The sequence below is a fragment of the Urocitellus parryii genome, chromosome 2, assembly GCF_045843805.1.
Source record: "Urocitellus parryii isolate mUroPar1 chromosome 2, mUroPar1.hap1, whole genome shotgun sequence".
Lineage (NCBI taxonomy): Eukaryota > Metazoa > Chordata > Mammalia > Rodentia > Sciuridae > Urocitellus > Urocitellus parryii.
In genome coordinates, this window is record NC_135532.1 from 43,739,966 (window position 1) to 43,812,054 (window position 72,089).

The following is a 72,089-nucleotide window of genomic DNA, read 5'->3' on the forward strand; positions in this document are numbered from 1 at the left end:
TATCTGTATAAGTCAACTGTATACTTCCTTTAAGAATAGCTTTTATATACAAGTTACACAGATCATAAATTCCAAATACTACTGTTGGCTTTTTAAACACAAATGATATATTCTGTATGAAATAAAATAGCTTAAAGGGATGGTTTGATCCAACAATAAACTAACAATGTGGTTTTTGGAAACCACAAAACCATTATACATGAAGTAAATTCTATGTTAAAGAATAAATCAAGATGATTTTGGTGTTTTTTCAGTATGCCTCAGTTGACACTGAACACACAGAAACCAAGAACAACTACTCTTGGAATGCAGATGTTTCAGGGAATGTTTACATGATGAAGGGAACAGTAGAATGGGAACAGGTATTTCAAAATTATTTTATAGGACCTCTAGAGGACTTAAATAAAGTAACCACTGATATGCTGTAGGATTTATTTCACGGTGCTCTCTCAAAGGTATTTGATTAGGAAAAAATAGTAGGTACAGACGATGACATAAAGAGCTATTCAGGAATAATGAAATCTACTCATGTGAAATTCTGATGTTTGACATTCTGCCAAGAACACTGATGTTATATGATACTATTGAGCACTGTATCTATTTGTTGTCCCTCCTTGTCTCTCTACCATAAAACTTTAAATTTAGAGGAACAATTTCTTTAATAATAAGAAAAAGGAAGTACTGAAGAAATCTAAACTTACTACATTTTGCACATCAGGTCCAGAACTTCTTCAATTCTTTTTTATTTTTTAACAAAAATGCATGTTTTCTTTTACATAATTGAATGAAAACACAGAATTATAGTGGAATGAAGCTTAGATTTATATACAGTCATATATGAGAGTTGGGCAGTATCATTTTACAAAGGCAAAGAGATAATACAAAAAATTTGTAGAATTAACTCATGAGGGCAAAAGTGGCACATTCATTTGGACTTCTAGTTACATTATATTTTTATTGTACTTTATGATTTGAAGTTAGCCATCAAATGGAAAATTCCTAATATCTGGCAGAATGCTAAATTTAAGCAACTAGCAAAACCCCTGAAATTTAGATAGGTCATTCCCTTATATTATATACATGCAAACAAAAACAAATAGCAATAGTTAATCTCAACAGAAAGCCAGGATATACTGACAATGAAACATACTCTAAATTACATGGCACATGAATTATGGCTAGTCTAAATTAAGATATGCTGTAAGTATTGCTAGATTTCATAGACTTAGAAGAAAAATGAAATATAAAATATCTCATTACAGTTTTTATTTTGAATACATGTCAAAATGATAATATGGTTTAAATAAAAGGTATTATTAAATTTAATTTCACCTGTTTCTTTTTAATGTTTTATTATGGCTATAAGAAATATAAAATTAAATTTATGATTTGCATTATATTTCCACTGGACAGCAACACTCTAAATGAATGAATTATGGTGCCCAGCTACTACATGGCTGTACACACAACTGCTCTTCCAGAAGTTCTTCTCATTGTAGACAGAACATGTAGCTCAAACAAAAAACTAAAAAACACCAAAATAAAAAACTCTTGAGGGAGAAAGTAAGAGAAGTATTGGAAAAAATCATCAGTGCTTTAAAATGATTTTTAAAAGTATATTATTTGTTTTTGTTAAATGGACTAGATAAGCATACAACTAAGGTGGAATAAGGAATTTCTTCAAATGTCTAAAAGTCATTTTCCATTAAACCAACACATTAACATGTTGCAAGAAATCACATATGTTGAAACAAGTAAATCTATTTCTTTGAATAATGATTTTATGTTGTATATGTTTTGAATCTGATTAAAGGGTCCTAAGAAATGCAATTGTTATTGCCGAGTTATTTTGAATTGTCATACTGAGCTATTTTCTTCTGTGGGTTAGAAGAGGAGAAAGAAAGGACGCCTGGTGATGTTTTGGGTGATTGGGAGATTCCACTGTTCCTGTCCTTCCTCTGATATTAGTGGGTCTCCAGGGTCCTCTGAGATTTCAGGCAAGGTTTTACCCACTGTTAGAGCTCAGTTGCATATGGGAAAGCACAGGAGGGGAGTCAATCTTATCTAGATCAAAGTAGAGTAGAAAGATAAGAGGAATCAGGCTTTGGTGGCAGAGATGGTGGCAGTCAAGAAAGGAAAAAATGAGCAACCTAGGCTACATAGAACAAACAGTTGCAAGCTTATTAGCTCAAGAGAGAGACAAGGCATGGATATGCTCAGAAAAGGCTACAGGTGAGGATACCAATGTTCCTCAGGGCAGAGACAAGTAATTACTCTTTCTGTATCCTGAGCCTAGCTAGTTTAAAGGCTTCACTTCAATGACTGGTCAATAATAAAAGCAGTGAATGGTAATCAGTTTCATTCTAAATCTCTGGGAATCCTTTGGCTACTGTGTGGCCTTCATAACTGCACACAGTAATATATTTAGAAACAATATTAAATAAATGCTGTTTAAATTCCTTTGACATTTTGAATGCATTTCCTTCAGAAAACTAATACATAAAGTTAATAAGTATTAACATTTTTGCAATACTAACAATGCTATTTCTGGTTTAGAAAAAACTGAGCATTAGAACAGATCAAACAAAAGAGAACAAAGGCTAGAAGTGTGTTAGACTTATACCTACGTAAAATGTTCCAAATATTTGAATATTTTTCCAAAACAAAAATAAACATACCAGTAAAACATGCAGAAGAAAGGTAAGATACAAACCAACTGTTAAGTGGGAACAGGAGGGAAAGCTTTCATTTAAGGAAGCAAAAAATAGTTCACTCATTTTTATGACATATCAAGCTAAGAACAAAGGTGCAATGGGTTACCTGGGAATAGGGATATATCGAAGTTTTTTTGAGTGCAGATCAGTGACTTCTAAATAACCAGCTGTCTGTGGGGGTGTAACACCTGCAAACAAGTCACGACATGAAACAAGTATTAATGACTGCCTGATACCAAAGCATGACCCCAAGAATGCTTGATTGTTGCTAAAAGCAGAATGAAGTTACCACTATCCTACAAAAGAACTGTGGGACCTACTTGAAAAGGTACTGGGCAAGTCCAGCTCTCAAAGCTAGACTTAAAATTATGGAGAAACACAAAGATTGTCAAGTAGAAGCATATTAGGTAGTGATTTACTGTCAGAAAAAATAACCTGTCCTTTTCTTCATGATCTTTGATAGCATTCCAAGATGGTCGATTTTTTAGCATAGTTATTTTAAAAATATTTAATCATTTGAATTCTGTTTCCCTTCTTAGGAAGTCACAAGGATACCTAACAGGAGACAGTATAAAGTGGTAGAATTTAGTATCTGCTTTCCAATCAGACTGATCTGGTGAGCAGTTCTGGCTGTGATACTTCCTAGCTGTTGGTAAAAATATTTACATCTTTGAGGTCTGCTTTCTCATTTGTAAAATAGAGATAATAATAGCATCTGAGCATCATAAGCATTATTTTGAGGATGAGATGAAATGAATAAATGCAAAGCATCTAATTAGTAGTAGCTCAGCATATAGTATCTGTCATTATTAGGGTTCTGCAAAACAGAAGGTGAGATGAGGATGGGGCAGGGAAGTAAGGACTTTGGATCATGAAGAGTATACAAACTTCGGGGTAGGAAAAGACAAAGATATGGCGGCCAGGGCCTGTAACTGAAATTTTGGGATTGCTCTCCCAGAAAATTCCATGGCTTTCTGACTTCTATTCCACAGCTCCAAATACCTCTGCCTCCCTCAAAGCACTACCTGTCATTAGTGTGTGTCACTAATTCTACTTTGTCTTTATAGGCAAGACTCATGATTCCTATTTGAATGAGGAAGAAGCTGAGTTCTATAGAGCTAATGTCACTATAGGACTGACTTGAGGTGATTTAGCTGTACAGTGATGGTTTGAAACCCATCTTGCTCTGCCAATCACTGCACACATCTCCTACCTGAGCTGGCTCTAGGACAATGGCTATTTGTAAAATAGCCCTTTTACAAAACCTTGGACACTAAGATATCTTAAAAACAAGATAAAACTTACCCTACTACAAAACTTTTAAGATTTTTGTCCATCTTTGTCTGTCTACCTATCAATCATCTATCATTCTATCTACCTACCTATATTTTATTACAACTTCACATAACAATGAGATGTCCACACTAAATTAATGGAATGCAGGAGAGAGAGAGAGAGAGAGAGAGAGAGAGAGAGAGAGAAAGAAATCTGGCATTTTATTTCATGATTGCAGTTGAAGGAGTTTTTCCTCAGGTTATCTGAACAACTCAAGATATCTCTTATTTATTCAACAGATGTGTTTGAGCTTACTTTGTATCTGAGGATACAGAGAAGATAGAGAAGAAGGAGATGCCACCTTTAAAGAGCTCACAGCATGAAGAGGTGGGCCCTGGGGGACTCTGAAAAGATTCCAGAGTGGGAATTATAACTCTGAGGCCAGGTATGAACTGAAGAGATAGGCAAGAGGAGGGCCCAGAGGGCAAAAGGTTCAGGAGGAAGAGAAGGAAATGTACAGGGGAAGGAAGGCTAAGCAAAGAGTGTTACTATGCAATTTGACCACCCAGCTGCAGTGGCTGTACCCAGACAGCCGTTTGTATAAAATGAACATGCTTAGCGTAAGTCACGCACCGTCTGCATTGTACTGCCTAGGATATAAGGTCAATCTTGGATAAAGCTTTACACCATATGTCGATTTTGACAATTCCTGCTGCTAGAACCTAGCTGAAGTAGGTTGAATTATTTATAGACCAGGGTTCTTTGCCAAAAATAACCAGTTATTGAAACTGTTGGGATGACTAGAGCTGCTTAGCGAACCAACTTAAACATTTGGGTATAGAATTTAAAAGGCATTTTTTTAAAAGAATATAGTAAGTAGAATTAAGTTGAGCTACTGCCATCAGCACTTTCAGGTTGCTTGTGAAAGCATCGTAAGCCAACTTATTTAAAAACATTTTTTCTACATCTTTCTTTACTTTCCCTGGGTAGATTAATTCCACAACACAGAAGGTGAGAAAATGCAATAATGGCTGTATCTGATGTTTCAAGAAGAAAGCAAAAAATTTTACTCCTGGTACTAAAAATATACTTCCAGGTATAAGAAAGGGAATTTGTGGCTACAGAGCACTTCAGGGAAATATTAAGCATGATGGCAGTGGTGGTAAAATAATCAAAATTTTAATGTCTACTGATTTGAAAATAAATCAGCTCAGAAAACAAGAATATTTACAAAAATAGTCTTATGGCTGTCTTTGAACAGAATATAAGATTGAATTAAGGAAATGAAAACTGTGGCCAGGTTTCCCTCCAAACTGAGCCAAGTCCTTGTCCATTTAAAATGTTTCCACACTGTAGAGAGGATGAAGGCTCAATATATTTCCATTACACTTATAATCCAGGTGGATTTTAAAGATGGGTATAAACTGTATTTAGGGATTAGTCCACAAACCATTAAAGGGAAGTCATTGCTGCAATGTTTATCACATAATTCCCATGAACAGTGAGGACAGGATATGTGCACAGTGCCAAAGTTAGAAGGAGGTATAAAAACTGTCAGGTGAAACAACCAAGAAGATTTTCAAAGGGGAGGTGAAATTATACTTAAAAATTCACTCCTTTTAGAAATATAATTTGATGCACATCTGTTAACCACTAGGTTTAATACTCTTCTATTTATTCATGGATTAAAAGAGTGATGTGTGCCATAATAAAAAGGCTTTTAGAGTTTCTCACTATGATATTTTCCAGTGACTTTTTTTATGCTGCAGGAATAACAATTTTGTAATTCCACTCCTAGATAGACCCATTACAGACTCTCAACATTCGTATAAGGAGAGAGTTAGTTGCTAGAATATTCACAGCACTACTCTTTATAATGACCAAAAAATTGGGGGAATAAACCTAAATGTGCATTGACAAACAATAGAGGAATAAACTGTAGTGTGTAAAGCAGTGGAAATAAAGGTAGAGCTCTCAGTATGGTAATGACAAAGATTCTTTCCTTGATCAAGTTCTACTCAGGCTCTTCAGAATCCTCTTTCCAACTAGGCCTAGTTCTTGGGCTTCTATGTTTGCCTCTTGCACTGTTTTATAAAAAATTAATTCAAAATGTATCATAAATCTAAAACTATAAAGCTTCTAGAGGAAAACACAGGAGATTTGCCTTTTATTCAAATAGGGAAAAATGTATGAAAAATACAAATAATCTGACACTGGATTTGTATTTAGAATATATAAAGAGCACTCAAAAGCCATTAATAAGAAAATGAATACCCCAATTAGAAATGGGCAAAAGAAGCGAAGAGACATTTCACTAAAGAAGATACATGTGAACAGATGTTCAATATCATTAGGTGCTATAGAAAATGCAAATTAAATTACTATAACCTGTTAAAACAGTGAAAAATCTGACAATGCCAAGTATTGGCGAAGATGCAGAGCAACTATAACTCTCATTCATTGCTGATAGGAATGAACTGCCATTTGGGAAAACAGTTTCGGCAATTTTATCATAGAATGTAGAAGTGCCATTCCTAGGACTTACACAAGTAAAGTAAAAACATTATACAAAATTACACATAAGAGGTTGTGAGGGGAAGGGGAAAATAAACAAGGAGAGAAATGAATTACAGTAGATGGGGTAGAGAGAGAAGATGGGAGGGGAGGGGAGGGGGGATAGTAGAGGATAGGAAAGGTAGCAGAATACAACAGTTACTAATAGGGCATTATGTAAAAATGTGGATGTGTAACCGAGGTGATTCTGCAATCTGTATTTGGGGTAAAATTGGGAGTTCATAACCAACTTGAATCTAATGTATGAAATATGATATGTCAAGAGCTTTGTAATGTTTTGAACAACCAATAAAAAATTACTTAAAAATCTAGGCTCAAATGTTCATAGTTGTCTTATTAATTACTTTAAAAAATTATATACACATACATACATACAAATTTGTGAACAGATAGGCAAACTGTGGTATATCTATACAATAAACTACCACTTGGCAATTAAAAGGAACAAACTACTGGCATGCACAAAACAAATGATTCTCAAATACATTTTATTAAGTGAAAGCAGCAAGACTCAAAAGACAATATACTGTATGATATCATTAATGATATTCTAGTAAAAGGAAATCTATAAGGACAGAAGTCAGATCAGTGATGGGTTGGGGGTAGATAGACCAGTTGGCTGTAAGTGACATGGGAAGGTTTTTGGGGTGAGGATACTTCTCTTCTTTATCAGTTGGATGATGAGTTATACAACTATTTGTGTTTGCAAAACTCACAGAACTACACAGTAGAAAGGGTAAAATTTGACTATATATAAATTGGACCTTACTAAGAACAAACGTACACATTAGAAAGTCAGTCATCTGATATGTAGAGAATAAGTAGGAAAGGAAAAGAGTAGAAGAGGCCCTGGCATTACTCCAGCGGTAGTGCACTGGATGTTGGTAACAGAACTTGATAATATCAGGAAGGAAGTATCAAAAGTACATTATGATTGATGAGGGATTTGATGTAGAGAATGAGGGAGAAAAGGCATCAAGTGGAGCCCCAGATTTCTGGGTAGATAAAGGTGTGCTAAGTTCTGGTATAAATCATAGTGTCTTTCCTGGAGTGCTTTGTCAAGATCCTGTACCTTTCACGCAGGCCTCCCTTTTTGTTGAACAATTCCCATTCAATTAATTCCCCTCATCCTTCAAGAGTCACCTCCTAGTCAGCAGTCTCAGCTAAAAGCTTCTTTTTTGTGTGTTTTTATATTGCCTTGTGAATATTCTTATCATAGCACTGATGACATAGTTGTCAATTTATTCATCTGCCTCTTCTATCACAGGAAGACTGTTTAGGGAACTAGGGATTTATTTTCCTTGAATTTCAGATGGGAAGGAACTAAATATTATAATTTAACCAAGACTTTTCAAATCCACTAATAGATTATTATTATCATACATTTTAGCATTATACTTGTGAAGTCCACACCAATAGAATGAACATAAACACAGCATAAACACATTTCTACTACCACAGTGCAAACAATAATACTCAATGATTTAATGTTTAATTTTTTTATAATTACCTATTCTGATGAATGCCAGTGTGGTTTTATACAAATAACTCTAAATCTGGAATTGGAAGAGCTTGGGATAAATCTGAGTTCTGCTGGCTATTGGTGGGTAATCCTAGGCCAGTAATTTTATTTTACTGTGTCAGAATTTCCTCACACATAAATCAAAGAGCAAGATGACAACAGGATAGGGTTCTAGAGATCAAGTGAATTTATAGAAGAAGTGATCAGCACTGCATTTGGATATACTGTGTAGTAAAAAAACACAAGTTGACATGGAGAGCACTGATGAGTGAACTGGTCTCATGCTAAGCTGTGGGCCTTTGGTCTCAGGACTCTCTATGCCTAAATCCTAATCATTTTAAAAGGCTCTTGAAAAACATGTTCTAGGTAAAGTCACTTTACAGATTGTAATGTGAATGTTGATGAGCTCTAACAGCAGTGCATACAACCATACACTGTGTAAAGATTAGTGAGCGGTTTCAAAATACACAAAGCCCACGGGGCATGGTGTACACACCTGTAATTTTACACCAGCTACTGAAAAGGCTGAGGCAGAAGGAGTGTAAGTTTCAGGTCAGCCTTAGAAACTTGATGACACATTGTCTCAAGATAAAAAATAAAAAGGGTTGGGGATATAGCTCAATGATAGAGCACTACAGGGCTCAATTCTCAGTACCAAAAATCACAACCAGCACCTTCCTCCCAACCCCACCTACACACACACACACACACACACACACACACACACAAAACCCATATAGCTCTTTTTAGCTACTTATAAAATATGAAATAATAATCATAAACTAAACATCCCCTACCAAATCAGATAGTGATAACTTCTTACCTTTTGGGTAGATATCTTTTAGAGGGACTTCTCCTGGGGGCAAAATTCTGACTACCTGATTAGTATCTAAAAGAGTCACACAATTTCTCTGTCTTGGAGCCCCCTTCTTCTTCTTTCCGCCATAAAATGCTGTATCAGTGACACTGGGTTTATGCAAAGATGATGGCCTCTTCCAAGAATAAACTTCACTGGGTGACTGAAAAAGGAAGGAAGAAAGGAAGGAAAGAAAGAAGGAAGGGAGGGAAGGAGGAAGGAAAAGGAAGAACAAAAACTTAAAGTACCATATAACACATTCACCATAACTTTTACAATATATTCCTTTAAGTATACACCAGTGGTGAACCTGTCTGACAGGAATAAGAAAATCAAATTATCTTTTTGAATTTGGTATAGGAGAGGGCTGCTTTACCAAAAATCATAATTTCCAGACAAATATGAAATATATATTAAGTTTTTATTTTGAAATAAATTACAACTAAAAAGAGGGAATATGGCAGTATAGTTAGCTCAAACATAATATAATATAAAACTATGTATCTAGTATAAAGATAAGAAAACAACATAACTGGTATTTTTAAACCCTTGGAGTATCCCTACCCAATCATACATCTCTGGTACACCTATATTTAATTCTCCTGGAATTTCTTATTATTTTTTCCTTTGGTTTATTTTAAAATTTTACCATGTATATTTATCCTTCCAAAAGATAATAAACTATATTTTCCTATATTTTCTCTTAAAAGGTTAAGGTGTTGTCTTTTGAATTAAATCTTTAACCCATAAGGAATTAATTTTTGTGCATGTTGTGAGACAGGGACACATGTCTGTCTATTCTTATCTGGACAGATATTTGCCAAAATACCACTAACTTTTGCCCAATGATCTACAAATGTTTTCATAAAACAGAGTTCAATGTATGCATGCCTCTGTTTCTGGAGGCTGCATTCTATTCTACTGCATATTTTTCTACCTCTAGGCCAAGAAGACATGGTCTTAGTTCCTACAAATTTATATGCAGGCTTGAAATTTAGTAGGTAGAGTAACTTTGGTTAGTTTTTCTTCACATTTTTCTTCAGTGATGTCTTTGTTATTGTTTGTTCTTCCATATTCATAAAAAAATATATGGACTGTATTTACTCTGTATTCTTGTCAGTATTTTTTATTTTAGCCATTCTAATAGTATCTTACCAGGGCTTCAATTTGCATTTCACTAATAACTAATGATGTTGAAGATCTTTTCTTGGATTTATTTGCCATCTCTATATCTACTGTAACTAAATGTTGTTCAAATCTTTTATCCACTTTTCCCCCACACTTACCTTTAATATTTTTCTATATCTACCTAAATACATTGAAAATTGAGTTCATACAAACATATCCAATTACAATCCAAAAGCTACAGGGTTCATTCTAGATTTCTTCCTTTCACTATTGCCTTCTCCAAAAGTGAGAAACCAATTTTTATTATCCTTAATATATTTTAATTATACTTAACATAGTTCATTATCTTTATTATAACATCCTTAATATATTTATTTTCTTCTTCAAGTCCATTATAAGTGACCCATCTCTACCACTAACCTTACCCTATGGACAGAGCCCTGCTCTCTTTGCTTCATCCCCAAAGCCTACACTGGGTTAGACTCATGCATGGGCACTTTCCTCATCTTACTTGGGATCCCATTTCTCACAACAAGCTGCCCCTTTATAAGCTCAGACTTGATGCCCATCACCAGTAGTTACCCCTTCCCTGACATGAATGCCCTTCTTACCCCACTTAGGCTCTGACCTTAATTTAACAAGGTACTGGGAATTGAACTTGGGGGCTCTTTACCAATGAGCTACACCCCTGGCACTTTCTATATTTTATTTTATATTTTATTTTTAGTTCACTGTTTGCCCATCTTAAAAATTGGGTTATTTTCTTACTTTTGAGCTTTAAGAATCTTATAGATCCTAGGTATAAATCCTTTGTTAGAAATGTAGTTTCCTAGCTTGTAGATTATCTTTTTATTATCTTAACAGTGTTAAAGATCTTAATTATCTTAACACTATTGAAGATGATATTTGCTATAGGTTTATATAACTATTTGGGATTAGGTTAAGAGAATTATATAAATTTGTAATAATCTGTTGCCTTTGATAGTTTTATTAAGAAATAGTAAGGGGTTTCATACTCCTTTGTTGATAGTTTTATGAAGAATCTAAAGAAATTCACATAAAAGCAGAAAGGCAGTATGGTATAAAAGAAAGAATATGGGTTAGCTGTGTGTAGAGATGCATACCTATAATCCCAATGACTCAGGAGGCTGAGATAGGAGGATCAGCCTCAGAAACTTAGGTCCTTAGCAAATGAGACTCTGTCTCAAAATAAAAAATAAAAAGGACTAGAGCTGTAGCTCAGTGGTAAAGGCCTCTGGGTTAAATCGCTAGTTACCCACCCCCCAAAAAAAAAGTTTGAAAAGAAAAGGTATGAGTTAAGGGTTTAGTCATACTTGAGATCAAATCTTAAGGCTCTTAGTTGTAAGCCTTGTGACCTGGGGGAATAGAACATCTCTGTTTCTGTTTCTGTATCCACAAAACTGTAGAATTGTTATTTTTTTTAAAAAAACAATTATGCCAGGCCTCATGGTGTATGTCTGTAATCCCAGCTACTAAGGAGGCTGAGGCAGAGGATTGTAATAAGTTTGGGGCCAGCCTAGACAGCTAGTAAGATCCTGTCTCAAAATAAAATATAAAAAGTGCTAGGGGTGTAGCTCAGTGGTAAAGTGCCCCCAAGTTCAATTTCTAGTACTAAAAAAAAAAAAAAAAAAAAGTTAACTATTATATATGAAAAGGCTTAGAACCATACAGTGCCTTATTACTACAGATGGGCCCAAAGAAAATATGACTGTTACCATAAAAGTCTGAAAGGCTGCCTAGTTAACTCTTTCATTAACAAATATTCACTGGTGGTGTGTTTAATACTAAATATTAAGGATATAGCTTTTATTTTAACAAGGTGACTCTTACAAGGTAAAAGACTTCTATAGGGTTAATAGTTTATTTTACTCAGTTTTTACTTTCTAACCTTTTATGGTGATATTATATTTCTATACTAATTTCATTAATCAAAAAACAGTGATAAGATCAATTTGTTTTAAATAGTTACACTTTCACAAAAAATCCAAGTTTTTTTTTCTACTCATAGCATATTAAACACACCTCTTTTATTTGATCAGGCTGCTGTAGGCACTGTTTTTCAACAATATATTTCATTTTGAGTTAGATAACATAATAGCAAATGCTTTTTACTTGATAATTAGGAAGGCATACGGCAAGTCCTAAGCCATGTATTATCCATTGGGTTTTATATTTCAAATGTCTTATATCCTCAAGTACTCACAATTTATTAATTACATTAAAATTTAGAGGCATGTGAGATTGGTGTATTACTAAGTACAGCTAATACTTTCATCTTTAAATTATTATATTGTCTGATCTAAAAGCTACAAAGGAAATTATTAAAATTAAATGTTTACTCAAAACCATGGAGTTACATCTAAGGTTAGTATACAGAAATTTGTACTAAAATAACCTTTATATTTCATTTCCCCACATTTCCACTAGGGGAAGATGGTGCCCAGTTTCACCTGAACTCAGTTACAAATAGCCTTTCTTTTAGCAATAAAGATAGATAACAGCATAAAGTCCCATCTAGGAGAAAAATAAATTAAGACCATTACCCATTACATTATTAGCAGGCTTCTGCAGAGATATGATAAATCAGAATAAAACTCAATGGGAAGTAAATATGAGTTAAAAAATTTAATCTATAGTAATGACACTAAAATTTAACCTGAAAAAATTCTAGAAGGCATACTTTATTAGTCTCAAATTGTTCCTCCTGGCAGAGTCCATGAACACACATTAAGATGACATGATTAAAAAAATCATCTTCAATAGGTTAAATGTTAAATGTGTCATATGAACTCCTACATATGAAGATACTCGTTTCTTACTAAACTAGATCATTGCATTACAATTTGATTGGTATACAGTAAAACATATTCTTTACTGATTTCAAATGAAAACTTGATTTAAAATGTTTACCAGAAAGCTATTACATTTTAATTGTCTCTTAAATAGGCTTACAGATTTTACATCAAATTGCGAAGAAGTAATTATACAATAATGTAAAACACTGGTGCTCACCATGAGATCTGGGAAGCCAACCACTATGGCAGCATAATTGTTCTCATCTGAGAAAATTCGGTTGGGAGAGGCAATCTTTTGTCCTACAGCTGAATTCAGATTTTCAGATGACAGTTGATCACTTGAAATTTTATGAGGTATGCTGACCACCATTTCTGAAAATGTCAGACACACATTAGGCACTATTGACCCCTAAAATGCTCTAGGAATTAAATTTTTGCAAGATTCATTCTCAACAACTCAAACAGAAAAACACAGTAAAAAATAGAAAACATTCTAAATTGCACTCATGAGCTTTTGCTGAGAAAACTGTTTTTATAATCAAAGCTTCTTCCCAAAGTGATTCCAAGTATTTATGGAATTCAGAATTTTATTAGTAATAAATATCATCATTAATAGCTCCCCACAGAAAAGATGCAAAACTGACCCAACCCAGTATTGGCAACAGTAAAGTTTTAGATGTTTTCATAAGTACTGTTCACTTCCCCAAACTTAGCCAATGGATGTAGTCATAAGGGAAGGGGACTTGAAATTTACTGTGCATTCTTTATAAACCAAGTGCCATACACTGCCATACACTGTGATGAATTAAATAGAAATTCTGATGGCCTGTGGAAAACAGAAAAGATGCTATGCTAAATTAGTCTTGGAACCTAAATGTAAGTGAAAATTCTTATTTGACAGTTTAAAAATTTCAAGGACAAGACTTAAAAGAGTGGGCTTCCTTATAATACTTTGAAAGCAGATTATTCCTATTTCCAGGGTAGCAATTACTTTTTCTTTCTTTTGGTGTAAATATCACATAATCTTGATGTTATTGCTCTTCAATAAATCTAGAGAATAGTTTGTGAATAAGCATGCACCCAAACAGCCATAAACACAGACAACATAGTATTTACCTTGTGTAATTCCAAACCCTGTACTAGGCAGCTCCTCTTTCAACATATACAACTGGCAAACCCCACTGTTCTCAGATTCAGTGTGTGCAGGCTTAGTTAAAAGATATTTTCTGTAAACAAACAAGACATTCAACTTAAGTGTAACGCTTCTTTTTCGAGAAATCATTAGGGCAAACCAAGAAAAACTAGTTGTTTGCTCCAAAAGCCTTTTAAAAAATAGTTGAGTATAATTTACTGTTTCAACATTTCATCATGAATTTAAAAAATAAATTCTCAAAACTATTAACACCATTATAAAGAATAGTACCCAATGACAATGCAGTGATGAAGGCAAATCAAACATTCAAGGCTTTCTATAAGATAAAGGGCTATTAAAGGAAAGCAATGCTAACAGGGCACACCCTTATAATCTTGGAGCCCTCTATTAATATGTCTGTCTGGTCAGGCAGAAAGTGAGAGCATGAACTCTGACTTTGTGACCAGCTAAGGGTCAGAAGTCCTCATCATTATAATCTTCTTGACGGATTTATTTTTAAGCTGTCTAAAATGTGGATGCATGAATAGCCAGAAACTGTTTGTAGTGAGCCACTTTTGCTTGTCATCAGAAGGACAGAACTCTTCACTTAGCCAATGGATGTAGTCATAAGGGAAGGGGACTTGAAATTTACTGTGAATTCTTTATAAACCAAGTGCCATACACTGCCTTTGATCAAAAAATATACAGTCCCAATGGGGGAAGGCAACACAAACAAACAACCATAACCAAATAAGAGGACAAAAGATGAAAAGAAGAAATTTCTAAGGTATGAATTCTGAGAAGTTACAAAAAGGCAATAGCTCTAGGATAGAGTCAAGGGCTCTTAGAAGGGAGAATAAACTGAAAATCTACTTTGAAATACCTACTGCTTGGCTAGAACACTGTGAGTTCTCAATGTGCAAATAAAAAAATTTGAAATTAATATGGATCATATGTAAAAGTTATTATTTTTGCTGTTAATTTCAGTGTCACACTCTGAGAAGTGATATTTATTTTAATTTTCTCCTCTCTCTTCTTATAACTTTTCACCAATAGAGATGGTGCCAGATACAGAAGTTGTTAAAAGAGATAAAAGAAAGATGGAGTAAGGGTTTTGGATAATTGATAAATAAGGTTAAGCTATGGCATATTGCACAAGATGCTACACAGTACAGATTCACCCACTGATTTGTTTCACTTTCCACCAGAAGCCATTTGTCCTCTGCTACAAGGAAAACTCTCTCAAGGTTGATGGGAAGTGAGATGGTATGAGCTCGCCCTTCCAAAACATCCAGCACAGTCAATCTGTTTCTAAAAAAGGAAAAGAAAACCGTGTCTAAAAGGAATGATAAGGATAAGTTGAGTGACCAGCATAATCCTTTCATGATATATTATGCACTAAGTAATAACAGAAAATGTTAATTGAGAAAACACATAAACAAATTCTAAACTGTCAGGATGTGAAGGAGAAGAAATAATGGAAAGTGACAGCTGCCATATTAGTAGTGTTGCATTATGAAATTTTTAGTGCTCTTTTTTTCTATCTTTCTCAGTGTTCTACAAACGTGGGCATAGTTACTTTCACACTAAAACATTTATAATTTGGTTATATTAGTTTTGTACTAAACAAGTATAATTAAAACAGGAAACAGGATTAATAAAATAAGTAACCCAGTTTGTCTTATTCAATAAAGAGCTTACCCTTTTTCTTTGTAGAATACTAGCCAGTTTTTGTGTGAAAATTCTTTACACATTTTATAAGTTTCCTAAAGACAAAACAAAATATTAAATGTTTCAGATGTAGTCATATTTCTTTAGCTGCTTCCCTTTAAATAAATTTCTTCATTGTGTAGAAAGAATACATAACTCTCGGAGAAGATATATAATCACTTCAAGACTTTTACAATAACATGGATTAAACTATACTTCAAAATTTATTGTGGACTATGTACTAAAACCTCCATAGAATATTGTTTTTAAATACTGTCAAGTACTATTTGAAATAAACATGTTATTTGGTGATTAACTGTGGAATTTACATTATATAACATAAACACGTCAGAAATACTTAGTAGCATTTTTTAAAAATCTCTTTTTTCTCATGGTCTGTTAAGACCTAAGTATGCTGTCTTATACAGTACTGGATAAACCTTATTTTATATCAGAATAAATTCTCTTGGGTTGGCCTTCAGTGTTCATTTATTCAATTTGGTTAATAAACTGAAACATTTATTTATCTGGTGAGACAATTAGGTATTCTACTCATAGTTTTATCATATAAACCTAAAAAAGAACTACATAACTGAAAAATAGGTTAAATGATGAAGAATTTGTTATTAATATCATAATCAAACAGTTCATAATGTTCTTTTATTATTCTTAGTTAGTCCTGGCAATCTTCAACTCAGTATAACGTATACCAAAAGAAGCTACTGATATTTATTTATAGGTTTATCTTTATATATTGTATCATATCTCTATATATTAGATGTTAAAATCCACAGATGTAACAAGAGGTCTCTCTTGTGCATTATAGTTTTTTTTTTTTTTAAGCACCAAAAGGAATGCGCAAGCTTGCATTTTCATGGTGAGAAAGCTACAGAAAATTGTTGGCAATCTGCCCAACAGAGATCTGACATTCCTTACTTCTTCCTCCTTGCTCCACCAGGAAGATTTCTTAGATGCTACCTCTTCTAAAGGAAGGATGAGACGACGAAGGACCTGGCCAGTGGTATCTAATAAGAGGATGACATTACTCTGGAAATAAAGAAAACAGTATTAAGTTCAAAATTATTTTTAAAGAGCAGTAAAGGTTAAAGAGAGTAAAGGTTAAATAAAGGGGAACCCAAAAGGAAGACAAAAATATTGAAATAATTATATCATGAAGACATTCAGTGATTTTCCTTACTATAGAATTTAAAGTTTTGAGTGATTTTATCAGGATATGTCTAATTGTGTAACCTTCTCCTAAAAGATTTTATCTTAAAATCATTCCCTTTTAAGTATAAGGCAGCTGAACCATGTTTTATTATATAATAACAAGGAAATTAAGAGAATTGATAGTTTTTAAAAGTTCATTTACTTTTATCAAAATTACACTTAGAAAATGTCCTGTTGAAAGCTCTTTTACACTCTGCATTCTTAAATCTCATTTATCCTTTTCAGAAACAAAAGTTCAACTTAGAAAATAGGTACTAGATATAAAGATGGGTTAGCAAAAAAAAAAAAAATGAAGGACCCCAAGAGCCCAGTTAGTAATGAGTGTCATCTTGAAATTCACTGAGCTTGAAGGACTTTCATTACTGGTGCTGTATTATGAAGAAAATGTAGTGCTAAGAGGTTTTAGCAAGGTGAGAAAATGGATTTGGATGAAGGAGACATTTTCTCATTTAATTTTGTAAAGGGTATCAAAGAAATTCAAGTTTTAAGAAAGGAGCTATCACTTTACACCTACAGGACTAAACAACATTATAAAGCTGGACAATGCTGAGTGTGGGCAGTGACACAGGGACTTGTGACCCTTTTGTACTATTAGTTGGCATGTACAGCCATTTGGGAGAACAGCTGACACCACCTGGGAAAATTAAGTTTATGTGCTGCTGATGATCTAACATTTCTATCTGGGTTTTTATTGCAAATAAATTCTTATACTAATCCATAAAAAAACTTGTACAAGGGAAAAATTATATACAAATGAAGCATTATTAATCACAGCTATGCAATGAGGTAATAATCTCTCAGTAAATAGGATTCTTTTTCAAGAAAAGAAAGAAACTTTAAGCATTATAATACATGAACAGAAACAAAAACATAAAATTGAGAAAGTCAGAAAAGATTAGATATTTTAAAGAGATGTAAAGAAGTTGGCTTTCCTAGTTGAAACATTAAAATGTTTTAAGATTAAACTAACAAGCTTGCAAAACAGACACATGCAAGTTGTTTGTCAGGCCTCATTGTTATGCAATTCTCCTTTCTCGGTTTTGTTTTGTTTTAATTTGGGTTCTCCAGTTATCCTAACCCTTATAATATTTCATTTTAAGAACTTTATTTGGGGAAAATAAAGTCACAAAGCATCCAAAGAATTAAAATATTCTTAGGAACCTATAGAAAACAATCAAATATGAAACATTTGCTCAATTATTCCATAATGTCAACAGGGCAGCTTAAATTTAAAGCACAAAGGAGAACATAACCATAAGTTAATCATGATCCTTGCATTCTATTATGTTATATAGTTGGGGAAGTAAAAAGAAATATAAAAATATTAATGAAAATATAAAAATATTAATATAAAAATATTAATTAATATAATGCAAATTTAGTAACTTATAGTGTGGTTTCATATTTATTTTACAAACTAACTTTATTGAAGTGCTCAAGAATTAAATAGCATTTGTACCACACAGTTCATGTCAGACCATATATTGAAACATGATTGTATTATAAACTTCACTGAGCATGTTCATAAAACTTTAATTTTCCCACAACATTACCCTTGAAATGTATCATTCCATATAATATGTAAGCCTCCACTAAGAAAGTATGTTAGAAATATAATTTTAAAAATTAACATCTAATCAGGAAGTATTGTTCGTTGGTATTCTAAAGTTTTAAAAACAGTAGTGATAAATTAGAATTTTTCTTAAGAAAACATACAAATAAGTCAAAAAATTATAAAGTCTCCATTCTAGATCAACTATTTTTTGAGTATGTTTTAGTAAAGAAGTCTTTCTTGGATGATAACTATATATAACATTTACATAAATTCCTAGCACATAAGCAATTTGAGAGACATTAACTTTTTTAAAAAAAAAAAGAGAGAGAGAAGAGAGAGAGAATTTTTTAATATTTATTTTTCAGTTTTCGGTGGACAAATGTCTTTATTTTGTTTTTATGTGGTGCTGAGGATCGAACCCAGTGACGCACTCATGTCAGGTGAGCATGTTACCGCTTGAGCCACATCCCCAGCCCCAACATTAAATTTTAAAAGATGTCCTAATGTTTTGTCCCCTCAAAACAATTAAACCAACAAATAAGCAGAAGATAAAGATATGCTTAAGCAGAAAAATAAGTTAGTGAAGTTTCCCATTTATATTCTTTTTTAGGGTCTAAAACTTATATATTCATAACTTGGTATAAATTAACTGAAAAACTGTATCTTCTGTATCTTTCCAAGTGACAGAAAATGTATATATTTCCATCTATGACTGTATTTCGAATTAGTTTATAAGTAATTGGCAACATGAAGGAGTTCTGTGGCTCCATCTTTTAAGATGTTAATGGTTTCCTTCTGTAAATGACTAATGATATATTCTGTCTGAGTTTAAAAATAGAATTTCACATCACACATGAGTACAAGTTAACTGTGGCTTTGGCGCTCTTTTAAGCAGGGCAGGGAGGAGAAATAAGTGAACAATTTTATTATGTTTGTATTTGACTGGGAGAAAAGTAACCTCTGGATGACCTCCATGTCCCCAAGTCTGAAATTCTAAACTCTGTGCAGATGTAATAAATAATTCCATGGGGGGTGAAGGAAGGGGAGGGTCTTTATTTTTGGGCATAGCAAAGTTTTCCTTTTTTCACTAAAGATTTTATTTTAGCAAGGAATTTTTGAACAATTTTTTAAACTAAAGGAAAGTGCATCTGAAGGCAAAGCTTTATTTTAAGAAGACAGGGATAGGTAAACTCATGGCAGTACAATATTTCAGCTTCATTTTCAGTGAGGACAGGTTGAAGAAGAAGAAACTGATGGCAGTCCACCCAGTTCCCATTCCACTAGAATTATCTACCAGTTGTTAAATTTCACAGCTGTTGGAATCAACAGGTCTGGCATCCCAATAGGCCCATCTTATAAAACAGACAGCCAAGATATCCTCTCTGGGAAAGGATGAGGCAGTTTAGAGAACAGGATAGTGGAAGCATCCACATACTGCATGTCTGCTCAGGATGCTAAGCTCCTTTCTGAACAACTATTGACACTGTGGCCAAAGGGATAAGTAAGACAGTGTATAAGATGCCAGGAGACAAGATGCTGGTTGTGGTTGCTGAACATAGCTTCACAATGAAAGTCATTGTGATCAAACAGAATATTAATCAACAACATTGTTAAATAACTGGATTTTTTGAGAAAATGAAACACATGCTGAGAACATAAAAATCTGATAATGTTAGAGAATTTGTATGTATGTAAAACTGACAGAGAATTTGTTAGCTAAAAATTTGGCAGAACTGTTTGAATAAATATTACAAATTTCATTTCTTTTTTAAAAATATCATTTATTTATTTCTTAATTTTTAGGTGATGCTAAGGATTGAACCCAGAGCCTCACACATGCTAGGCAAGTTCTCTGCCACTGAGCTACAGCACCAGCCCCTACAAATTTCATTTCTCATACAAATTTGATTGACTTACTGAATGAAAAATCACTAACATATTATGTGCTTTTAATGATTCTTATAGATATAGGATTCAAAACAGACACTGATATTTTGTTGTTTACACTAAAATAAAACCCTTATTCCAATTTGCTGGACATGAACTTTTATAAGCAATATCTGGATATGGATGAACTCTGTTTCTAGTAGAAAATGAAAATGGGAAAAACAAGCCCAAAACTGAACCCAGAAAAATATCTTAACTCAGAATTTATGATAATTATTTAGGTAACAACTAATTAACTTATTTCCTCAAAAAGTTAGTGACATTTTATTTATCCAATATATTCCTCTTGAAATAAAATCTAAAAGTATTATTTCTTGGTAGTATTACTTACAGGTAACAATGCTGCATTTCTTTAATATTTTCCTATTATGAACTCTTTTCTTTATTTGTTCTAATTAGTCATACATGACAGTAGAATGTAATTTGATACATCATACATAATGAAATATAATTTCTCATTCTTCTAGTTGTACATGGTATTGAATCATACTGGTCATATAGTTATATTATGTAAACAGGGTAAATAATGTTTGATTCATTCTACTATCCTTCCTAACCTCATACCCCTCCCCTCCCTTCACTCCCCCCAACCTAACTTAAAGTAACTCTATTCTTTCTTAGCCAAACCCCTCTCCTTATTGTAAATTAGCATCTGCATATCAGAGAAAACATTTGGCCATTGTTTTATTTTGGAATTGGCTTATTTCACATAGCATGATATTCTCCAGCTCCATCCATTTACTAGCAAATGCCATAATTTCATTCTTCTTTAAGAATGTCACATTTTCTTTATATATATTCATCTGTTGAAGGGCACCTAGGTTGGTTCCATAGTTTTAACTATTGTGAGTAGAGCTGCTATAAACATTGATGTGCGTGCATTTAAGTCCTTTGGGTATAAACTGAGGAGTGGGATAGCTGGATCAAATGATGGTTCCATTCCAAGTTTTCTGAGGAATCTCCATACTGCTTTCCATAATGGTTATACCAATTTACATTCCCACCAGCAATGTATGAGTGTACCTTTTACCCCACATCCTTGCCAACATTTAATGTTGCTTGTATTCTTGATAATTGCCATTTGGACTGGAGTGAGATGAAATCTTAGAGTAGTTTTGATTTGCATATCCCTGATTGCTAAAGATATTGATCATTTTTTCATATATTTGTTGATCACTTATATACGTAAAGAAAGAGCCTACAGAATGGGAGAAAATCTTTACCACATGGACCTCAGATACAGCACTATTCTCCAGAATATAAAAAATGAATAACCCAATCAATAAATGGGCTAAGGAACTGAACAGACACTTCACAGAAGAAGAAGTATAATCGATCAACAAATATACGAAGACTTTAAAATTTTTCACACTATAGCATTCTTCTTCCAAGTACCTGCAGTGAGTAAGAGAATGGGTAAAGTTTAATTCTTGTGAGTCAATCCAATTTGATTTGAATCTCAATCCTGCTGTGTATCCACAGAAAAGGTTAAACTCTCTGAGCCTACTGTTCTCATATGTAAATATGCCTTACAGCTACCTCACTGGGCACTTAAAATAATAACATAAGATAATGTTGTAATTTCTCACTTGACACACCATCACTATTTAACAATCCATCTTTCTCCTTGAGACATCACTTGCCTTCTGGGATACTGCCCTCCTTGGTTTACCCATATTCATCAGCAGCCACTCAATCCCTGCTGTTGATTCCTTCTTCATGTCCTTGATTTCTTGACTTAGTGCTTAGACTTTTCCCACCTACATTTACTCCTTGGTGACCTTTTTCAGTCTCATGACTTATGTAACATTTATATACCAATGACTCCCCAATTTATATTTCTATTTCTGACCTCTGCATTGAACTCCAGTCTCATCATTTACTTGGGTGTTTAACAGTATCTCAAATTTAGTCAAATGTCATCTGAGTTTCCCTCGTAACTGATTCCTTCTCCATTTCAATTAATGACAACTTCTTCCAAGTTGTTCAGGCCCTAAATCTTGAAGTTGCTCTTGAGTTCACACTCTTTTACCTCATATATTTGCTCTGTTAAAAAATCCTGTTAACTCTACCTAGAGAATATATCCAAGATCTACCATTACTTAAGACCTTCATCCTTCTCTAAACCACCATTATCTCTTTCCTGGATTGCTGCAAGAAATCTCTGAACTAATTCGTCTCATTCTTCCTTAGCACCTATAGATTATTTATCACTGAACAAACATAGACATTCTTTTAAAATATAAGTCAGATCATGCTCTCCTCTGCCAAAAGAATTTCTAATACCTCCTCCTTTTACTCATAGTCAGAGACCAGAACCTTCCATGGCCTATAAGGTTTTACACAATCTGCTTCCCACTGCTCTCTCTTCCTCATCTCTGAATAACCTCCTTACCTCACTTCTTACTTTTCCTGTCATTCAATCTTCCATGTACACTTCTCTATGTCATCTTTTTTTTTTTTTTTTTGCAGCGATACATGCTAGGCAAGCCCCCCTACCAACTGAGCTACTCCTAGGCTCCCACCTGACTTCTTTAAAAATAAATAGGCATGATCCAGTCTCTGGGACTTTGAATCTATGATTCCCATAGAACTCTCTTCCTCCAGATATCTGTTCTCTCTTTTATCTCCATCAGATCTTTGTTGCCAACCCTTCAGTTAGGTAAGCTCTGAGGACCTTATTTTAAATGGAAATCTTCTGTCTCTTGCATCTCAACTTCTAGCTAAAGTTATGGTTTAAGTTGTTGTTGTTATTATTATTATTATTATTTTGCTTATTGTCTATCTTCTTGAACCATAATATAAGCTTTTTAGGACAAGAATTTTTGTTGTCTTGTTCATTGACCTATAGCATCTGTCTTTTGAGCTGTAGCATCTGTTTAGAATTAGGTTTAGCATGAATCTGGGTATCTGTACTTCTTATCAGTGCTGTCTTAGTGCACTAATCTCTAGAAGTGATGGATAGACCTTGAGCACCATAGATACTAAGGGATTCCAGTGTATTCCATGCAATATATTCACATTGCTACTTCTATATAAAGAATGTCATTTAAGTCTCAGATAAAATGACATCTTCTCACAGAAGGTATCTCAGCACTCTTTTTAGCACTGTTCACCCTCCCAACTCTTCCTCCTTCTTCTCCATCACTTCCCCAGATGTCACTGCTTCTATATAGCACTTTTCACTACCTGAAATTGACATGTTTATTTGTTGGTTTGGTTGTTTGTTGGCTCTCTCTCCTAAGAGAGAGTAAGTTTCATAACAAAGAATTATCTAGCTCCAAATATCAAAAAGTGGCAAGGCTGAAAAACCCTGATTGGGCAGTTTCCAGACTTAAAAATTCTGTTGAAGTTGGTACAGAGAGCAAGATAGTAGCCTACCTTTGTGGAACTGATAAAATATAACTCCTGATATGTCCCCCAATATAAATGAATTTTTCATGATTCTCTTCAATCATGAAAAACACATATTTCGGTTTTAGGTTGAAAATTACTCTTTCCTTTTTCTTCACATCAGTTACTTTTCCCATAATTATAGAATGTGAGTAGCCTGGTGTAGCTGTTCTTCGTGGAGAATAACTTGACCCTTGAGAGGACTTCCCAGTGGTGCCACTGTCACAAATGGGTGCCAAAGTCCACTGGCAGTTCTTGGGAAGATATCATATAAGTCCACAAAGAAGCCACTTTCCCCAGTCATATTCATAAAGTATAAGGAAACAGGATTGCATGTAGTTATATACTATTTTCCTCATTTTCTGAAATGGCAAAAAGGTGTTAATTTAGTGGTTTGAAAATGACTTACCAACTGATCAAGAGGCCTAGGAAAAATTAAATTATAAAGTTTGAACATACAGTTGAAACCCAGCAGATGATTTGTAGATTCACTGATTAGACTAAAAAGACCATGAAAAGCACCTTAGTTCCCTAAATGTAGAGTTACACCTATCTATTTCAGGAGGTATCTATTTGTTCCCAAGAAAAGGCCACAATATCTCCTGATAACATCATTAATTAGTTAACAATTTTTAATGTCAGGAAATTCTCCCTTGTGTTCCAATGAAAGTCGGTTTTCTCTTTTCCATTGTTGTTTCAGAATAACAACAGTTCAATATTTTCTAACTGCTGATCTTTCATTTTCTAGATAGTTACTAGATATTTAGGATCTAATTAATTCCACTTTTAAAAATCGTAGCCTTACAGATCTTCAGTTTCAAACTTTTGTTCATATTTCAGTATTCCTTATTATAAAATTTCTAACATCTTAAACGGGGTGCTTTCTTAAGTCCATTTTCTGAATTTTATACTGGTGCTTCTTCCAGTTTAAAATGACTATGAATCACCTGGGGAACTAATTAAATTGCAAGTTCTGATTCAGTAAGTCTGTGGTGGGAATACAGATTCTGTCCTTTCAATCAGCTCCCAGGTTGCTTGTTTGAGCTCCTTCCTTTGAGTAACCAGGCTCTGGATCAAACTTCTGATAATGTCTTATGTGAGTGCCTTGAGGCAAGGAATTAAGCTGCTTTGTCTCATAAATGCTATCTGCATCACCCAGTACCCAGATATCTATTTATAAATAGCTGTATTTTTGAACCTAAAATTCAGACACACAGTATGACAATGATATATATTGAAATTTGGAACTATCCTAGAAAATCTGGACTACATGTATGAATGCCATATCTACAATGTTAATATGTAATAGTTATATTACATATAGATATATTACAAATACTAACTTTAAAACAATAAGTTAACCTCAGTAAAAAAAATAGCCATCAGTGCTATTTGGAAAATACAGTAAGAATGTTTACATAAATTTAGTTAATAAATTTATTAATTGTTCTCTTTTACTTCAGGTATTAAGTATCATCTGGCCTTTGGCTCAGACTCATAGATATAAAATTAACTCCAACTCTAACTCTTTTCTATCTGAAGTGCAGAATAGGTAAAACACACATTTACACAAAACATCAAGAAATAAAAATAACAAAAAATCTAGTTTGCAAATGTAGAAATACTGAAATAAGAGGATTAAATTCTATCAGGGACAGCAAATGAGACACATTTATCAGCGTCGCCTCTGACTGACAGGAAGGGGCTGCCTGAATGCTATTGAGAAATAAGAGCCTGTGACCAGGTTTAATGGGAAGAGTGTACAACTGATTTACCACCTGCCATAGGCCTGGGCAGAGGATCATAACACACTTACCTATGATTCCTGAATATGAGACAAGGGTCAGAGTTCAAATTTTTTTAAATAAAATCTCAGACTTTCACTTTACAAACAAATATGAAATAATCTTAGGAGCATAAATCTTTACCCAAAACAAGCAAATAACAACAATAAAAAATCTGTAAATATTTTTAAGCATACTTTTATTCAAAATAGCTGACTTGGGGTATAAACTATATCCATAAAACTTACAGGAATAAACACAAGATACTCAACATTGCCTCAACAATTCCATCTTAAATGATGCTGGAGATACTCTCCCTTCCCCCAGCTACCTCTTCTGTTTATATTGCCTTAGTAACTGACAGCAGTTGAAGAACTACTGCCAAAAAGTACTCAGGGCCTCCTGCGTCAATCAGTCAGTAAAGGCAACAGTCCAGAAATGTAGATGCCAACAGTTCCCATTCTTTATTTGCCATTCTTTACAATGAAAAGTTTAGCAACTGCAAATCACTCTGGCCCTGCTTTTGTGGTTTATGCAATCACCAAACTGGAATCCCAGCCAAAAAATCCAATGTTTCTCCTTTTTCTTTTTTCCTTCTATTTTTAGCACACGCCTGGGTGTGTTTAACTTCGTGCTACAATTGTAATGAGAAACAGACATATGCATACAAACTCAGCAGTGCTTATGTGGATTCCACAATGGCATTTTGTTAGGTTGTTAGAGGAAATTAGTTCTAAATTATATATAATTGCTATCCAATCCAAGAATGACAGTCACCGAGTTTATCATAGACTCCTTGATAACTAGAGAATGTTTTAAAGCCTTTAAAAAAATCAATATAGGAATAAAAGATTAAAAAATAAACTTAACATACCACATGATGTAGCAATGTCACAAATTAAATTAATTTCACCCAGTGGTAATCTCCAGGAGACACATTCTTCAGTAAAGTTTAGGGATCTCTTTTCATGTCTTTCTATTGGATACTTCTGTATGTTCATAAACACTGGACCCTATAATAAAGTAGTTGTTTGAATTAAGAAATTTGGGTAGTCACAAAAACATAGAAAAGCTAAAGTTCTTCCAAAATATAGAATTTATATTTTGAGTATTTAATGTGGATCTACTCCACATTTTATTTTCTGACATAGTACTTATAACAATAATATTTCCATACTTGTATTTATAAATGCTTTCTATACGTGCTATCTTGGTTAATGATTTCTCATTTTCTTTTGTTTTTAATCACAAAATATACCAGATGTAAAATCCCACAAGATTTTTCACTACTTTATTCCTTGCCAAACCAAGAGCCCACTTCAAACTCCATATATCAGGACCTAGAGTTGTCCAAACCAGAATGACTTATAAATTAATGAGCCATGTTCTAATATGTTTCCTTTGTAAAGAATGATTTTTTACATCATAACAAAGAATCATAAGGGTTGAATATGAGTCTTTTAAATGAAATGTGAAAAAATATGACATTTGAAATTAATTTTTTAAAACCATACTTACTGACATTCATTAATGTTACTTATGAAAGAGTATTTCACACATGGTGATAATTATTCAATAATAAACATAGGCAGAGAAACTAAATTAATGATGTTATGAATATTAGTACTGGGTACTTGGAGTTCCTGGAAGAACTCCATGGATGTAACTAATATTTCAATGATCTGCATGATTATCTTTAGTCTTTAGTCAAAAATATTTGAGCTAGATATTGGCATCCCCATCCCATCTCATTCGATCTAGTCCGTGCATCAGGGACGAGAAGACTAACAAATGCATTTGTCACACTCCCTTGAGAAAGATTTGGAAGTGATTTTGGTTCTGCCAATTAAATACACTTGAATGAGATCTGGAAGACAGAACAAAGGGAGTGGGCATCTTCCTGCAGCCATAGCAAACAAGGAAAATCTAAAAATATAAGCAGAGATTCTGTCCTTTATTGCCAGTTTGATACATGAGGGACTGCAGGGCAAGTCTGACCCATTACTTGTTTTTATAAATACAATTTTAGCAGAACACAACCACATTCATTTGTTTACATATTGCCATGACTGCTTTTGCGTTATGGTGGCAGAGTTGAGTAGTTGCAACAGAATCTGTGCAACCACAAAGCCTACAATATTTACTTTTTGGCCATTCACAGAAAAAGTTTGCTGACTCTGTCTTCCTGTGCAACTCCCAGCTACAGGATGACAGCACTTGCAGAATCACTGACCCTGAAACTGACTAGCCTCTGACTGCAAGTCTTCCTGTCCTTCTAATGATTTTACAAGCACCTTTTCCCCCATGATAAAACCCTTTCTGCTTGAAATACCTAGAGTGATTTTAATTGCAACTAATGAGTAATCCTCTTTTCCTTTACCTTTTCACATGAAGACATTATGTGTCAACAATATATGGCTAAAAAGAGGCAGGCAATTCATAAAAGCACAAAATTTTAACTCTGTTAACAAACACAAAGTAAAGGCAAATAAAGCAGAGCAACAGTCCTAGGAAAAAGTCCTAGGAAAACATACCTGACTATCATAAAACATACATTAGCTCTCAGAAATTTTATCTGTACATTAGGAATTGTCTACATGGAGTTCCTTGTAGACCAGAAAGATTTGAAAGAATAGAAGCAAAAAAAAAAAAAAAAAAAAAAAAAAAAAAGTCAGAACAAGTCATTTCTGCAAGATCTATTGTATGGATTTTCTTCAGGGAAGACATGGAAAAATTTCTAAGAGTCAATATTTTAAGAGAAAATAATAAAGATATCAACCTTTATGTCTATCTGATGAGTTTCTGCTGGACACAGGAGTTTTTGCATTCCATTTCTTGCCTGACCAATCATCCAGTATCCCATGAATGTCTGCTCTGGTAGAGGCAACCTGTTAAGGATGATTGGAAAAATGAACATTCTTGTTTCCAAATCATAGAATAACATAATGAGCCCTTTAGTATCAACCACACAAATAAATCTAAAGAATGCTTTGTTTGGGAGAAAATTATGCTTCATTTTATTAAAAAAAGATGATGATTAGAATACACATTAAGATGAAAAAGATTCCACATTTCAGAAATACAGAAGGTGAAGTCCTATTGCATATTTACCTCAAAGACAAACATAATTAAGATTCACACATTTTTTCCTTGAATTGGTAAAATGTTCAATAATAACTATTAATTTCTAATACAGCAAATACAGCACAGATAGTCATTTTTTAAAACTTTAGCAATCTATCAAAATTTTCAATTTATTCTTTTAAAGTTTGAACCAAGTAATAATAACTAGTGTGCAGTATTATTAGGCCCATGTTTGTCAGTTATACACAGCAAGTTTCATAGACTTTCTTTTGGCATTTTAACTTCTTTCAGTTTGCTTGATACATAATAACATACAGAAATGCCTATATAAGCCTGTTACTCGTGTAAGTGTAACACTAAACACATCTGAACCAAAGAAGTAGCACATCATCAGCACCCAGAAACCCTCTTGGGACCACATTTTATAGCTATTCCCACCAAGAAAGTTAGGATCCTAACTTCTAAAGGAATAATTCTATGTTTAATTTATTTTAAAGTTTTTAAAAAAGCAAATATGACAAAGCTAAAGTATAAAATTGTAGACAAATTTGAGAATCAAGGCTACACTTCCAAATTATACTAATTTGACTTTGAACTTTTTAAAAAAGGGAATCATTGATTTGTCATTTAACCCATTAGAAATTTCTTATTCCATGATAAACTGAATTCCAAAAAATAATAACTTATACTTTCAAGTTTTCTAAAAATAATAGGAACATGGCTACAACTTAAAGGTGCTTGCAGTCAGTCTAATGGACATTAAAAAGAGTACAGCTTTACATTTAGAAATAATTTTATTTTCAGTAAAGAAATAGTCTGACAAAAAATTTCTTTATGTTTAGTAAGACCATATTAGGCTTTGATTTTTTTTTTTTGCTTAATATAAAAATCTAAACATTCAGGCAGAATATGCTTGTTGTCCCTTTGAAATGCTAATGTTTGACATAAGAGGAAAGAAAAAGAAATTCCCACTGAAATTCTTCTAAGACAGGTCTCTCCAAAAGGCACATGTGCTTTCATATCTATTATCCAAAATACATTTTAAGTACCTGAACAATTATACTGACTTATGACCCATGTACTTCCATCTTTTCACTGGAAAAAAGTGTGGAGTGTGCTGGGGGCGGAGGGAGGCCAGTGATGAGTTAGGGGATTGACTATAATTGTATTCTCTTTTGAATATTATGAAAATGCATTTTTGTGTCAACGGCAGATCTTTAAAATATATCCAAGGCTCAGGGTCTCTCTTTGCTAGTTTAGGGAATGAACTATATTCTTCATTTGCTTTCATAAAGGAAAATAAGGTCTCAAATATATAAGGAGAAAAATAAAGGAAATAAATACATTAATTACTCTTTACCAGAGAAGACACAGAATAAAACAATGCAAAGAGAGCTGGTTTTTAGTTTTGGTTCTTGTATTAACCAGCTATGCAAATTTGGGAAGGGGAATATCAGTTAATGTTTCAGTATTTTTTTTTTTCTGGTACTGGGGATTGAACCCAGGGGCACTCAACCACTGAGACATATCCCCAGCCCTATTTTGTATTTTATTTAGAGACAGGGTCTCACTGAGTTGCTGAGTGTGGCTTTGAACTCATGATTCTCCTGCTTTAGCCTCCCAAGCTGCTGGGATTACAGGCATGAGCCACCATGCTCGGTTTAACTTCTTCATTTGTAATTTTCAAAATTCCTTATGGTTTAGAAAATCTGAAGCAAGAAGAAGGAAATGTCAGTGATAGTTTAAAAGGCCAGCATTAACTTGTTGCTCTGCTTGAAAATATGTATACCTCCCTATAGAATAGGTGTCCTGATAGATAGGTACGCTTTATTAAAGCATATACTAAGAAGCTCTAAATACACCTAAATTGGTTCTTTGAAAACAAGAGAACCATTTCACATCTTAAAATCTAATTACAGGTGAAGAATTGTGTAATAAAAATGATTCTGGTTGACAACTAGCCTGAAACATGGACCTAGGACTAGGAATGTCGTTCACTAGTAGAACACTGGCTAACAATATACAAGGTCCTGGGTATGATCTCCAGCATATGCATGTGCGCGCACAACACACACACACACACACACACACACACACACACACACTTAATGTATCCGTTGATAATATTACAGAAATAACATTGAAATACTGAAAAGGGTGGGGGACACCCCTTCATCCATTTGAGAAAAAGTAACTGCTCAACTTCCAGTTCCTACTGACAATGCCAGGGACGTGCATAAAATCTGCTTTGAACTTGCCAACTCACTCTAAATAACAGTCATGGAAATTACAGGCTGCCTGGCTCTATATAAAAATAGCACAGGCTGTTTGGTTGGCAGAGTATGGGAAGGACCTTCAGGTACCCCATATAGAATCTATTCTGAAACCACATAACAGGATGCTACTGGCAATGACAACTATAACTGAAAGACACATAAGCAGGGTGTCCTGGAGTTGCACAACCAAACTGACTCCATCCTGTTCCTTGGTCACATGAAATACTTTCTCTAGACTCTTAATATGGACTTTAGGCTGTCCAACAGAGGTAAACCATAGCCCCTTGTTTATTTTTCTCTCACTAAGCCCTCCCAAAGAACTGTGGAAAAAATTGACCATTCCTAACTTTCTCCCCTTCAGTATGTTAGTGGGCAGGGGAAAGGAGAAGCATTATACTTGGATGCATGAGTAAGCTTTGGAATTTGAAACACACTCAACGTTAATTCAGGGGTACTTCTAAATTAATAACCAGTTAGAAAAAGGCCTTATATTCTATAACTGAAATCTGTCATCCAAGTCTACCAGAGTTCAGTTTTTATATCTGACTTGATTGAAACAACAATGGTTATTTTCCATGGTTTTAAGATCCCATCGCTTGCATTGCTTAACTTTGTTAAAGTCTCAGCTAGAATGATATCTGGATTTGATTTTAAGTGGGGAGGAGAATGAACTTAGGCCTATGAATAGCATTGCTTTTTATCTTCAGTATCATTCATGAATTTATGTTTGTTGAAACAATGATGTATTTTAATTTATATGTTGTGATATTTTTTAATCCCTTGTGGAAGTAATAATAAAGATCTGGAAGTAAAAATTTCAACTAAAAAAAAGGTGAATATCAAAATTATGACTCAGATCAAATTATAATACTTAAGTAAGTTTCAGAAAGAAACAAATTCATAGCCTGATGCATATGGACAGCAAAGTCAAGTCCCATCATCTGAATGACATATAAGAGATTTGTCTTAGACTGTTTCCATAAAGAGGTGAACCAGGGTTTTAAAGAGCATGTTCTGGCAAATTTCTGACTTCTCTGAACCTTTGCCAAAACTATTTCTGGAGTATGAAGGGAAACACATGAAAAAGATTTGGATCTTTTTAGGGGCATTATGCAATTGGAAGTTGTTGACATACCTATTATCAACAATTCCTAAAACATTTTCGTACCACAAGAACTACTAATTTTCACAGGAATAATGAAACCCTTCAGGGTAGTTCCATCAACTCAAAAACTTGACAATCACTATCATCTTTGAGAAGAAATAGAACTATTTCAATTTTAGTAGGCCTCACTTGTTTCTAATATTTTACGTCTAACACCTGGTAAAAATTTCCAGGTTGTCCAATTGAGTTCACTGAAGATTTTCATAGAATATTTCTGACAAATACTTACAGTTTTGGTTCTTACACCATCCTCTTATTCTCCAGCCAATCTATGCCTTAGTCCTACTTGAACTGCTTATTGCTTTTCTTTAGCATGCCATGCATTTTCATGCATCCCTGAAGTCATTCCTTCTGCACAGAATTCCTGCTATGGTCTCCTTGGTGAGATCCTTCTCACTCCAAACATCCAATCCAAATGCTACATTTATTCATACAAACTCCCTGCTCTCCTGTGTTTCTATGTAAACTTACACACATGAAACTCTAGGAACAGAGTTCTATAGAATCCATAATTTTCAAGTTTAAGGACATGAGAGAAAATACAATTTTAGCAAGAGCAAGCCAGAAGTGAACGTATGAAATCCTTCATAATCATTATTATATTTACTAAATTAAGAAGTCAGCACATTAGAAAGAAAAGACAAAGCCCCCTTAAACATATTAAATTAGTAGTAATGGGAACCATTAATTCCAAGTAATATCTTCCCTTGTTTGCTAGAAACTTCAGAGTCATACTTCCCAACAACTCACATGTTTCTGGCCAATTAATTTTACTTTGCTGGAAATGATGTGCACATGAGTATGTGTTTTCCCTTTCTGTGCCTGGTTCTACACTGAGATATTATGGCTTTCACTTAATGACTTAAGACTTGCGCACCTCTGCCACCTAGATCCTGCAGAGGTCACAGAAATACAGAGTAATTTGGATGTATGAGATGGAAAAGATTTGGAGAAAATTTGCTGTTCTTGGCAGGTACTTTTCAAATACACTCCCCAAGCCCCAGAATGACACTGTGCAGTCTCAGTGCTGTTGCCCAGCATTACTTTGTGCCAAAGCAGATGTTGTTAACTTGCTCTACACATCTCTGTTTTTTTTTCTTTTTCTTTTCTCCTTACAGAAGTTGCCAAACTACAGTTCTGGGGTCTGGGTTTCCTTTCCTTCATCTTTCTTCAAGTTGTACTGCAAGAATGTCTTCTCCTTTTCTGCCATCTACTTTATCAATCACATCTTAAGTGTTTTTGAATCAAATATTCTTTCTTTTTATAATCACCCACGACAAGAATGACTGAGACTGAAAACTTTCTCAGTGGTTAAAAATTTCCTAGAGAAAAATTTCCTGTATTTCCCACAGGAAGGACTCTTAGGATGAACACCCTACTGTGAATGTAGCACTTCAAATACGACATTGCATCTATCATAGTTTTACTTGTTTTCCTTATTAAATTGTTGATCCAATGAAATTAAAGCTTACATTTTACTCATCTGAGTCTCTGACATTTAGAATCCATTGCTTCTGCCACCTAATTCTTTCTCACTGCCTTGCCTTTATTCCATTGCCACAGGTACAACATATACCCTCCTCATTTGTCATCACCCAGATTGTTGAAACTGCCTCCCAATAGGTCTATGTTCAGGTTCATAGCTTTTTATTTATTATCTTTAGAAGGCAAAAGGGCCCTTTCTTAATTATGAATCTGACCATGCTACTCTAAGGCTTGTAATCCTGTGACTCCTTTGGCTCTTGGATCCCAGTAAGCCTCCCCACCCAGCATGCCCTCAGTTAACCCTATGTGTTAGTCAGCAGACTACTTGCACTTTCCAAAATGCATCATGCTTTCATACACCTTCTCTCCTTGAAGTGTCCTCCCTTCTTTATTTGTCTGGGAAATGCATAGGAGTCCCTGAAAGACTCTGCATCCTTATCCTCACAACCTCTCCTCAAAGGCAGTGGCAGCAACCCTGCCTCTTTGCTCCATCTGTACAGCTCTAATATAACACAAGTCTGTCTACTTGACTGCTTTTTAAATTAATTGTGACCTCCTGGAAAGCACATATTAAGTCTTATTCATTTTTATAATTCTTACTCCCCATCTAGTATTTGCCACATTAGTGTTAAGGAAGTATCTATTAAATGAGTGAATACTTGCTTACATTAGAACTACCAACATTTTGACCCTACATGTTTTCTCATCTGAGTGGCAAGTTGCAAACTTACCATGGCAAATCTTCCTCATTGTATTCTGACTACATGTCTTGCCACTTCCTTCACTTAGAAGACTCAACAAATGATACAGTCTGCCTTGCAGGTGTATTTGGAAGAGATAGCTATAGCCAAGGACTGGGGACTTCCATCTAGTCAGGTGACAGGCTCTTATAAAACCTCACTTACAAAAATTTAAAGGGTCAAGAATAATTCTGTGAAAATGCTTAAGATGCATAAGAAAGAAGATTCATACATCTTAAAAATTTCTATGTAGATTGGGTATATTTTTAAATTTTCTTTTACACGTTCATAAAGAAATTAGAAGCATATGAAATGGCTGTGAAGTTACTTCATGATATAGCAAGATAATATAGGACAGAGAATGAAAATATAAAACCCAATACCGCCCTCTGCTTATAAAAGTTCTGAGTTGTCATTATGTAGACCTTATTATTTTTGAAAACTAAGAGTTCTTTTATGAAAATAAATCTTTGTGTAGAACTCTGTGATCTACACTATGAACTTACTTGTAAAAACTATCAATACAAAAAAGAAAATTAGAGCATATAATTATTTGGAGGAAACAGGCTGAAAACTGTAGGCTGAGAGCATTATACTTTAATGAGATAAAAATAAATTGATAATCATTCCTACTTTTAAATAGTAAATTGATAATCATTTCTACTTTTAAATGGAAATCTAATTAAATTACTCCAAAGAAAGGTCCTGCCTAGTGATATTCTTTTTGATGCTTCTGGTACTTTGAAGACCCCATAGTTGTTTTCTGTTAGAGAAGCAGCAGTTGCTATTGATGGCCCAACTATACAGGATAAGTCTTCAAAGCAGAAAATCAATTTTTGACAGATATCCTTTCAAAACCAACTTCAAAAGAGATGAAGCTGTTCAGTCTGCAAATACACACACCTGGCACTCTCTGAAAAGAAAGATAAATACTAAACATGATTCTGTAACACACTGCAATGGCACACAAATAGCTTTTATAAAAGGAAAACATACTCTTAGCTAATTTCATTGGGAATCCTATTAAAATATGCTGAAATTGACTGAGAAAGTAATGAATGGTTACTGATAAAAAGGAGAAGAGTTACTATTTATTCAGCTTCCCTATTCAATTAAGGACAGTAAATCATAGAATACAGGAGTGTGAAGAATAAAAAGGACAATTCAGTGTTCCAAGTTTGAATCTCCAGCAGATACCTACCCACAAATTCTGTCCAGATCTGTTTGGGCTCAAGTAACAGAAGGCACACCCTGTTTTTCCTGGATACTCCATTTCAACTATGAACATAGGAGCTACTGGTTCCAAACTTGCAAAGACCTAGACTCACAGGGGCCCAGGTAAAGAACAACAATGTATGACTAATCAGTTAAAGCTGATGATATTAATGATCATGTATTCAAGGATGGTAATACTAATAAAGGATTCTTTGTAGGAGAAACTTTGTTCTATTAATTTTGAAGAATTTGTGAATGCTACCACTTTTGCCCAACCCCCTAAAAAGGCCTTATTGCAGAAAAGGTTTATGATAATTTGTTCACATCTTATGCAAAGGATGTTTTTATTTGCTTCTGGAATCAATGTGACAAATGGTTTTAACTCAAAGGACACTGATTAAAACAATAGGCATAGCCACTAATGTAAAATGTAGTATGTATATCATATTTAATATAAATGTTCCCAAATGCTAAGAAACAGACATTATCTTTCAAATCTTGACAGTTTTACATTGCATTGTTTTTCTTGTGTAAACAGTGAAATAAACATAAAGACGATAAGCTTTGGAACCAGACAAATCTGTGGTTAAATCCCTATACTACTATTTATTAGTTGTATAAACTGCTAAGCTATTTAATATCTCCTGAGACTCATTTCCTTAATCTGTTACAGATTCACACAAACATACACACACACACACACACACACACACACACACACACACACACACACACCTCTTAATACCTAATAGTTAAAATGAAAATTGGAAAAAAATACCCAGTATAAAAAGTGGAATTATTATATACATTGAGGATCTGTGATATTTGTAAAGTGCTTAAAGCCCACTTAGTAAGGACTTGATAAATACCAACTACTTTCATTTCTGCTGCTTTAAAACATTTTGTGGGGGAATGGGCAGGGTGGGTAACTCAGTGGTAGGGATCATGCTTAGCATTCACAAAGCCCTGGGTTCAATCCCCAGCACCTAAATAAATAAATAAATAAATAAATAAATAAAGCTGTCTACTCTCACTTGATATTTTTATTTTCAGGTTGATGCCTATCAACACATAGACTTAATTACACTGTGTTGAAATATCACAGAAATGCCTGGGGCTAACTTAATTTTTCATTTGCCATTGGTAAAGGTGCCAGGGTTCTACTTTTAGAATAGGCATCATAGTCTGTTCTAGGCTTTTCTATACTGGGAGGCAAAGATGGTCCCCAGAAACAGCAATTTCAGAACAGACCTTTGTTTAAAATTTTAAATTTATTAAAGTATCAAACAAAAATGAGAAATCCCAGTGCCCAAAGACTCAATGGACATTTAAAAAATAAAATACAGAAAATTATGTTTTAGAACATTAAAATACTAGAGAAAGAACAGAGGCTCCTTTGCTCTTTTTAGGACCTCTCTAGAAGACAACTACAGCTACAACTTTTTTGTATTTTTGTCTTTGTTTTGTGATACTAAAGACAGAACCCAGGATAACACATGCTAAGCAAGAACTCTACCACTAAGTTTCCTGCTCTGTCCCCACTGTGTTTTTCAATTGTTAAATTGGGAACATATTAAAAAAAATTAATAAAAATATTGGCTAAGTGGTTTTGGAATTCATTAATTCAAAGTTATCTTATTTTCCTGAAAAATGAGATTTTATAATACCTTAAATAAAGCATGATAGCAGCGACAGAATGCCTAACAACAGGACATCTGAGCAGTAATTACAGGCTCTAATAGGGCTTTTCACCAGCTATGGACACTTAATTTAAAAGTGTAGTCACACATCACAGTCATTTTTAGATGTGCAGACTATCTGGTGGAGAGCATTTTTATAGGTCTGAAAAGCATAATGACATTTAAACATATGCATAAAGACACAAATCATTGATATTAACGTTTTTATTCCTATGTGAGTATCTCATATGCCTTATGTATCTATCCACTGTGGTTAGAATAAATGTTTTAAGCTTAAAATCTAAGGAGAGAGGGGAATGGTAGAAAAAAGTAGAAATGTGAGAGAAGTGTTATACATAATTAAATCTCATTCATTTAGATAACTTTCTTTTCAAGAAAGCAGCTTGAGAATGAAATGTTTTAAAAAGAATCCCTTTTTAGGAACATGTGTCTTCTATGAAGATGAAAGGCTCAGAAGAATAAAAATGATTGAAAAGAAATATTTCTCAGTGCATGAAATAACCCACATAATCATTAGGAAAGGTCCAGAAGGATCTGTCAACAGTTATTTCTGAATGGTAGAATTAGAGAAATTTTCATTTCTTTTTTACTTTAAAAATAAGTGGGATATAACTCTTTATTCAGTAAATTTGTCTTAAAAATAAAGCTTACAAAACTTCTCAATTTTTCAAAATTTTAATACTACTTGACTGATACAAATAAATGATTAGTAAAACATAACTAGTTTTCCAGTGACAAATAGGCAGTGCTCTAGGAGAAAGAAAAGGTGGTTTAAGAATAAACTAAGCAGCATTGAAAAAGAAATCAACAGAGTTGACAGCAAAGAATTTGGAGCAAAGAGAAAGATTTTACATACAGATGGGTATCTACCATGGAAGACAGGGAGAGAAAAACACAAAAATATAACTTCAGACAGTGGAGAGAACTTTCTTGTATGTTTGATTCATTTTAACATGATCACAATCTTTGAGGGAAAAATATCCATTAATAGCTTTCATGTTCCAAATCAGGAAGAAATGATGTGTAGTGCATGTCTTACACATGGTAGGCCTGCAAAGTTTTCTCAAATTCTCATTTTTTGGAATGAATTACTTTGTGTTTTATTTCAAGATCCTGCATTATAACAAAAAGGAAAACTTAAATAGGAATGAATAGGCTTCTAAAATAATCACTGTTGTGTCCAAAGTCTATATTCATCAGTTTTGTGGCTGATTTTTTCATTTTGAAATATGACTAAAACCTAAAAATCTGAATCTGTCGTAATTCTCTGAAGAATAAGAATTTGTCTATTATAAGCATAGAATATCAGGAACAATGGTGATTTCCAACTTGATTATTTAAAATTCAAAGGTTCTTTTATGCAACAACAATACTTTCCAGTCTCCAATAATAACTTTGATTTAGAAATTGCCCATAATCATGTCAATCTATTTATATTATCTTTAGAATTCTGAATATACAAATACCAATGGTGTACCCCTGCTTTCTAACCATAGGCAAGATATGTGAACGTTCTGTACCTCAAATTCCTTAACTTCAAAATTCAATTCTACACACACACACACACACACACACACACCACACCACACACCACACACACCCCATAGGTTATTGAAGGGATTATATGATTTGTGTAGAGAATAGCTGGACATGTGCTAGGCACATAGTTACCTGTGTTTCTCTCATCATCATTATTATTCCATTACCATGATTGCATTATTATGACATTATAAATGTTACACAATTTTTATTTAGAACTAGAACATCCACATTCCATTGTAGACATAAAAGATGACAATTCTCATTTTAAGAATGGTTATGGAGAAAATGGTACACAAATTTAAGATAAAATAGATAAGTCACTTAAAATGGATGTTTAGAAAAAGAAAACAGGATTTTTTCTTCCTTTAAAACAAATGTTTTCCTGAAATGACAGTTTGCAAATTGCTGTGAAACACACTTTTTAATTTGGAAGTGCTAACATGCTAGCAGTATGTTTACTCTCAAATAAAAGAAGCTTCAGAAATAAAAGCTCATGTAAGGGCAAAACAAGCAAACTCTACTTAGAAATTTATATGTTTATCTATAGTTATCTATATTCTCCTAGAGTAGATAATCTATATGCTTTTGGTTGAATGTTTAGATGTACTTCTGATATATCTATGTATCTATCTATCTATCTATCTATGTATATATATATATATATATATATATATATATATATATATATATATATGTTTAATTGTGGGTGTATATCCAACAATGAAGTTTAAAACTCAAGAGTTCATATTTTAACCCAAACCCTCCTATCTCTGCTTATAGTACTGAAAAAAAAATCAGATTTATGGATGTGTGTACGCACAACACACAACACTGATTGTCTTGATGAGTTGCTGCTCTATAGACTAAAAAACAGAGAATTAAATTCAAATCCCATGTAAAGCATAATATTTACATTTAAAAATAATTTCTAACAGTGTACCTCCTTATTTGGTTATGTTTATCATCTCCTTGACATGCTTTCTTGTGTACTGGAAACTTTCAAAGGGACCAAAACCAAACCAATCAACAAAACAATCAACCTCAGGAGATACTAGCGGAAATGGGTAAACTCTATGTGGAAGGCTAGGTAATCAGCCAATGCTGATTCTACTACTAAGAACTGAAAACACATTTGTAAATCAGGAAGAAGAGCTAATTATGGTGGGCTAAAGCAAAGTAAAAAGAACCATCAAATAAAGCTTGGTCTAAAAATGCCAGGTTTGGGAAAAGTTTATTAAAGAAGACAAGTTAAGTTTGTCTCATCACATTGGCCTTTAAAAAGTGTGCAGAAACCTAGAGAAAGGTAACAACACTATACTACTTAGGAGAACAAAGGCAAGTAACAATATCTCTCTTTTGGAAATTTCATCAAAGAGCACTAAAATGATATTACTGCTCTAAACAGTCAGAGTATATTCTGATTTCAACTGAAAAAGAAGCTATATGACTATACAAATAATGGTTTAGTGTCATCTCTCTCTTGTGTAAAAATTTTCCTTCTGCTACAACATTTGCTTTATGTCTCTTTTTAGCTATATGTAGTAGGAGGCAAAATTATCTTTCTGTTCTCATCTTAAGCATAACTATGCCCATCTTGGTCTAGACTCAAAGTAATTTTTGCTCCCATTCAATAAGGACTATGGTTAAATTAAAGGAAAAGAAAATTAACAGGTTGCAATAAAAATCTGTCTATCAGGGAAAAAGGACAGTAATAGTAGTTGAGTCATTTTACCCTTCTTCCCTAGGAGATGAAATCTAAAGAGGATCCTCTCCAAACAACAAACAACCTGCAGAGCTAGGCAGAACCAGCCTCGGAGAACTGGTTTAGTCTAAAGGTCTAGTTGAACAAAACATTTAGCAAAAGGTGGAGAAAAGTCAAAGTCAAATATTAGATGGCATGGGGACAACTTTAAATCTTCAGAAGTCTATGTGATTACTGTCGACAGTGTGGTACTAAGAGCGAGAAAGGTAAGTATTAGTAAAGGTTGATGATCCTCTATCTGGATGCTTGGGACCAAAACTGTTTGGGGTTTAGAATTTTTTTCTTAGATTTTGGAATATTTGCAATTACATAATGAGATATCTTGGGGATGGAACCCAAATCTAAATATTATTCATGTATGTTTCAGGTATACCTTATAATATAGCTGTGGAATTTTCTATTTGTGGCATCATTTTGGCACTCAAAAAGTTTCAGATTTTGAAGTATTTTGGATTTTTGGATTAGAGACATCTAACCTGTACTATTTCTTTATTTTTTGGCTTGTTTTTGCAGAATTGAGAGACATTAAAAATACATTAAAGGGCTGAGGCTGCAGATCACTGGCAGAGCACTTACCCAGCATGAGTGAGGCACTGGGTTCCATCCTCAGCACCACATAAAAATAAACAAATAAAATAAAAGCATTCTTTCCATCTACAACTACAAAATTTTTTTAAAAGATTGCATGAAAAATGCAAAATGTTAGAATAGGAAGGGACCTTGCTAATGCTCTATAATGAGGACAACCAGAAAACACTTATTCAGGCTGGACTAGAACAGAGTCTTACTTCACATCTCTTTTCAGAGTTATCATCAATAGCTCTCCCACTCCATTCTCAAAAATATCCTGATTTAGATAGTTAATTATATGGTCCATAATACAAAGCTCTCATTTTACCAGGATGTAACTTCTCTAAATTCAAATGACCAAGATGGAACTGCAAGCTCTCTGAGGGCAGGACTCTTGTCTTTTTTAACTGTTTCTCTATTTCTGGCCCAGGTATGCAGGTTGACTGCTAGATTCCCAAGCTGTTCACTTTATCATGCTACCTTCTTTAAGTACAAGGCTGATAATTTAATAGAAATAGTGCTATGGAACCTATGAATTTCACTAATGGGCAATAAAACATCACTACTTTTGAACTGCTGAAGTCACTGTAGTTTACAGATGAGGAAAACAAGGCTTTGAATGATTATGCAAATTATAGTCAACCATTATCTCCACTCCAAAGGAAAAATACACTCATCCTCCACATCTGCTATAAGTTTATTTTTAGCTACATGCAGTAGGTGGACAAATAGTTGTTTCCAACCCCATCTTAAGGATGAGTATGACCATATTGCTTCCAGGCTCAGTATATTTTTGCATCCACTCATGTGTAAGTACTAGAATTGTAATTAACTTGCAAAGGCAAATATTAATATGCCATGGCAAGAAGTTTTCAGTTTAGAATTTAGGATGATCGTAAGTTAAACCATCAATCTGTCATCTGTAGAAACTGAAATTGCCAACAATTTTCTTATGATTGATCTACTATTTTAATATTTAAATAAATATTACCAATAACTTTTAATCATAAGGCTATTTTCCATGAAAATAACTCTAATTATATAAATTTATTAATATTAATAAAACTGGCCCATATCCAAATGAAAATGTAGTTTATAAAAAGGAAGTAATAAACATGGGTAGTAGTGGAAGTTTGCATATTGAACTTACTAATATAGGAGATAACTTATGCCTATTCAATTACTCACCTAGTTTCAAAATGTGCATACTGACTGCTAAACAATAGGTAAAATAGAATTGTACAGAAAAGTTTATGCTAAGTAACTGATACCCAATCATTCTTGAAAAAAAAAATCACAAACTAGTACAAACTAGTACACGGATAATTTTTAACATAATTCTATGTTGTGCTTTTACCACAAAAGGGAAATATTTGTTTCTCTTTAAGAAATTTCTGATACTTTAAAAATTTATTTTAATGGTGTTTATGTATATTATGACAAGTTTTTACAATGACTTCGAAGAACAAATAAATAAGGATGATGTATGCACTTAGAAAAAAATATATATTACTGAACTAATCACTAATTTGTATTTAACAAACTTTATATTGCCTCTATATGAGACAGTCAAATATTATTTTACTTTGATTAATTATTGTATCTTATGAATTTATGAAAAATGATCATATTTATGACAAAGTTGGCATTAGATGCATTATCCATAAACTATGCATATTTAAAATTATTTTCCAGAGGGCTGGGATTGTGGTTCAGTGGTAAAGTGCTTGCCTGGCATGTGTGAGGCACTGGGTTTGATTCTCAGCACCACATACAAATAAATAAATAAAATAAAGGTCCATCGACAACTAAAGAATATTTTTTAAAAATAAGATAAAATTATTTTCCAGTGAACCTGCACTGGCTGAGTTACTTCTAACAAACTCTACCAACCATCATTCTGGTAAACAACATATTTGCAAGAATCTTAACTAAGGTTAAGTATAGCCTTGATTACTAAATAAAAAGGAAGGCAACTGGCCCACACGAAATAAACTTGCTTGTTCTCACTGCCTATCTCTTTCAACTATGAAGCTGAAATTTTAAAAAAATAAATAAATAACAGAGTTAATGTGATTATAAATTCAGAAAACTACCATAAGCTATATGGTGATATAAATAAGAACATCATAACAAAATATACATTAGAATGTAGTTTTCATGTTTGTACAGTTTTGCACTGGATTATGAAATAATGACACCCATTGTAATTCAACAAAAGAACAGACACTGTTAAAGAAACAAATATTTCCCTTTATTTGATTGTATTACATCTACTCATGGGATATTTATAATTGAAATTCTCAATTTACAAGTCTATAAATAATGCTATTCAACTGAAAACCAGCCAGTAAATAGCAACATATATTTGCAAAGCTTATTCATGGAAAGTGATTTCCACACCAACTCAGTAGATTAGAAATTATTAGTATTTCAGAATCAGAAGAGTAATGCTCAAGAACATTTTATCAACAGTGAGTTTGCCTTACTCCTTTGCCAGCTGCACATTGGTAGGTTTTGCTCCAATAGGTATCCCATATTTGTGTAAAGTGTTAATCAAAATCTCCTTCATGTCCTTGTTGTAGGAATCAAAGTCAAACACATTCCGAACCACACTGGAAAGACCTTCAGTGGGGAATTTCTGTATTAAAAAAATAAAATAAAATCCTTATTATGTATGTGATAAAGTATACAACATTATAAAGATTTATTAAACTGATAGAACAAAATGCACAAATGAACTTTAGCAGAAATTTACTAGCCTGTTAGATACAGAGATAGTTGGAAAACATACATTTTTATCCTTTAATGTTTGCTTCTTTTTAAATAAATACTAGAATTTCAGGAGTAACTGTTCCCACTCTTAAACATCAGGGAGAACTCAGAACCAGGTGTTCAGTGATTATACCTGCTTTCAGACCCCCCCTCCTTAAAAGGAGTTCCAGATGACCAATTTTAAAATATTAGTTAAGGCAGTGTTAATATGAACACAAAAGTATTTAGAAAAATTAGTCTATTAATAAATGAAAAAATAAAGGAACAAGAAAATAAGGGAAGAACATAAAAAGTACAGTGAATAGAAAAATAGGGAACAGTACAGGGAAAGAAAACAAGTACCACTACAGCTAAATGTACACTGGTGGTTCCTCTGGGTTCTGTAATGGCTCTGTTTGTGTTTTGATTTTCTTTAGGTTCTGGGATCTAAACTGACTGAATTGGACTTATGATTTTATAGGTAGAATAACGTTTTCTATTTTTCTTTTTGTTCTTCCCAAATATATTCTTTTAATTCACAGATAACTTTACATATTTATGGGATAGAATGTAATGTTTCTATAGATATGTGTGTGTGTGTGTCTGTGTATATATACACACGCACATATATATATGTTATGAAATGAGTAAATCAAACAAATTAACATTTCTCCCCATTGTCTCACTGCCTCACTCTTACTTCACCTTCCTCCTCTGAACCCTCTTCCACAAATTTCCTAGTTGCTTGGTGATGACCATGGTATAGAACTTTGCCAAAGCCAATTCAAAGGCCTAATAGATAATGTTCATTTGTCTTCTACATTCACAACTTAGACTGTAGACACTTTGTATTATGTAATTGGATTATTTATAGAAATTGAAAGGCTTATTATACATTATGTAGTCTGAATAAAAAGAGATTAGTGGCTTCTTCTAAACCTCTATTTCCAGGTGCGAGCCATACCTGTAAGTGTTTGACGATGTTTACTACTTCCCTGGTGGAATAAGGATAGCTAATAATGCCCTGGTCAGCCAAATTCCTCAGCTCCCCAAAGGCAGCCACAAGCTTCTGAAGGATGGCCTCAGGCACATTTGGTCCATACTGTTTGAGCATCTCAAGTTCTGAGTGGGGTTTGGGGTTGTCAACTGCATGGCAGCTAAAAATGTCACCTAAGGGAGAAAGAAGATTCACATTTATCATGTGACTAATCCATTATAATGTTACTGGAGAAAATGCAAAGCTGTTTGAAGAGCCATTGGTTGCTCATCAAAGTATAGAAAGCCCATCCAACAATAGGATTGTAGAGAGAAGCAAAGAAATGACTGAAGTGGAAGAAAACTGGGTGATGGTGGTTTATTTGGCATGAGTTTTTTCCCATTAAAAATTACATAATAGGGGCTGGGATTGTGGCTCAGCGACTGTGCGTGTGCCTCGAATGTGCGAGGCCCTGGGTTCAATCCTCAGCACCACATAAAAATAAATAAATAAAGGTATTGTGCCCAACTACAACTAACAAATAAATATTTTTTAAAATTTACATAATACTTGAATAAAATGCTTCCTGAGAGATACTGAAATACAAAGGTAAAGTTTCCTCAATATCTCTGCCAGTGTCACTCCCTCTCTCAAAGGCACTCAGCGCATTTATTTTTCCAGATCTGCTTTAGTATTTTAAAATAAATGCATACATGCAAACAAATACAATTCTAGTGATTTGTTCCTTTTCCATTAATAGGAGTGTATTTTTCACGTGGTTCTGAGACTGCCTTTTTAATTTTAACAAATGTTGAAGATCTTCAGAAATTATATATATTCATCTTATGTGAATGCTTTTTTAAATGTATTCTAAAGAATGGAAAATTAGTATCATTATGACCCTAACAAGTTATAAAGTGTGCAGATTGCTAGAATATACCTTAGAGGAGAGTTTTAGAAAAGAAAACTGCAGAGATGTTGTCTAAATTAAAACCAAGAAATGGAATTCTAAATGCAAAATATTTAATCTGTTACTTATACAAGAAGGAATGAATTAGAGACATACACTTTATTCTGAAAAGAAGGATGAATTGTTCATGCTGAGTCATAAAATTCCCTGATCCATAATCTAAAAGAACAGGTATAAAGAAAATTAAAATAAATAAATTTAAATCATTTAAGGGGTTCATTTTAGAAAAAGAAGATACCTAGTCAGATAGCAGTAAGATCTTGCTCTGATTTAGAAACCATCTGAATAAAGTTATTGTGTGTGAGGGTAGGGCTATGTGCATATGTGTGTGTGTGTGTGTGTCTGTGTGTGTGTGTATTTAAAAGTAACTCAATTAAAATGAAAGCCATGATAACTTCTACTTTTATCACAAAGTTTTCAAATATAAAATGTAAAACAGTTTTTACTGAAAATGAAATTTAACACTGATTTTAAAAAGTCAATTGTCTCCATATTTATTCATTCATCAAATAATTATTAAACATCTTCTATGTGCCAAGTACAACTCTAGGTACTTTATATGTATTTACGTATTTAGGTATTTCATATGTATCAAAATTCCCTATACTAGTGAAGTTTATATTCAAGCAAAGGGAGATGAATGATAACTATTAGAAAGTATAAGTTTCAAAGAAAAAGAAAGGCATAGTATAGGACAATAGAAGTAGTTATGGTGGTGAAAATCAACCAGGTAGAACTCATTGAGAAGGTAGCATCTAAGAAAATGTAGACACCTGGGGGAAGAGCATCACACACAGTGAGTACAGCTAATAAAAGACCCTAAAGCAAAAATATCTAGCATGTGAAAAGAAGAGGAAGGAGAACAGAATGGCTGGAACAGAATGAGTGACAGGGAGAGCAGTTCATAACAGGATAAGGCAGGAGGTCAGAAAGACAAGACGTGGGAGACATATCTCACAGGACATTATAAACTGTTATAAAGACTACTTATAGTCAAAGTAAAGTGGAAAGCCAGGGAGGAATTTTAACAAAAGAATGGACTGTTGTGTCGAGAAAAGACTACAGAAGGGTATTGGGATCTATAGCATTGTAGCATATCTTATTAGCAAAGATGCTGACTCCATTGACTATATTTTTAAGAATGTTTGTAAAGCAAATATCTTTCCCTCTGGAACAACATAAGGCATATTTATTGTCCATGATAAAACATTTGGATTACCTAACATTAAGCTTCCCCCCCACCCCACCCCTGCTGCAAAGCATCTCATGCAAAAGCAGGAATCATTTGATCCTCTTTGTGCTATCTTGTGGGACCTAGGCCTTGAGGAACTAGTGCAAATGCCAATCTGCTTTTGCTGAGTAATAATCCTTCCTTTTCCTCTGACCCAGGAGTCCAGTATCTTCTGCCATAAAATGGTGGCAAGCTAATTTGTTAGGTTAAAGGCAGGTAGGGTAAAATCTTAGATCCTTCACAGTTCAAGACAAAAGATAACAGTGGAAACAGGGAGATCCACTAGAGAACTATTTCTCATAATTCAGATGAGAGGCTGTGGTGGCTCAGATCAAAATGGTGACCGATAGAAGTGATGAGTGTAATATAATTATAATATGATACAGCTGTAATGTAATATAGTTAATATAACATAATTCTGCATATATTTTGAGGATAGAGCCAATAAGATTTCCTGATAGATGGTAAGAAATCAAGAGGAAAGAGAAAAGTCAAGAAATATTTTTGGGCCAAAGAAAATGGAGTTATCGTTTGAAATGAAAAAAGAGACTATAGATCAAGAAAAGTAAATTCATTATGGATATGTTAGATCCAAGATATGGGAACTATTGAATAGACAGTTGGATATCAGTGTATAGTTTGGGAGACAGGTCTAAACTGGAAATTAACAATTTGGCAACAACAAGAGTATAAATGGTGTTTTAAAACATAACATGTTCTGATTTTACCAAGGAATGAGCACAGCTAGGTAAAAGAGGACTAGCAGCATTATACCAAGCATGCAACAAGGAGGCTGAGAAGGAATAGTCATTAATGTAGAAAGAAATCAAAAAAGCAGCTGGAGGAGAATTAGAAGTCAAATACAAGAAAGTGCATTAAGGAAAAGAGGGTGACCAACTGTGTCAATTCTATTCAGTACTGCTAACAGATTAAAAAAGATGAGCACTGCAAACTGATCACCAAATTTAACAGTGGAAAAGTCCCTGATAACCTAGACAAGAATGTTTCTGTGGAGAGATGGGAACAAAAATCTTATAAGAATGAACTTAAGAGATACTGGTGAAGGAGAAATGCAGCTATCAAGTATAGATAATTCTCTGAGTGTGAAAAACTGCTGTGAGGAGTGTAGCTAAAAAGGATAGTAGAAGAATCCAATAGCAGCTAGCAAAAAAAGAGGATTAGAGGGTCTTTTTTAAGATTGAAGATATCTTAAAAGGAAACAAAGTTGATTGCTGATGGGAACAATTGAACAAAGAAGAAAACTGCTGATATGGGAGAGGAAAGGCAGAATTTTTCAAGCTCTATCCTTAAGAAAGTGGAATTGTGTACTCATCTGGAGGGACTGGCTCTTGATGAAAGTGTGAATGGTTTACCTGGAAATGGTGGGAAACCACAACACTATGGATGGAATGTTCAGGGGACACAAGTCTATGGATGTGAACTTCTATTGTTTTTATTTTTTTCTCAGTACGGTAGGAAGCTAGGAAAAAATAATAGGCCTATGGAAAGTGAGTCAAGAAACTGAATCCTGGTTAGGTATGGGTCATCCATACCTAACTGGTGGTATGGACTGGTGGGAAAGTGAAGAAGACCTCTCCTTCTATGTTTCAATTTCTCACAAGTGATTGCAGAAGTATTGTACAATTTTAAAACAAACAAGAAAATTCACCCAGCAGGGTTAGAGCTGTGAGGGGAGAGAAGATCTGAATTACTTACCTAAGAGAACATGAAAGTAAAAGAACTAGGAAGGCACAGTGTGATTGCAATAAGGGACACCTGAGGTCCCTAGTCAAGAAAAGTGAGGTTACTTTTTCTAACCATATTCAGCTCCATGTGTGTATGTTTTCTAATTGTTATGAAGGGTTGCTGGATTTGGGGTACTTACTTAGAAGTAGTAACAGGAAATACTGGAGGTTTTGCAGTGATGAAATAAAAACCCAAGGAAAAGTTATAAATAGAATTATAAAATTAAGATTATAGCAGAGTTTCAGTAATTAAAACTAGGATATGTCCATGGAAGTGAGTGGCTGAGGTATAATATGGAATAAAATCACTTGAATAAAAACATCCAAGAAGCCCTGAAACCAGAGAGTTGGAAAATCCACATGCACTATACTTCGAACACTCCCAGAGCAGTTAAGAGTTAGAGTGACAGTGAACAAAGAACAAAAAATCATGGAGAAAGGACAAGGAGGTAGACGACAGCAACAAGGGGTTGTAATAATATAATCTTGACGACACAAGATGTAAAGCTAGGAACTTTTAAGGAAGAAACAAAGAGAATAACCCATAAATAGCAACAAGAAGCAAAGACTCTTTATTTCCTCTACACCCAGTATGAGAGAAATACACACACACACACACACACACACACACGCACACACACACTCCTTGAAAGGACTTCAGTGGAAGAAGTGACTGCAGGGAGGGCTGGAATTTCATCTGAGCCACAGCAGATTTCAGGATTCAGAGGAGGATGAAAGACAAAGACAGAATAGGGAATTAATGTTCTTATAGACATTAAAATTGTGTGTGACCCATGAAGAAACTACATAAAAAAAACTCAAACCTTTCACACTAGAAACAATTACAAGTTTACTTTAGTGTTTTCACGTTGCTACATTGTAAGAGTATCAGTAATGCACGAATGGGTAATGGCTTTTACAGAAATATCTATATATGGTTAAAAAAATACAAAAATAGTAAATGAACAAATTACATGTCCATTTCTGAATTTCAAGACAAACAACCCTCCCTTCTTGCCAGTTTTCTGTGTTAGGAGAAATTCTACACAAGTAAGACATATATGTGTATATACATCCCTTCTACCCTGAAAAGAACCTCAAAGAGTAAATAGAGTACCACTTTCATGACTTATTGTATTTGATTTGTTTCTTTTCTTGCTATTACAAACATGCTGTATTGTCTATACTTGTACTTAAATCAGGTCAATTCCTTAATGTGGAATTACTAGGCCAAAGATCCTATGAGTATTAGAGTCCAGAAATATATATTTGCCACAGAAAAGAAAAGTTCCTCAAGGTTATGATGATTAAGTTTATTCCAGGGCCTCTAATCAGTGTGAATGTGTTTCCTCAGAGTTGTTTTAGCCCTTTTCATAGTTAGGGAAATGTAACAAAAACAGACACTAAAAACATTTCTTATTTCATTCCAAAAAGACCTGAATGACATATAGTTTAACATAATTAAGAAAAAAAGGCTCTGGAATCAGATTGACTTAGATATGAAGCCCACCTCTATCAGTCATTACTTAATTGACTAGAGAAGAATAATCTCTTTGAATATAAGATACACAGGGCAGTTATTGTGGTACAGCATAGAGTAACCGTGACAGCCATTCTGGCACTGTCATTAACATTGTTATTATTAATATTATTGTTAATGTGATTGTTATTATCAGCATTACTGTTTTTACCTAAGGTGCCAAAGAAATCATTGCCTAAGAAAGGAAATCCAGGTCTGTTGGCTAGAACAATCATCCTAAAGTCAGGATGAATCACTATAACATTTTCTCGTCCATCCACGTTGGCCGAATCTGAAAAACAAAATTTCCATTTATTCTTTATTGATATTTAATAATTTTTAAGAATGTCAAGTTATTGACTTTAACACAAGTAGTCATAGTGACAACTGAATTGCAGGAAAAACTTGCTTGAAAAAGTTTGCTCAAGAACAGAATATTGATAAATATACTAAACTCTACAAGAACTTGCATATTTATGTAAATGTGCAACATATATCAAAAAGCAAATCTATCCATACACTGTCTTACAATACTGGCTTGAGATATCATTATTCTTGAAACAAATAAAAAAATAAAAATTTATAATGAGCTACAAGGAATACCCAAGGCTAAAATCCACACAATCTTTACTTTTTATCAGCTGCATCCCTTTGCACAAAGCCTTAGAGTATGCAGCTTAAGATATCATTCTTGTTTAGGTCACATGCCCTAAAACATAACTAGATAAAATAGAGGTCTCAAAAACTGCCAATTCATTAGTAAAAAGCTGACTTGTGGGGCTGGAGTTGTGGCTCAGTGATAGAGCTCCCGTTTTGCATGTGTGAGGCACTGGGTTCAACTGACCCTCAGCACCACATAAAGATAAATAATTAAAATAAAGGTACTGCATCCATTTACAACTAAAAAAAATTTAAAAACCCAGCTGACTTGTTTCCAATTAGGGAATTGTTTTATGCACGTGTTTATGGCATTAAAGGAACTAAATATTACAATCTCCTGGTTGGTGCACATTCCAGATAATGTCTGAGCTGCTAGTAAGAGCTTTATTATGGTTATTTTAAGAAGAACCACTTACCATCTAGGTTTATGTAAACCCTAGCCTTAGGCTGCCCACCTTTAAAACACGATGGTTATGACACACCTGGAGTTTTGAGATGAGTCTGTAAGAACCTATACTTACAATCATTTATGATACCAAACAATAATCTTTCAATGTGTCATATATGCATGTGCTAATACAACCTATAGTTTTTTAACATTTATCCCGATTAATTTTAGTAAAGAAAACCAGAGGAGTATGGAGCCATAGGCAAAGTTTAATTATTCAATTAAAAGAAATATGATAATAAAAATGGAGAATGTTTTTTAAAAGCAAGGAAAATGAAAAAAGACAGGACTGGAATTGATGGTTTATGAAGCTCCATTAAAAGAGCTTCAGGTGCCTTTATTTAAAATATCACCTACACGGCTGGTGGTGTACCTTAGCGAAAAAACCCATGCTTAACATAAGGCTCTGAGTCTAGTGCCCAGCACCAAAAAAGCAAAACAAACAAAATATAACAAAATAACAACAATAACAAATTCTAGTCATGAACAATCATGCTTGAGTTTGGAAATTATTTTGCCTATCTACTTGTCGGTTATCTTTCAAAAACATATCAGAAAATGTAGAGGGTTGCCAGGAAATAATCACTCTTTAACTATGATTTTGTTTTAGAAAATCTTTCTTCCTATTTTAGTGTCCTTGAGATACCTCTAAAAAGAGCCGGCAGAATTCCAATCCTGAGAGTCTGAAAAGATGTTAAGAGAGAATATTCAGACTAACACAAATTCTTATTTTTTTTCATGAAACTCAGTGTAAAATTAAAATAATAGAATGCTATTATTAGTCTGAACTGAGGTTCAATATGGCAACCTTACAATGGTAATGTCCAGGAGGAACACTTCTATGATGGTCATCTTGTATTTTTTGAATGGGGTCTTCTTTACACTATCTTCAAATACTGCAGACTTTAGTTATCCTAATTTGTTTGGTTACTAGGCTATTGGATATGTATTTTCAATGGCTAGTCTTTTCAGGAGGCAAAAATTTAAAATTAAAAGCTAGAAAATATTCTCACATTGTGTTAAACAAACTTAATATTCTCTGTAGGTTAAATAAACTGATAAGATTTATCCTTCTTCATTTTTTCCTAACAATAACAAAAAGGGTATGTGAGTAGGAACAAGAAGAAGACAATCCAAAATAGAGGAGAACTACTTCCTGCTAAAGAAGAGTGTGTATCTAATGTGTATGTATGTGTGTGTGTGTGTGTGTATATATATATATATATATATATATATATATATATATATATATATATATATAAATACACAAATACATAATAAGTATTTTATGTGTGTGTATATGTACATGTATAAGTCTAGCAAATTTTCTAATTATATTGAGCTAATAATAAAATAAGTCTTAAAATTCCAGATATTAAAGAAAATAAATAACACAAATAATGGAGAAATGAATTGATAAAGTATATATTAGTATTCTCAGGGTAGAAAAATATGACACTGATTTGTCCTAATATTACCACAGAAATTTTTAAAAATGCCTTCCTGGCTATAAAAAATAAAACTGGGGACTCAGAATAAGCTCAGTGGTAGAATATGTGCTTAGCATGCAATAGGCCTTGGGTTCAATCCCCAGCACCTTCTCCCACAAAAAAGTAAAACTTATAAAGCTAGACTTAAATGTTATTTTTTATAAATAATTATCAACATGGACAATTTAATTTATATTGAAATTATGCCTACTGCTTGAGTCCATACCAGAGATATAAAAATTACAGATATAACAGTAAACATTGCAGTTTTAATACTCACTTGCTACAATTCGTCTTCCATCTGCTAGAATCATTTCTCCATTTTCTACTAGAGTTTTCAAAATACAAGCGACATTTGTTGGGGCTTTGTCTGCTTCATCTATAACCAGAACATGACCCATCTTTATTGCTTTAACCAGAAAACTTATCATAAACAAACACAAATAATAAAAGTAAGCATTATTAAAGCTTCATCACGTAGTGCTTTGGATTTATAATAGCTAGTATTAAGTTATGGCTACACACTACCATATATACTCAAAATCTGCAGCACAGCTAAAAACGAAATTTATGTATCTCCACAAGAATCTTCACATAGTCACTATTTTACTGATTTCACAGGAATCCTTTCACTTACCTTCAGTTTAGAATTATTCCTATGATAATGATATCAAATAATATTTCATACCTAGAATAGGGGAGATGTACAACAAGTATAATAAATAGAGAAATCAAAGTGCCATGGAATTTAAGAGGAGTTGAGACACCATAAGCAATTGTATCAAAATATTGCATTTGTTCTAGCTCTTTAAAAAAGTGTAATATTTTAATATTGTAATAAATCAGAATGCATGGCGCTGGAGATGTGGTATTCAAAACAAAAAAGCAAACCAATGGTCAAACTCCTGGAGCATATTTATTGAAGAGTGAATATGAGTAGTTTATATTAACTGAAATAGAAGTCAGATCTAAGAAAAGAAAAAAAAGGCACTAGAAGAGTAGATTGGGTTTCTACTACTAAGGAATTTGTTTGCCAGACCAATAAATACATACTTTCCCTCATTAAATAATGGGATATAATTTAATATTTGTGAGTTCACACATGTTGGAAAAAAACTGTGGAGCTACACTTTAGGATATTTAATCTGGCAGCCACATGCAGAATAAACTAAAAGGGGATTACTGTAACAATTTGTTTAAAAGAGTTTGGGAACCTGATTGGGCATCAGCATTAGAAAACAGAAATAAAAAGTGTTAGACTAATCTGAGGAGTTCAGCAGAGGTAGAAACTATAGGTTGGGCAACCATTTGAATAGTAAGAGGGGAAAAGAAAAATAAGAGTCCTAGGACTTGAGTGACTGTGTGAATGGTGACATCATTAAATAAAGATAAAAGCTAAAAATTCTTAAAACTCTTTCCCCTAGGGGGAGTAGGAGAAAATGCTCAATGAATTTAAATGTAAAGACTGTTTTTAATTAGCAAGAAATATAACATTATGAACTATAAGTTTTTCTGACTGCACAATTGTGATGAATGATTTTAAGGAAATAACACATCATTAAATAGGTGGTTTCTTTTACCACAAATATTTTATAAAGAATTGATGAGAGATTAAAAAAACCATTAAGGGTTATAAGTAAATTTTAGGGTATAAAAAGAAAACATGGAGCTCTTATCCTCAACCCCATCTCTGCACAGATAAAAGGAAAGTTGGGCCCAACCCAAATGACTTCAGGCAGGAGATCCTAGACTCACATCTCTGGGTCTGGACCACAGAGGTCCCATGATGGCTTACTGGTGCTGCAGTTGTGCAGGAGTTTGCTGCACAGGGTCACATGCCTGGCAGGCTGGGATTTCCCTGGGTCTCAAATGGGAAGCTGAGGACTGGATCCCCCCAGCTTCCTAAAACACTGATATTTGATTAGACAAAACCACTTTATTAGAATAAACCACCAATAGAAAAAAAACACTTTTCTAGAAATATTACCTAATTTCAAACTATACATGTTTGGAAACAATAGCAACCTTAAAAAAATTTTAGAAGAGAAATCAGTAAAGGACTTTTGTCATTCCCTAAATTTATGACTCTCTCTCTCCCCACCTTCTCTCTGAAAAGAGAACATAATCTTAGAAATAATATTTCCCAATAATTTACATTTAAATATCTGTCCCTAAAATAACACCTGAACAAGTGCATTCTAGTTAGTCTAAAAAACATTAGAATCTATGGGAGATTTCTCTACTTATTCAAAGGATGAAACACAGCTATCATTTAAAATATTTAAAATATTCATATGATTGGATTACTAACCAAAGGTGAGTCTTCGTACACAATCAGTCCATCTTTAACTGAAGGCTGAAGAGTAAGCGTTTGTACTGTGGTGTCCCTAAGGTGAAACCAACATGTTTTATAGTTAATAAGGAAATAAACCAATGTTTGATTACAAATAAAATACCACACAAGAGAAGTTCTTTTAAAATTTTGTTTCACCATCCTGCTTTTCTGAATAAAAATAAAAATAACAAGTGAAATTTCATCCAGCAATGGTATGTTGTTAAGTTAATATAAATTACAAGGGTTTGGGAATTAATCTAGGTTTATAGATTAATCAGGTTCTTCTTTTTCTTTTCTCCTTTATGATCATTTCATATCTCAGAATTACCTCATGAGGATGAAATAGAGAAATTTCAAAAAATGTTTTATATTATATATAATATTTATGTTACTTAGAAGTAATCTCAGCCAGGTGCAGTGGTGCATGCTATAATCCCAGCAATCCAGAGGCCAAGGCAGGAGGATCACAAGATGGAGGCCAGCCTGGGCAACTTCACAAGACCCTGTCTCAAAATTTAAAAATAAAATTTAAATGTAGCTACACTTGGGTTCATTCCCAGCACAGAAAAAAAAATTATAATAATAGGATGGGCAAGTTTGGTAATAATTGGCATGTTGACATGGTCAAATAAATAAAGCAAGTCTACAAATTATATGATATAGCCCAATTAGCTATCACTAGGTTCTAAAGCATGACTCACACCACTTCCAAGAACACTGAAGAATTACTTAATTGGATTTTAAAAATTTTGCTGGGTTTACAGCAATCCAATTTATTTTCTTAAGCCACTTTTTCCTATTTATCAAATGCTCCTTTAATTGAGAATCTTCAAAAGTATTGATAGTGAGTTATCTTGGTGTTGTAAGCCTCTTTCCTGATGAGATATAAGGTCTGTATTACTTATGGATATTTTTGTTAAACATGCACAGAAGCTGTAGGTATTAGGCAGGTTCAAAGACTTGAGGGGATCAATTTAATATCATCTCCTTCTATATATACTGTATTTTCAAAAAATAAAATACTACGGCCAGCTGGATTAAGTCTCAGAGAATTAGAACTACTATTAAAATATGAGTAATGTCTTTCTTTGGAATGATTCAAAGTTGTCTTTTCAAATGACCCTACCATTTAGTTAAAATAAAATGTGAAGTTGAAATTGTATGTGTAAGACATTACTTGGAATGTGAACTTCAAAACTTGGTGCTATAATATGCATGTGAAACTCACGCCCAAATGCCAAATTTTACTACCATCTGTGAAAATTGTAAAGTGTGTATCTATTTTTTTTTTAAAGTAATATCACATATCAATCAAAACCAAAGCAAATTTAACATAGCACTCAAATTTTTTTTAAAGCAAAACAAATTCAATAGAAATTAGTTAATTGCTTTGAGAGGCAGTTGGGGTAGCAGAAAGAGGACTCTAGAGTCAGAATAATCAGTAAATTTTCCTTCTGGCTACTTGTTAGTAATATGATCTTGGGTAAGTAATAAGATCTGCCCAGGAAAATTGCTAAAGGAATGCTTGGAAAGTCTGTGGCATAGTATGTGGAAGGCAGCAGGAGTATAATAACATGCCAGCTTTAGTCATTGGTTGTTATTGTTATGGCTCTTGAAGTGACTGAGATTTCCTGGCCCAACTTCTACTTTATCTTTAGACTTTTAGTATTAACAATACTTCTTCAAAGTCTCTTCCCTTACTCTTTGAAGACCAGAGTATGTGCTCTTGTTGTGTATTCCCTTTGACCCTTGATCTCTCCTATCTCAATCCTTAATATACTATATTGCAATTATTTATTTCAAGATTTATTTTTCTACACTGGCTAGAAGATCTAAAATATAGAACATCTATATTATCCCACTTCTGTCCCCAGTATCTAGATGTCTGGCTTATGAAAGGAATTAAATAAATATTTGCTGAACAAATAAAATATGATAAAAAGTAAAAAAATGAAACCTTACATTTTGATTTATAGTGCAGAATACAAATTTATTGGATGATGAAACTTTTTTTAAAAAAAAACATAAAATCTGGAACCCACTCTAGTAATTTTTGGGTTATATTAAGGCTGACTCTCTTAGAGGAAAGGAAGGGTCCTAATTCACCTCTATTAGAAAGCACAGCAATGTTCAGAAGCTGTTTGATCAGCCATGGAACTGAGAGTAGATGCTTTAATGTCTATCCTGTCCTCCAGCTGAGTTGAATTTTAGACTTACTAATGTAGACTTACTAATGTAGTGGGTAACTATTTTTTTTTTTAACCAGGGATTGAATCCAGGGGAACTTAACCACTGAGCCACATCTCCAGCCCTTTTCATTCTACTTTTAAAATTTTGAGACATGGTCTCACTAACCTGCTTAGGGCCTCACTAAATTGCTGAGGCTGGCTCTGAACAGGTGATCCTCCTGCCTCACTGTCCTGAGCACTGGGATTACAGATATGTCCCACCACACCTGGCTAGTGGGTATTTTTCACGTCAAAGTCCTTAATTATCAGGACCTACTTTGGTATGTTGACAATATAATTATTGACATTTACAATTTCCAGATTACCTGCTTTGTTTATACCTAGCTTGAAAGGATTTTTCCTCTAACTTGAACAAATGGTGATTGGTTTCTTTTGTTTATTCTCTTGGGATCTGGCCTACTGCTATTCCTGAACCTTCTTCCAAGCTGCTAACCTCATGACACCAGCCCTTAGGGTACTTAGAACCTGTCCCCATGATATACTGCTTCATACGCTTTACCAAAAATCCATTCCAAAGAATTATTCTTTTATCGTCCCTAAAAAATCAAATTAAAATATATCTAAAATAAAGCCCTGGAAAATGTTAAGGAAAGTGAAAATATGTTGTGACAATTTATTGGTATTTATCAACTTTTGGTATGGATTAAATATTTCTAGGACAATGTTATGATATACAAGCATCCATTTTCTCTACATTAATATTTATAAATTTACTGTTGGACATCCTGTATACTGCCTTTTGTTAACATATTAATTTTTAGAGTTTTGAACTAATGAAGAATAGAGCTTAATTAACTCACTTAAATTCACTGTCAATATTCTAGCAATGGAGAAGGGGGTGGGTAATGAAAGGAAAAAGATGTGTTCACACAGATTTTTATAGCAATATAGTGAATTTCTCACCTCAATTCTCATATATTTAATGGGTAACAACATGATACCTTCCAGGACCAAAAAAGAAAAAGAAACTCTTGCATCATTGTCAGTAGGAAGGAAATTCAGTGTTACATTAATAATTATAGTGCTTTACAGCAGATTAAGAACAGTAAATTCAAGCTGAATTCTAATTTTAAAGAGGCAAATAAAACTGCTCTATAACACTTGGATTCTGATAGCATACGACTTGTCAAATTAGATTTCTCAAAAGACTTTTGTGCTAGAAATAAAAACCATATGTTTGAGGGAACAAGCACAAATCAGATGATTTCCATAAAAGACTAAAATGAAGATAAATACAAATAGGAAACATGGTTTTCAGTGGAAAAGTCAGCAAGAAAGAGGAACTTATGGAATAAGAATGGATTTGTTCTCTTCTTATTACTGATCATTTCATCTGGCACATCAAAGAAAAAGCAGACTAGTAACATATGTGAAATGATACTGAGCTTAAAATTGGTTGGCTTGCATTTTGGATAGTTACCCTGATTATATAAGGGTGAAAAACAATATACTACCTTCTGCATAGTATATAATACAAGAAAAAAGACATCCTATAAACTATAAACTTCAACTTAGTAAGGGATAAGGTGTTTACTGTTGTTGTAGATAGCATATGCACAGACTCTTAAAGACACTGTGATAATTCTTTTTAAAAAGCATATCATTAAAATCATTGTTTTGCATTCATCAGCATCTTTAATAAAATATATTAATTCTCCACACAAAAAGCAATGACCTTAAGAAAATATTTTACTGCAAATTTTAATTCTATTTTGACTTGTTTCTCTCAAAAACATCTTTGAAATGCTGGCTAATAAAAATTTAGTCAATAATTTCAACTAAACTAAGGAGAAAAAAAGTTGAAACACACCTTTGTCATATTATTTTTAGCCTAAGGTTTAATAAAGAGATGGTTTTCAGTTACCAGTAATACTCGATGAATTAATTAGCTAATATTTGACATTTATTATCAGTTGTTCCTATTTCTTATGGTATTACAAACTACAGATGTCCATCAATTAAAGCCTGTGTCAATAAAGGACTGCTCAAAGAAATATCACATTAAACTCAAAAAGCTAAACACCCAAAAAACAAATAACCAAATCAATAAATGGGCCAAGGAATTGAACAGATACTTCTCAGAAGATGATGTGCAATCAATCAACAAATACATGAAAAAATGTACACTAGCAATTAGAGAAATGCAAATCAAAACCATTCTAAGATTTCATCTCACTCCAGTCAGAAAGGCAGCTATTAGGTATACAACCAACAATAAGTGTTGGCGAGGATGTGGGGGGAAAGGTACTCTCATATACTGCTGGTGGGACTGCAAATTGGTGCAGCCAATATGGAAAGTAGTAAGAGATTTCTTGGAAAATTGGGAATGGAACAACCATTTGATCCAGCTGTCCCTCTCCTCAGTCTATACCCAACGGACTTAAAAACAGCACACTACAGGGACACAGCCACATCAATTTTTATAACAGCACAATTCATAATAGCTAAACTGTGGAACCAATCTAAATGCCCTTCAATAGATGAATGGATAAAAATGTCACATATATACACAATGGAATATTACTCAGCAATAAAATAGAATAAAATCATGGCATTTGCAGATAAATGGATGGAATTTGAGAAGATAATGCTAAGTGAAGTTAGCCAATTCCCAAAAACCAAATGCCAAATGTTTTCTTTGATATAAGGAGGCTGATTCATAATGGGATAGGGAGCAGGAGCATGAGAGAAATAGACAACCTCTAGTATATAGGGTGGAGGGGTTGGAGGGGAAGGAAGGGGGCATGGGATAATTAATGATGGTTCACTGCTAACCAAAGTACATGTATGAAGACATGAATTGGTGTGAATATACTATATATACACCAAGAGATATGAAAAATAATGCTCTATGTATGTAATAAGAATTTTAATGCATTCTGCTGTCATATATAAATAAAAATTTGCATAATAAAAAAAGAAATGTCACATTAAGCTCTATTTTCCTTTTAACCTTGTGATTTTAATTTTTTTTTAAATTGGAGTTACTGATGTTCAATAGTAACTCACAATGATTCCAGATGCAATTAAAGTATGTAAAGACCAAGTTTTTGTTAAAATAAGGAAATAAAATTAGCCTCTAGAGAGCAAGCACAATCTGTTCTGAAATGTTGCTTGTAAAGTTACTTTAAACTAATATCTTCTAATTTACGAATGAGGAAAAGTTCTCAAAATAGTGTTTATTTTGAATATTATATTTTAATGAGTTATATTTTAATAGATGGATGTTTTTATTTCTTTTAGGAAGAAAGTTAATAGATAAACTTAAGAGTAAAGGAAGAAGGAAGATACAAGAGTTTCAAATAGCCAACAAAAATCTCCTTTATAATCTTCATTAAAATAAAGATGGCTATACAAGCACTCCATTCAATAATGTATCAAACATGAGAAAAGACAGAAGAATATAGATCAAAAGAGGCACCAGATATTTGCTTATTATTTTAAACAAACGGGTGATTATAAAAATAGAACTAAATGATACTTTTAGCAAATAAGATATAAGCATAATATATCTTATTATTGAGAAGTAAATACTTCTTATTGAGTAGTAAATACTTATCGAGAAGTAATATTGTCAAAAAGTAATTTTTCAAATGAAGAAGAGTTCATGACATCATCAAAATATTGTTTTAACAATGCTCATTAAAAATAAGTTGAAAGAAATGTAAAGAACACTAATAATCATTAATAAAACAGTGAGTGGTACTTAAGACAAAGGTGATGCAAACAAGTTTAATAATTAATTATTTACAAACATTCTGGTTTCTGTGCTGAATAGGGGCACATAACACTACCCTCTACCTGCAAATGACAAATTGATTTTCCCGAAAACAGGAAGAAACTTCCTTAGAACCTCAAACAGATACAGTCCTTGTTATGAGCAGTGCTGCCAACCAACTCAAAAAAAAGAAGACACAAAATAAGACTATGGTTACTGTCATGTTAGTTAAAAAACCAGCAGTGGGCTAAATTTGAATACTTTTGGTTTGATCAATCACTTACCCTCTCAAAGCCCAAGAGCTCACCTCTACCAAGGGAAATAACATAGAATATATGAGAGAATATTATGGTGAAAAGTAAGAAACATAAAAGGAAAAGGAAAAGAATGAAAGGGGGAAAGAGTATTATATATAAGCAGTGCTTTGAATGTCTTGAATGCTTTGAGGAAAAAGTTCTTTTAGAAAGATAAGCAAAATATTTTTTTTCTGGTAAAGTGCCTGAAAAAACTCCAGCTGTTAAAAAAGTTGTTTTGGAGATACATAGTAGTTTATTTAGTAGTAAATTACTCATCGCTAACAAGACAAAATGCAAAAAATCCTAACAAACTACAAAGGAAAGAAAGACGTTAGAGGATAATATTTATGGAAGGAAGTCTACTGGGATGCAGCACTTTGCAGTTCAGAGGTAGGTTGTTGCTGGGAAAGCAGGTAGAAATTAGCTACAGCAAAACAGTCACCAGCTAATCATTTCAAAACATGCTTAGTTTTCAAAATCTATTTATCTCTACCATGTCTCCTTAGGACTATTTTATTAACACTATTTTAAAAGAAATTCAATATTCAAAGCCATGATGATAAATCTTTTCTTGAATTTCTCTGAAAATCTTATCAGTTATTAAGTTTTTAGAAATAAAACAAATCTACTAAAATGGTAAAAAGAAAATTGTACTTTTTATTGTTACTCTGAAAACTAGTTTTCTGCTGGGTTAAGTTTCAGGGACTCAATATGATCTAATTTCTTTGAAGGAACTTTTCTATTTTCCAGAAAAAAATAAAAGGCAGTTTATAGGTCCTTTATCTGAATAGAAAAATGAGTATTTTAATTAGTTTTTAAAAGAGAAAAGAAGAATAAATACAGAAATACAAAGTTGTGTACACAGAGGCAATCAAAGGTGAGTTTGATGAATATTTTGTCCTTTGAATACATCTTTTTTTTTGGCTGGGTGGGGAGGATTGCCAGGGATTGAACCTAGAAGCACTCCAATACTGAGCCACATCCCCAGCCCTATTTTATTTCATTATTTGTATTTTTATTTAGAGATGGTCTCGTTGAGTCAGATGCTTAGGGTCTCGCCATTGCTGAGGCTGGCTTTGAACTCTGGATCCCTCTGCCTCAGCTTCCTGAGCAACTAGGATTACAAGTGTGCACCACCACACCTGGCTGGATAAATCTTTATTAGAAAATATACTACATAATAATTTATAAATTGAGTAACGAAATAAAAACGTAATAAAACATAAAAATTAGTAAATGACCATTTTTCATATCATGATATTCCATAGTCTTTCATTAAACAAATAATATTGAACATATAGTAATGGGGATTACTTTAGATACTGGAGGACTATCTGTGAACAAAACAGGTAAAAATTCCTTCCTGCAATGAACTTACATTCATATAGCATTTAAAGGAACTTATCATGTTAATAACATATTACTTTGAATTACAGAATGAACTATATTTTGCATATTAAGTACTAAAAGATATTTTACAACAGGCAATTAAATTGAAAGAATAAAATTAAAACACATTTTTTAAACATTCTTTTAGTTGTAGATGGACACCATATCTTTGTTTTATTTATTTATTTTTTTTTGTGGTGCTGAGGATTGAACCCAGCGCCTCATGCATGAGAGGCAAGCTCTCAACCACTGAGATGCAACCCCAGCCCAAAATTAAAACACATTTTTAATCATTAAGACAAATAATACATGATCCTGCTGCCATTAATGTCTACCAGAAGAGGAGTGCTCTCCACAAAGCTAGTTAAGCATGTCTCTTGGTTAATAACCCAATATATATATTTGGTGTAATACATATTGACTAAAACTTACAATATAAGTTGAATTTTTACATAATATTATTTGATATACTATAATCCATTCTTTTATCTTCATTTGCTTGTTTATCAACCTGGAAAAATTTACAATGCTATGGTTTTAAATTAACCAGTGTATAAATAAGTGAGTACTTTTTTTTTTTTTACAAAATCTATAAAGAAAATGTGGCTTTAATTTTTTATAATTTTCCTATTAGGTTTTTATAACAGATTCTCTCTTTTTTTCAGATTTATTTTTTAAATTAAATTATTTATTCTAATTTGTTATACATAATGGCAGAATGCAATTCATTTCATATTATACATATAGAGCACAATTTTTCAAGTCATTGATTGCACACAAAGTATTTTCACACCATTCATGTCTTCATACATGTACTTAGGGTAATGATGTCTAACTCATTCCACCATCATTCCTACTCCATTGCCCCCTCCCTTCCTCTCTCTCCCCTTTGCCCTATCTGAAGTTCCTCCAATCCTCCCATGTTCCCCCCACCATCGCCATTATGAGTCAGCATTCTCATATCAAAGAAAACATTTGCCCTTTGGCTTACTTCACTTCATATTATATTCTCCAATTCCATCCATTTACCTGCAAATGCCATGATTTTATTCTCTTTTAATAATGAGTAATGTTCCATTGTGTATATAACCAAAATTTTCTTATCCATTCATCTACTGAAGGGTGTCTGGGTTGGTTCTGCAATTTAGCTATTGTGATTTGTGCTGCTATAAACATTGATATGGCTGTGTCCCTGTAGTATGCTGTTTTTAAGTCCTTTGGGTATAAACCAAAGAGTGGGACAGCTGGATCAAATGGTGGTTCCATTCCAAGTTTTCCAAAGAATCTCCATACTGCTTTCCAGATTGGCTGCACCAATTTGCAGTCCCACCAGCAATGTATTGTGTGCCTGTTTCCCCACATCCTTGCCAACACTTATTGTTGTTTGTATTCTTGATAGCTGCCATTCTGAGGGCAGTGAGATGAAATCTTAGAGTGGTTTTGATTTGCATTTCTCTAATTGCTAGAAATGTTGAACATTTTTTCATATGTTTGTTGATTGATTGTATATCCTCTTCTGAAAAGTGTCTTTTCAGTTCCTTAGCCCATTTATTGATTGAGTTATTTGGTTTTTTGGTGTTAAGGTTTTTGAGTGCTTTATATATCCTAGAGATTAGTGCTCTACCTGATATGCTTGTGGTAAATAAAGATTTGCTCCATTCTGTAGACTCTCTATTCGCATCACTGATTGCTTCTTTTGATGAGAAGCTTTTTAGTTTTTAGTTTTTTTTTTTAGATTCTCTTTTAAAACAGAACTACTGCATTATAGGAAAGACAATATTTGCTGCTTTTAGCACAAAAATTTAGAGTTCACTTCAATCCTAGTATCTCTTCAAGACTAATTTTAATCAAAGAAGGAAAGGTACATGGGTTGGGGTTTGTCTTGCGGTACAGTGCTCACCTAGCACTTGTGAGGTCCTCAGCACCACATAAAAATAAATAAATAAAGGTATTGTGTCCAACTACATATTTAAAAATATATATTAAAAAAATAAAAGTTACAGCTATGTGAGGAATTAGAAGGCAGAGAACTAAAGCAGGCCCTAAACACATTTCCTTGTCATCTTGCATTTTACCTTAAAATTTTATGTAGGTTTTGAAAGCTACTCCATAATACATCCAATTTGTTTCAATATAAAAACATTTAAGTCACCACTGAGGATACAGCAACAAGAAGCTGTGGTTGTGAGCCAACACCTTCTGGAAACTTGATTGAACTGAAGATAGCTGACACTGCATAGAAAGTTCAGCATCTGGATGCTTTTTCTGTTCTGGTATCTATCACATTATTTCATGAACCCTGATTAAATGAGTGGTTATACACAGCAATCATTTTTCATTGATTTATGAATTATGTCAGGGTAATCACTGTGGCCAGTCTCCAGAATAATGCGAAAAGATGGTATGTGCAGCATTTTCTGACTTCTACTGGTAGACATTTCAACAACTGCACCTTTTAAAGTTTTCACATAGTTTATGTCATACTGAGACGGAAAAGTTCTCTTATCTCCTGAGCCATCTCTTATAATATCTGAGAATGAACCTAAGGATATTGTTCATTTGTCCTGTTCTCTTGTTTGAATTTAGGTATTACTGCTGTTCATTTAAGTAAACCAGAACATCTTTAAAACCACTCCAAAAAAGAGGTAAAGAAGTAAGAAGTACTTAATATATTGATGAAACAAACAAGGCATGTTTATAGGGGCAAAAAACAAGAAATAGTTTACTGCGCAATGCTATTGAAATACCAGTTCTCTCAATGAGGCCTTCCCTGGCCAATCTATTTAAAATTGTTAGCCCCTGACTCCCTTCCTGCTTTATTTTTTTTAATCAATATCTGACATAGGACATATTTCATTATCTCATTATCTCTCTCTCTTGCCAGCAACTAGAGCATAACATGAATGTTGCTTTTGTTCCCTGGTCAATCACTCAAGCTTAGAAAAGTAACCAGAGTATAGTATATATTTAATAATGCTGCTCAGATGGGTGCATTTCAGTCCCTTCAATCATATACCCTAAGGCCAAACTGTGTTATTAAAAGTTCCTTAAGCATCAAGTATATCTTTCCTCTGAAGTTTTTTCTTCCTTTTTCTCATTGCCTGACATACTTATAAGGTCCATTCCTTTTATGCTCAGATCAAATGTTCCCGACTCTTAGAAGCACCCCTTACTTTTCACTTCTACCCTACCAGTTGAACTAATAATTGTTCCATAGAAAGTACTCTACACTTAAGATGAACTTTAGCTGTTAATATGATTGTCTCTCTTGCTAGGCATAGCTGTTATAGACAAGAGTACAATAACATAATTTTTTATGCACCTAGTACCTATCACCATGTTGTGTACCTTGTAGGCAGCAAAAAATGTTTGCTCAAAGAAGGAATGAATGCATGAGTGTATTAAATAAACATTAATTATGTACTTATAATGTATAAAGCAGATTATTAGGCACAAAGTATTATACATGAATAATACAGACACTGCTCTTCAGGAAGTACACATGACAGATAGGGAGATAGATATAAGATAATTAAATCTAGTTCATGTCAGAAGTGATACGGGTTATAAAAACAAAGATATCAAAATAAAGTTCAATGTGAACTCAGAGGAGACAGTAACCAATTCTGACTGAAGAAGACATGATTCTAACAATAAAATCTGATTTTATCTGCCAGTGATGCGTAGAAGATACATCCAGGCATAGCATCAGTCAAATGTGGAGCAGTCTGGAGATACAAGAGAAGTTTTAGGGAACATCTAGTTACCCAACATGTCTAGAACATAGTTATGTGAAGGGGAGAGAGCTGGATAGGCAGGGTAAGTCCAGAATGTATGGAGTCTTAAATTTCATAGTTTAGTCTGACTCTCATTTCATGGAAAACATGAAGCCACTGGAGGACCAACCATCTATCCATTTCAGAGGGAAGACTTTCTGAATGGATGTCTGAAAGGTGGAAGAAAAAGGAAAAGACATTGCATTTATTCATTTGTTTAGCAAATGTTTATGAAACATTGGCTATACTCTAGACATCATAGTGGAAAAGGCAGTTGAAGACATATCCCTGCCCATAAGCTACCTACTGAGGATAGGAACATGTAACTGTGATAAAGACAGATATACTAGCAGAGCCTGTTCTATGTCAATAGCCCTAACCTTAACCATTAATAAAAGTCCTTTTGGAAAAGAAACATTCTAAAACTTATAAATATGGAAACCAAAAAAAATGACCTAACAGTGAAAAACAATATCTTAGTTTTTATTTGGTACTAATAAAAAAAACTTCTTGTTCTCATTAAAAATTAAAGAAGACTATTTGGGAGAAAGCAATGTGATTTATTCACTTTATTATTTTTGTGATTTAAAGTTCTAGCCCTAAATTCAATTGATTTCTATAGCTGAAAAACAGCTCACAAGGACACCTACATAGAACCAAATGACAGAAGGGCAAAACTGACTGCACCACCTAAAGCTCAACATGCAATTTTTCAATCTCATTTACCAAACACAGAAAGCTTTCTTTGCTCCCCACTTGCAAAACGTTTTACAAAAACAGTAACACAAAGAAAGGAAACATCTGCTTGTGAAAGAGAATGAGAAGGAAAGGTCTAAGAATTTTTCCTACTGGAAAAGACTTTGATTTACATTTTGAAGAAAAAGGTAGGACTTTTCCAGGTAGACTTGATAGGGAATTCCAAACTGCATATGTTAAGTTAAGGAGCCAAGAATATGTATGCAGAGCCACAGGCAGTGGATGAAGCCTAAGTGTGTGGGAGAGAACAGGTGGAAGCAAGACAAGTGAAACAGATGGTGTTCAAACTCAGGAGTATGGACTTGATGCTGCTGGTAATGGGAGTCACTGAAGGCTTCTAAGCAGGACAACAGTGATCAACTTTTTTTTTTTTTTTGGAACAATGTGGGGACATGGAAAGGAGATGGGGGTTAAGGTCTTAACCAAGAGGCTACTGCAATAGTCCAGAGTAGAGATGAGGAAAGGATTAATTCCTATTACTACCAAGCTGATACTAATGATTCTATTCCCACAGGGTTAAATCTAGCTAGTTCTGGTAATTTGGACTATTTACTAGAATCCTATTCAAAACTATCATTAGCCCAAGTTCTCACAACTCTCTAGTTATTTTGATCTGAAGATCTGTTTATTATTTCTGTTACAGATCCATCTTACATATTGGGTCAGTAGCCCTGCTGAGTCTCTAGAAAAGATAGTTGTTGAAATGCCAGAATGTTGCACTGCAAATCCCACCACAATTATATAAATAGTCATTACTGCCAAACTTAGCAATGTTTGAGCTCTATTTCTCAATTAATTTCCCATTTACTCTCTATCACATTACCCTTTAAAGTCGTGTACATCATTTTCTTTTCTTTTCAGAATGGGAATTGAACCAAGTGGTACTTTACCACTGAGCTACATCCTGAACCCTGTTTGTTTGTTTGTTTTTGAGATAGGTTTTTACTAAATTGCTTAGGTCCTCATTAAGTTGCTGAGGCTGGCCTCAAACTAATAATCCTCTGCCTCAGTACTCCCCACCCCTGCAAATCAGTGGTATTATGAGCATGGACAACTGTACCTAGCTATCATTTTCATTTTAACATTTTTTTTTCTATTGGTTACATTATTTTTTATTGTACACCTTCTCTCTACTAGATAGAAATCTTCATGGCAGCTGTGACCTTTGTCTATCCTATTCATTGGTAAGTTCTCCAGTTCTAAAACAGTGCTAAGGACATAACAGAAATTCAATACAGGGTTGATATAGTAGATGCTGTTGGTACTCTACCAAGATCTCCTTTATCAGCAAATGCACTCATCCTCCAGTTATTACAGCATTGACCTATAAATGCTTACAGCTAAACTCTTCTTCCCTCCACCGTGGGAGCTACCTCTTGGAGAAATACTAATTACAAGTGCTTCCTGCCCTCTCTCCCAGGGTGCAGCCCTTAACCAGTGACTTACTGATATGGGAGCTAAAACTATTGGCTCTCTTGCTTCTAGGTGAGATAATGGAGTAGTACCATTCACACTCCAGAGCTCCCTGTGAAGAGACTGAGACCAGGTCATATCTAGAACCACCTCATTTGTCCAAACTTATTCTGACTTCTTTACTTTCCAATAGTTCTCACCTAAAATCTCTCCTTTTCAAATCACTTATACAAACATCCTGATTTCTGGCTCAAGAGATCTGTTTCAAGATAACCCTACCTAAGATACTTGTTGACTGACTGACTGACTGATGAATGAATAAATGAATGACTAAAGGCAAATGAAGAAATAATTCTTAGGTTTTTCAACAAGGCTCTTAATTTATCCTGCATAAATCATTATAGATACATCTCAATTAACAGAAGATTCATAACAGAATTGTGAACTGAGCAATCACCTTAATACACCAGTTTATTTACTAATTTGAAGCACCTTGGGCTGTTCCTTCTGCTTATTTTGTCATTGTTGCCACCATTTAAAGAATCTGGCTAGAGCAATATGTATCTTATAAGAACAACATTATTTTAATATAAACAAATAAAAAGGAATTTTGGAAGTATTGGATATTAGACCAAGACACTTTTTCATTCTTTCTGCTCATCTAAGGACAGTGCAGCTGATGCCAGCTAGGAAGGCCCAAGTGGGGCACCAGATTTAAGTGGTAGGGACATGATGTTAAGCCTGTCCAGATGATCTGAGATTTGAACAATTCTAATATTGAGCTTATTCCATATTTTTATAAGGAATTTTATAATGAGAATCAGTGTGAAATAATTTTTTAACCAAAATTGTCCTGTGAGGGGGGAAAAAAGGACTAGAATTTATAAAGTAAATTTATAATAGTGATTGAGTTGAGGAAGGTGATATGATTTTGGAAGTAGCAGTTAAAAGAAATGTTAGCTATAATTATAGTATTTAATTTCTGGAAAAGGAATCAAATTTGGAAAAATATGAACAGTTAAATCTGGGTGATAAATTTGGCTCTGTGTTACGTATTTGTATTTACATTTTTGGGATTTTTAAAAGTTTTTCTCAAACTAAAAATGCACATAACACTTGAAAGGAATGTAGTAGGCTCTAGTGGCAAGGGATATAACAAAATAAAGAAAAAACACTGTTTTAGTGGTTCTCAAGCTTCTTAAGCTTGTAATTCAGGAAATAAAAAAATGAAAACGAATCCCACAGACTCCTCATTGTTTCCACTTGTCTTTTCCAGAACAGCCTAGAGCATGCCACTTGCTGCTATCTACAGTTTCAGGAATTTGTCTATAGTTCTGACTCACCAGCCTCTGTAACCCACAAATTAGAAGCCATAATAAAACAACTTTTTGGTGGACATGCTTCAAGGAAGGACATCACTGGAGTAGTGTCCACTTGGGAGGAATATTCCTTAATAAACCACAATAATTAATTAATGTTTTTATGAATCTCCTGGGTGAAGAGAAAAAAAACAGTGCCATTAAGTTTGCTGATGACACAGTTCAGAGGAGGAGATGTGACTGGGAATAAAAGAAAATTTAGGGACTGGGGATATAGTAGAGCACTTGCCTTGTATGCACAAGGCCCTGGGTTCAATCCCCAGCACCACAAATAAATCATTATAGATATAGATACAAAAAAAAGTTTAATGATACAGAGAAATAATAAAGAGAAGAAAATGAAATAAGGATATTAATATTAGCCAAAAATATAAAACTATGAAATAATTAGCCAAAGAAAATAATGCAGAAAAGACTCAACAGGACTTAGGAACATAAGGCTAGAATTTAACACAACAAGTTAATTATACATAGACTGAGGTACAGAATAAAAAAGATGGTTGATTGACAGTTCTGTCACACAGGTTAAAACCACAGTAAAGTACTTACTATCCTCCCTACTCTACTGTCTGATTCAGCACAATGAAGTCAAGGAACAGCATCAAGCAGTAGTTAGAGCACAGGGCTGAAGCCAGAATGTATGAAGCCAGCTGTGTAACTTTAGCCAAGTTCTTTAACCTCTCTGTGCCTCAGTGGCTTCATCTGCAAAACAGAGATAGTAATGATATGGATCTTATACACTTGTAGTTAGCAGTAATAAGTTGTAATTTGAAATCAGCTTAGAACAGTGCCTAGCGCATAATAGCTGCCATGTAAATGTTTGTTAAATAAAAAGAAAATTACAAAAATTTAAACGTATTTGGAGGTCAATCAGAGAAGAGTCAAAATTATTATAAACCTAAAGCATGAGGCAGCGGCATAACTCATTTTTTTAAAGAGGCAGTATAAGGCATTCTTACTAGGAGAACTACTGTCCAACTGCTGATAAAAATGTTTCCAAAACAGCTTTTTCAAATTCATAATAGGGAAGAAGACACAGGAAGAGGGCCCTGGATGTTTTGTGTGGCAGCTGCCATTTGACATATCCTCAGGTCCCTATTACTCCAATCAGGGCTAAGGATATTGTAATGGCTCAATAATAATGTTTTCCATGAGACTTAAGAAAAGCTTTGACTTTTTCTGTTTTCTACCAGATAGTTCTGCCTGCTGGGATTTTGTGAATTTCAAAATTTTGTGCTGTCACACTCAGTTTTCTTCAGCCTAAGGAGAGCCTGGTGTGTTGATTATGCTGTGCTTTGAAAAGCATGTCATCTTTTACTCCAGGATATGTGATTTTAAGATGGGCAAGGGAAGAGTTTTGCATTCAATTTGCCACATATTTTACTTCATCTGGTTTCACAAAGGGAGAATAATATAAAAATATGATAGATAAAAAGCAAATGTTTTAACAATAACCTTCCAATATGCAATATTTTAACTATCTCAGCTGATTAGAGCACTTACATAACAGTTTCATAACAGTTGAACCCATACATATATGAGGAACCTGGCTCCACAATGAAGTAGCCTGTGGTGCCTCTAGATAAGGATGGCTATCAGAGGGGACCTTGAGCTGCAAGTTCCAGATGAAATTAGCTCATACCAAGTCATTCCAGCAAATACTTAGTGGCATCCACTGTATATTGAGAACCATACAAAGTACTTGCCTTGTGATAAGGGAGGCAACTTCTCTTAACAACTTCTTCACTTCTCCTTTCCCTTCTCCCTCCACAGACTTTTCAACAATTGTAAAACCAGCCATTTATAACTA

At 33.7% G+C, this 72,089-nt stretch overlaps 2 protein-coding genes across 2 annotated transcripts in view; both read right to left on the reverse strand.

Annotated features, from left to right (window-relative positions):
* Positions 1-1,750: 1,750 nt before the first annotated feature.
* Positions 1,751-22,180, reverse strand: LOC144253355 (von Willebrand factor A domain-containing protein 8-like). Its single transcript, XM_077795472.1, has 9 exons — positions 22,103-22,180; positions 16,664-16,774; positions 15,719-15,783; positions 15,203-15,328; positions 14,002-14,111; positions 13,103-13,257; positions 8,909-9,104; positions 2,821-2,902; positions 1,751-2,064 (listed from the first exon to the last, which is right to left on the reverse strand). The coding sequence occupies exons 1-9, from the start codon at positions 22,178-22,180 to the stop codon at positions 2,061-2,063; spliced, it is 927 nt and encodes a 308-aa protein (XP_077651598.1). The 3' UTR covers positions 1,751-2,060.
* Positions 22,181-43,463: 21,283 nt separating this feature from the next.
* Positions 43,464-72,089, reverse strand: part of LOC144253356 (von Willebrand factor A domain-containing protein 8-like) — a 243,155-nt gene continuing 214,529 nt past the window's right edge. The window contains exons 21-26 of the mRNA XM_077795473.1: positions 55,276-55,355; positions 55,070-55,072; positions 53,249-53,377; positions 50,543-50,662; positions 44,894-45,099; positions 43,464-43,816 (exon numbers count right to left, since the gene is read on the reverse strand). Coding sequence (XP_077651599.1) covers positions 43,661-43,816; positions 44,894-45,099; positions 50,543-50,662; positions 53,249-53,377; positions 55,070-55,072; positions 55,276-55,355 — 694 coding nt within the window. The 3' untranslated portion in view covers positions 43,464-43,660. The remainder of the gene's footprint in view (positions 43,817-44,893; positions 45,100-50,542; positions 50,663-53,248; positions 53,378-55,069; positions 55,073-55,275; positions 55,356-72,089) is intronic.

Bases quoted from the DNA above. Each gene is read 5' to 3' on its own strand.
- LOC144253355 (XM_077795472.1), bottom strand. From the start codon at position 22,180: ATGAAGAAGGAATCAACAGCAGGGATTGAGTGGCTGCTGATGAATATG. The intron at 15,784-16,663 runs GTAAGGAATGTC...TTTTGTCTTTAG, and splicing joins GGTGGAGCAAGGAGGAAGAA to GAAACTTATAAAATGTGTAA. The intron at 15,329-15,718 runs GTAAGCTCTTTA...TTCCTTTTTTAG, and splicing joins GTATTCTACAAAGAAAAAGG to AAACAGATTGACTGTGCTGG.